This window comes from the organism of the source record quoted next, unplaced genomic scaffold (assembly GCF_019419815.1).
Source record: "Pyrus x bretschneideri cultivar Hongxiangsu unplaced genomic scaffold, Pyrus_bretschneideri_v1 Contig42, whole genome shotgun sequence".
NCBI lineage: Eukaryota > Viridiplantae > Streptophyta > Magnoliopsida > Rosales > Rosaceae > Pyrus > Pyrus x bretschneideri.
The window spans coordinates 3,876,948-3,941,870 of NW_025999746.1; the positions used below are offsets into that span (position 1 = coordinate 3,876,948).

The 64,923-nt window shown below is 35.6% G+C and overlaps 5 protein-coding genes across 11 annotated transcripts; all 5 read right to left on the reverse strand.

Moving 5' to 3' along the window:
• Positions 1-17,995: 17,995 nt before the first annotated feature.
• On the reverse strand, positions 17,996-20,603 carry LOC103962634 (ethylene-responsive transcription factor ERF113-like). Its single transcript, XM_009375377.3, has 2 exons — positions 19,949-20,603; positions 17,996-18,888 (listed from the first exon to the last, which is right to left on the reverse strand). The coding sequence occupies exons 1-2, from the start codon at positions 20,148-20,150 to the stop codon at positions 18,275-18,277; spliced, it is 816 nt and encodes a 271-aa protein (XP_009373652.1). The 5' UTR covers positions 20,151-20,603; the 3' UTR covers positions 17,996-18,274.
• A 1,093-nt stretch (positions 20,604-21,696) lies between these two features.
• Positions 21,697-27,500, reverse strand: LOC103962633 (protein BONZAI 1). 3 transcript variants are annotated; one of them, XM_009375373.3, is made up of 17 exons: positions 26,966-27,500; positions 26,441-26,488; positions 26,023-26,171; positions 25,873-25,921; positions 25,497-25,553; positions 24,837-25,025; positions 24,576-24,710; positions 24,145-24,206; positions 23,952-24,054; positions 23,753-23,867; positions 23,369-23,445; positions 23,148-23,285; positions 22,892-23,056; positions 22,657-22,770; positions 22,426-22,522; positions 22,249-22,347; positions 21,697-22,123 (listed from the first exon to the last, which is right to left on the reverse strand). In XM_009375373.3, the coding sequence occupies exons 1-16, from the start codon at positions 27,113-27,115 to the stop codon at positions 22,253-22,255; spliced, it is 1,743 nt and encodes a 580-aa protein (XP_009373648.2). In that variant the 5' UTR covers positions 27,116-27,500; the 3' UTR covers positions 21,697-22,123; positions 22,249-22,252. The 3 variants fall into 3 exon arrangements, with proteins under 3 accessions (XP_009373648.2, XP_009373650.2, XP_009373647.2); XM_009375375.3 differs by having other exon boundaries at positions 22,227-22,347; XM_009375372.3 differs by having other exon boundaries at positions 21,697-22,347; positions 26,966-27,499.
• A 5,371-nt stretch (positions 27,501-32,871) lies between these two features.
• Positions 32,872-35,294, reverse strand: LOC103962632. The gene is made up of 5 exons (XM_048566617.1): positions 35,113-35,294; positions 34,904-34,973; positions 34,585-34,704; positions 33,886-34,481; positions 32,872-33,402 (listed from the first exon to the last, which is right to left on the reverse strand). Exons 1-5 carry the CDS (start codon positions 35,292-35,294, stop codon positions 33,321-33,323), a joined length of 1,050 nt encoding a protein of 349 aa, XP_048422574.1. The 3' UTR covers positions 32,872-33,320.
• A 3,496-nt stretch (positions 35,295-38,790) lies between these two features.
• LOC103962631 lies at positions 38,791-43,362 on the reverse strand. The gene is made up of 7 exons (XM_048566598.1): positions 43,096-43,362; positions 41,841-42,243; positions 41,565-41,721; positions 40,867-40,911; positions 40,207-40,369; positions 39,699-40,069; positions 38,791-39,426 (listed from the first exon to the last, which is right to left on the reverse strand). Exons 1-7 carry the CDS (start codon positions 43,222-43,224, stop codon positions 39,108-39,110), a joined length of 1,587 nt encoding a protein of 528 aa, XP_048422555.1. The 5' UTR covers positions 43,225-43,362; the 3' UTR covers positions 38,791-39,107.
• Positions 43,363-45,140: 1,778 nt separating this feature from the next.
• LOC103962629 (protein MEI2-like 4) lies at positions 45,141-52,505 on the reverse strand. 5 transcript variants are annotated; one of them, XM_048566635.1, is made up of 16 exons: positions 51,855-52,505; positions 51,054-51,238; positions 50,803-50,848; positions 49,806-50,144; positions 48,902-49,278; positions 48,626-48,784; positions 48,381-48,497; positions 48,135-48,286; positions 47,948-48,030; positions 47,448-47,867; positions 46,701-47,355; positions 46,435-46,519; positions 46,277-46,345; positions 45,979-46,158; positions 45,834-45,853; positions 45,582-45,723 (listed from the first exon to the last, which is right to left on the reverse strand). In XM_048566635.1, exons 2-15 carry the CDS (start codon positions 51,129-51,131, stop codon positions 45,848-45,850), a joined length of 2,766 nt encoding a protein of 921 aa, XP_048422592.1. In that variant the 5' UTR covers positions 51,132-51,238; positions 51,855-52,505; the 3' UTR covers positions 45,582-45,723; positions 45,834-45,847. The 5 variants fall into 5 exon arrangements, with proteins under 5 accessions (XP_009373641.2, XP_009373640.2, XP_048422593.1 ...); XM_048566634.1 differs by having other exon boundaries at positions 45,834-45,859; XM_009375366.3 differs by lacking the exon at positions 45,834-45,853 and having other exon boundaries at positions 45,141-45,723; positions 51,855-52,504.
• Positions 52,506-64,923: the final 12,418 nt, after the last annotated feature.

Here is a 64,923-nt window from a genome sequence, read left to right on the forward strand (position 1 = left end):
ATTTTAAGGAATTTCACTAGTTTAAGTTTTTAAACATGTCAATAAAAGACAAAAGTATAAAAACATTTAAAGCCCCTCCCAAAAACATGAAAACAATGTTTTAAAATATCAACCATACCCCTAAGATTTAGGCTTTCAATAGAACCAAACCCTCAAAACTTCAACAAAATTAATATGTGCCATAAACTCTACCCATCCTCGACTATTTCTATAGAATCAGTTTTGAAACTATATATAGAATAATTTTGTATCATTTATTATTATAATTAGTTCAATCAGTCCTAAATCATTTTTGCAAAATTAGTTTAACCTGTCTTCGACCATTTTTGCAGATGCAGTTCAACTCATCCTCGACCATTTTCGCAGAATCAGTTCAGCTGTCTTTGAAATTTTTTGCAGAATCAGTTCAACCAGTCATCGATTATTTTTGCTGAATCAATTCACCCATCTTCGAAGACGGGTTGAACTGATTTTGCAAATAGTCGAAGATGGGTGAACTGATTCTGCGAAAATGGTCGATGACGGGTTGCACTGATTCTGCAAAAATGGTCGAAGACAGGTGAATTGATTTTGCGAAAATAGTCGAGGACTTGTTGAATTGATTCTACAAAAATGGTCGAAGACGGGTTAAACTAATTCTGCAAAAATAGTCGAAGACAGGTGAACTGATTCTGCAAAAATAGTCGAGGACATGTTGAATTGATTCTACAAAAATGGTCGAAGACGGGAAAATAATTCTGCAAAAATGATAAATGATACAAACTTATTCTACATATAGTTTCAAAACTGATTATGTAGAAATAGTCGAGGATGTGTTGAGCTTATGGCACATATTAATTTTGTTGAAGTTTTGAGGGTTGGGTTCTATTAAAAGCCTAAAATCCTAAGCGTATGGTTGGTATTTTAAAACATTGTTTTCATGTTTTTGGACTGGGCTTTAATTGTTTTTATGCTTCTATCTCTTCTTGACATATTTAAAAACTAGTGAAGTTCTTTGAAATATAGTAAAAGTTTTTATCTCTATATATAAAGCTCCCTTATTATTATTATTATTATTATTATTTTATATATTATATATTATTTTATTTATTAATAGGAGATAATGTTTCAAACTTGTGACATCTTTCATTCTTAGAAAGAGTACCTCAAGATAAACATCTAAGTACATATTACTGTTATACATGTTTAACCATTTTATCAATATATATACACATATATATTGTGAGGAAAAATAATTTACCAAGTTGTAAAATCACAATTGTATGTAGAAACCATGAAGTAATAGATCAGTGAGTCACCAGTGTGATGCGAGTAAAAAACGGCTTAGAGGATGAAGATAATTGAAAGAGTTCCTTAAATGTCACTCTTGTTATATTTTTATATCATATTTATACTATTTCTTTAATAGATAGGAGACATACTTGTATTGACAGGCTTTATCTCAATTAGAGAAATAATACAAATATGATATGAAAAATATGATAGATATAGGGCTCATTTGGCAAGTATTTATGGAGAGCTAAAGTACTTCCAAATGAGTAAAAGCGCTGCTATTTTGAAAAATAGTTGTTTGGCAAAACTTTTAAAAGTGATTTGGGTAAGAAATAGAAGCACTTAGAGTGGAATTTTTAGAAGCACCTCCTAGGTAGGTGCTTCCACTTGGAAGTGCTGTCTATAAAAAACACTGGAAGCACTTGGCTCCCTTTACACTATGTTTGGATGAGGAAACTTAAGATTACTAAGGCATTTTAAAATGATGGAAATTGAAATGACAGAGTTATATTTTCTAGAGTTTGTGAATTTACTTTTTGATTAACCTAAAAGAACAATAAAATTTGAATACAAGCTTTTTTATTTTTAAACTTTCGCGGAAATTCTAAATTTCTATTTATGAATCCAAACAAGAGAATTGATACATGTCAAAATATAAATTTTGGCTTTGTCAAAATTTCAAGTTTATTTCCCTCATCCAAACATAATGTTAATGAAATTTTTTCACATAGTTTTATTTTCTAGAATTTGTGAATTTACATTTTGGTTAACCTAAAAGAGCAATAAAATTTGAATACGGATTTTTTTTTATTTTTAAACTCTTGTGGAAACTCTAAATTTCTATTTATGAATCCAAACAAGAGAATTGATACATGTCAAAATATAAATTCAGACTTTGTCAAAATTTCAAGTTTATTTTCCTCATCCAAACATAATGTTAATGAATTTTTTTTCAGTTCCAAAACTACTCCTATTTGTTAAATTGCAAAAGTCCTAAAATACTGTTACGCTTTGAAAAAATGTCAAAACTGCCTGTACAGGTTTTTTTAATTTAGAGACGTTGGGCTGGAGAGCAATCAGATGTCTCTTAGCTCAACATATGTACGATGTGCATATGAATTTCAGTGTTTCTATGTTTTCTTTGGGGTTCTTGATTAGTCCATTCCAGTTCCTATTGAACTGGTTACATCGTCCAAGTATATAACAATGGTGCTCTGCTTCTGGCGCTTTGATTTGCATGAAATTCATCGGTTTTTGTTATGATGGTTGTGTGATTATTGGATTTCTGGGTTTTTTTTTTATTTTAATTTTTTATTCTGAACGATTTGGTTTGTATGGGATTCATTGTCTATGAGGCTTTTGACCACATAATCAAGGACTAGGGCTTGAATGGCTTGGTTTTCACTTTCTGGGAATTTGATTTTTTCCATGCAACCCGTGAAAGCCTTGCTTATTTCTCATTTTATTGGAGTATCTCTATTGTACTTCTCTTCCCTTCTGTTATGAAATGATAATTTGACCCAAAAAAATAGAAACTTCAAACCTAGTGGTTGTGCAATGCAGATGTGTCGGTTGCACAATATGTGAACTAATCAACTCAATATAATTCATTAAGTTTCTGGAGGGTTTCTTGGAAGATCCCATGGTTGATACTTGTACAAAAATTATTCTATTTTATTAGCTCCATAGTAATGGACCTTATAAGAATATACTGGAACTTGTAGGGGTGAATGATATCATCTTTTTGAATTTTGATGTGGAAGTTAGCCTAGAGGAGAAAAAAAGATATTTAATTAGAGGCATTCATCCTTAAATACACAATTGAAAGAACTTTTGCTGTTTGAAAAAATAAATGGATAATGATTCGTATTCGTAACTTCTTTTTTGAAACACATGTACAAATTGTTGTTGCCTCAATGACTTTGCACAATTTTATTAGTAATTAATCTTTCCATTACAGATCAAGAGTTCCAACTTTTTGATGAGGATGATGATGAGCTACGTACTTCCGCCTAGACATTAGAGAGACCATATAGATGAAGAGATTGTTAATGAAAATTCTACTCATAGGTGAGAGATAAATGTTGAACAAGAAAGAATTGCTAATCTTTTATGTCTTGTTAATACTTATTTCACATTTGATTACCATGCAACTATAATGTGCCCTTTTATTTTTAAGAAATAAATTGTCATATATATATATATATTTTTTTTTTCAATTAAGTAGGTATTATTTTGTTAATGATCATTAATTCTTGTATCAAATTTTCATCAATAATTTAATCATTATTTTTTAATCAAGTTGTATGCTGATTATATATGAAAAAGACTTCTGCAAAAATTATGGAGAGAAAAAAGTGCTTAATTTATTTTTACTAGATGCACTTTTAATTTATTGTCAAAAGCGCATATATACAATGCAAAAGTATGTAGTTGGTTGTTTCTCAAAGAACAATGCTTCTTTGTAAAAGTGCTTCTCACCTTCTTGTGTGAGTGATTCCGATCGTGCTTTCGTTTGCTGCCATCAGTCTTAGTTGTGGCTGGGATCGGTGAGTAGCTTTTTGTTTTTGTTTTTCTTTCTTCTTCCCTTCCATCTGCTGCTGGTTCTTCCAAATTTCCTCTATGGCTTTCCCAATTCTTCAACCCCTGTGGGTATCCCTTTTCATGGCCCTTCCTCGCTTCGTTTTTTCACCCATGTTTTCTATTGAGTTTGTGTGTAGAGTTCCAGTGTTGTATCCGGCTCGGGTGTCTCCCACACCATCACGTTCTCCTTGTTGTTTGCCGTTTCCGACGGTGTTGCCCGGGAATTTTCTGGAGCTTCTTTCCGATGGTTGGCTTCTCTCTCGCCGACTGTCTCTTGTTGATGGCTGTGTGCAGGTGACGCCTGTGGAGGGGATGATTTGCGGTGGATGGAGGATTGGGTAGCTGGCTAATTCTCGGATCGGCGATGATGACCACAATGGATGGTTCTCGGTTGTTCATTTTGTTTGGCTATTGTTAGGCTCTTTTTTTTTGTGTTATCTTTGTTTTTAGGCCCGTTCTTTGTTTGTTTCTAGCAATAAATAGGGCATTTGTTTCATTGTTTGGTTTGTAAGTGTGTGTTTGTTTTAATAAAAGTTCCATGGATCCCACTTACCCAAAAAACAAAAATAAAAAACTACGAAAAAGAAGTGCTGGGCTTTATAGAGTTGGCCTTCAAAACTTAATTGTTAACAAACATCGAGTTGTTCTTTTCTGTGGACATATATGATATACGTAGCAGTTTGGACGATCCTTCTAGCTGAATCGGTGAAAAGCATAATCAACTTAAAACCCCCTCCCAATTGATTGACAAGTGGCTTCGATGGTTCCATATATATAGCATAAGGAATTATAAACAAATACGTATTAGAGTTGAAGAGAGAGACTATAGATAGAGACTCTTTAATTGTTAAATATTTTAGGTTATATTCCACTCGATCTTTCTTGGGGCCGGGCCTTCTTTCTTACCACACTTAGATTGCATGCAACGTGTGCGGTTCACATAAAATTAACAATCCTTTTCCTTATCAATTCCTTCCCCTCTTTAAACAAGAAGGACGTTTACTTTACCGCAAATTAGTGTAAACAGAACAACGAGCCGTGAAGGATGTTTGAGGGATCACCCTTCCTCCTTTCCTATATGGAGTCCTATATATGGTCATATTTGACAATGGTACTGATACTTCATGTTCATCACAAATTTTTGTGTACGTTCAACTTCTAGTGAGTGAGATTTCTTCTCAAATCTTTGTATTGCTCACTGATCCGTGCAATTTGGTGCTTTATTATTTGATGATATGCTGTGGATAGAACCCTCCTCCGTGGGAGTGTTGGGTTCAATCCAAATATTGTTATTTGACCCTTGTTTTGTCAATGAAATCACCACAAAGAGACGATATTTCACTACTACAAAATGGACTTATTGTGTTATTGGGTGATGTCGCTTTAATATAATATAGTGGCGGACAAGATATTTGCGACACATATTGAACATGACGTCGGATTTACTATTGCTTGTAAGCGTCATAAACTGTCTATGTCGCTTTTAACCGACGTGAACATTTAACGTCGCTTATAACCGACATACATTTTAATAATTTTTAAACAATGGTGTCGCTTAAAAAAAAAAAAAAAAAACAGTGTCGCTTTTAAGCGACATAAGGTATTGGTGTTGCTTCTAACCGACACTAATTATTGTTTTTAAATATTTTAAAGCCTGCGTCGGTTCTGAGCGTCATAGATTTTGGTTTTTTTTAATATTTTGAAACCCGGTGTCGGTTGTAAGCGAAAGATTGATGGTCTTTATATCCTCTCCCTCGTGTTTTCTTCTTCATCTCTTGTATCGTTCTTCAGGATGAGTTTATGAGGTGGCATGCAACTGAATGTCCTAAGGGTGAGTCAGACATCCTTCAGATTCTCCAGTATGGAAGCATTTGGATAATTTATATTCGGATTTTGCGTCAGAAATTCAAAATGTCCGATTAGCATTTGGATAATTTATATCCAGTTTTGCCTAAAGTTGTTACTATGTTATTATTAGAGTTGAGTGCAATTTTCAGGCAGTTGTGTAGTAAGAAGGAGTCTGAGGAAGAATTCAAGTAACTGAATTTAAGAATTGCCTTGACATTATGTCAACTTGAAAAAATATTCCCTCCTGCATTTTTAGATATAATGGTGCACCTCCCAATTCACTTGGCAGATGAAGCAGCTATTGCAGGGCTTATTTTCAAAGTCAGTGTCGGTTGTAGCCGTCATAGATTTTAATTTTTATTAAATATTTTTAAACCCGGCGTCGGTTATAACCGACAAAACGTTATCAAGTAACAAAACAAAACTTTTTGATGGTTATAAAACGAAAAATCACGATTTAACTGTTATTTTAACTCCGATTTTAATTATTTTTTATAACTACACTCCTTGATCCTACATGAATACAATGAATGAATTCGATCTTCAATTTAAAATATTTACACTAGTGGATACCACAAAATCTTATGTTATACTGAATGAAAGTATAAATAAACTCTAAGTGTTAGTGAATCTATCGTTTTGATGGGATACGTACGCATCCTACAAAACTAATTTCAACGATCTAACCATCAAATTTGTTTGTATATGCTTCGAGATCGTATCTGTCAAAAATCACAAAAAACAAACATTCAGAGATCAAGTAACGGGACAAAAATTTTCAACGGTTATAAACGAAAAATCACGATTTAACGGTTATTTTAACTTCGATTTTGATGATTTTTTACAACTACACTCTTTGACCCTATATGAATACAATGAATGAATTCGATCTTCAATTTAAAATATTTACACTAGTGGATACCATAAAATTTTATATTATACTTAATGAAGGTATAAATAAACTCTAAGTGTTAGTGAATCTATTGTTTTGATGGGATACGCATTCTATGAAACTAGTTTCAACGATCCAACCATCAAACTAGTTTGTATATGCTTCGAGATCGCATGCGCCAAAAATCGTAAAAAACAAACATTCAGAGATCAAGTAACGAGACAAACCTTTTCGACGGTTGTAAATGAAAAATCATGATTTAACGGTTATTTTAACTCTGATTTTGATGATTTTTTATAACTACACTCTTTGACCCTATATGAATACAATAAATGAACTCGATCTTCAATTTAAAATATTTACATGAGTGGATACCACAAAATCTTACGTTATACTTAATGAAAGTATAAATAAACTCTAAGTATTAGTGAATTTATTATTTTGATGGGATACACATTCTACGAAACTAATTTCAACGATCCAACCGTCAAACATGTTTATATATACTTCGAGATCACATACGCCAAAAGTTGCAATAAACAAACATTCAGAGATCAAGTAACAGGACAAAAATTTTCAACGATTATAAACGAAAAATCATGATTTAATGGTTATTCTAACTCCGATTTTAATTATTTTTTATAGCTACACTCCTTGACCCTATATGAATACAATGAATGAATTCGATCTTCAATTTAAAATATTTACACTAGTGGATACTATAAAATCTTATGTTATACTTAATGAAAGTATAAATAAACTCTAAGTGTTAGTGAATCTATCGTTTTGATGGAATACGCATTCGAAACTAATTTCAACGATCCAACCATCATACTTGTTTATATATGCTTCGAGATCGCATACACCAAAAATCGTAAAAAACAAACATTCAGAGATCAAGTAACGGGGAATGAAGACTGATCAATAATGAAAGTCCACGAAAAAAAAAACTGGTTATTTTTGTTGTTTGGGTTAAACAATTTTTTTTAAGCTATTTTCCTGTCACTTATATGTGACGACATTGGTCGAATAATTTGAAATTTTCAGACGGGAATTTTCCCGCTTATTTTGCACGAGGAAATGGATAGTGGAGAAGGATTGCAGCAAATGTCGTTCATAACCAACACCCAGTTTATCTAAACCGACGTGACAAGAATTTCAATAAATTGTGTTAGAAAGTAATTTGATTTAATTGATTTGTGTCAGAACAGGGTGTCGTCTAAACCGACGCCGAGTGGATTTCATTAAATTGTGTCAGAAAGTGGTTCGATTTAAATATATGTGTCAAAAAATGGTGTTGTTTATAACCGACGCTAAGTTATATCTAAACCGACGCCGAGTGAATTTCATTAAATTGTGTCACAAAGTGGTTTGATTTAATTCGGCGTGCATGTTAGTAATGCTTGTCAGAAGTTTGTGTCGCTTTTAAGTGACACCAAGCTTCACTTATTTTGACACTGGTGGCTTTTATTTCGACGTCAGTGTGCTCAATGTCGGTTTAATCCGACGCAAACTCAGCATCCAAATTTACACCCCTTCCTTCCCCATTTCATCCGTGCATCCATTTCTTCTTCCGTTTCAGTTTTTCTACTTCTCTTTTCAGAAACTTTTGCTATGGATTAACATTTTGAAGATCAACATTCTGACGAACTTCATCTCATAGAGGAGGAGTTCGAAGGTGGTCTATTTTTAAATTATTATGATTATTAATTTCAGCTTTTTTGTTGTATTCTAACTTGTATAATGGCTAAATTGAAAATTGATTTTTGTTTCTTGGTTTTTAATTATTTTTTCTGTATTTATAAGGATCAACTCAACGAAGACGCGGACTCTCAATTCCCAATTGGAATGAGCAGCCAGGTTCTTTTGATTCCTCTGGAAAATGCATTAGTGATAATTCTAGTTCTTTTTCAAAACATGTAGCTACGGAGGTTAGGGATCACTGACATATTCCATTGGTAAGGGATTGGCGTTTCATCAAGGAAAAAATAGAGGGAAGTTTTCTGGAATCGAATAAAGGTATAAATATTTTTTGTTACTTGAAGATAGTACGATTATTTTTAATTCGAATACAGGTATACATATTCAAAAATTGTGGTTAATTGTCAGTTTGTTGCAGTCATATTTAGAATATGAATGTGATTGTGTAAATCATATTTAGAATAGGAATGTGATTGTGTAAATCCTAGGGCATCTGGGAAAGTATTATATATTCCTATTATGATTAGATTGCCTATTAAATATTGTAATCCTAAAGGGAAAGGTTTTACCCTTTCTACTATTATAAATAAAGGCACAATGTGGTGAATCAAACACACCTCACAATTAAATCAATCTCTCTTCTCCCTCAATCTTGCCGCACCCCTCTCTCTCTAAACCCTAGAGCGCTCAATCAAATAGGCCTACAATACGTTATCAGAACGCTCTTGCCAGAAGTTGAGGAATTGACGCATCGTAAGAGGAGGCTATCATCCACCACATTCAAAGGCTTATTCATTTTCTGCTAATCAAGTACGCTTAAAATAAAAGAAGATATTTGAAATGTCCACGAAGCATGAAAACATTCCCCATGATGCATGAACTCCTCTATGTTTATATTTTCCTTTCGATATATATATTGTATATGTTCATATATTTGTCAATATATATATATATATATATATATATTTGTTTCATGCATCGCACAATTAAATTGTTATGTGGAATTTGTGAGTCAATTATATAAAATAAATTAGAAGCATATTTAGGGTTTCCTAAACCCTAAGGGTTTTTTTTTTTTTTTTTTTCTGAAAAAAAGGGGAAATTGGACATTGGATGGCATCACCCCTGCGGCACAACATCGGTAACAGCCCTCTGGGCTTTGCTGCACCTAGTTGGACCCTCAGGCCTTTGGCCTGATTGATTAGAATAAGCTTGCAGCCCTAGTTCTATCACTGAGGAGGCCCGCAACCTTCATGGATCCAGACCAAACCCATGGCAAGCCATGCTTGCTTGGTCCTTATCCCGCACAAATCCAGGCCCACATACCTACTTTCTTTGGTGCCAACCCACTAGATTGTGCCTTGTTTCCTTACGGCTCGCAGCACAGGAAGCCAGCCTATGCGGCTGGGCGCCTATTGGAACCCACACGTTAGCCCATGGGGCTGGGTTTTGTTCCCCTGTGCATCACCTACAAGGCCAGCACCTACTGGGCCTTGTTCTGTGCACCCCCTTCAGCCCAAACTAAAACCCAATTGTAGTTGGGGCTTCTCCCTCACCTATATGGCCTACAATCCACCCCCGAGGTCTTTTGGGCCTTGTCTTATTCTTAAGGCACCCAAACACGTGCAACTTAACCCACGACACCAAGCCCAATATTATTTTGGGGCTATATTTTTTATCCAATAATATTATTTTAATATTCGACAATCGACCTGGTATGACCCGATTTATTGAATTAATTAAAAGTGACCTGCAGTCTATTAGTCTGATAATGATATCCAAAATTATTGACTTGAATATCACTTTTGGACATTAAAGATTCAATAATTTATTTTTGTACTTCGAACCATCACATACTTTCGTAGTAACGAAGCTTTCACACTTGAGTTCCCGAAGAAACTCAAATCCACTATACTAAGTTAGTATATTGCATTCTGTGTTTCTTGCAAGAACCTCTTATTATGAACTAATTGTTCATAAAACCTAAATTGAACATGTAGTTTTAAATTTAGTGCCTTTGAAACTTGAAGTTTTCATTCAAAACATACCACATGAAACTCGTAGTTTTCATGCATAAATTAAACCAATACATGTTTATAGAACTTGTATGTTCTACGATATATGTCTATGGCTCACCATATGACTACTCACATTTCCCCCTCTGTTTTAGGGACATGTCAAACTTGAACAAGCTCGATTTCTCTACTCTAGAAGTCTGGAAAAAACTATCTAAAGTGGGTTCAAGACGTGAAGCTCAATCTCACTGCAAAAGGCATTAGATCCACCATCGAGGCACCTATCGCCGACAAACTTGTTGACAAAGCTCAGAAGGCTACTGCAATGATCTTCATTCGAAGAGACATCCATGATGCACTACAGATTGAGTATCTCACTGAGGAGAACCCACGCACCCTCTGCTTGCTCTGGCCGATCGTTTCGATCACCAGAAAGACATATACTTGCCTGAAGCAAGACATGACTGGTAGGATCTTTGCTTCCAAGACTTTAAGTCTGTGAATGAATACAACTTTGAAGTTTGTAGAATTCGTTCTTTGTTGAAATTCTGCAAAGTGGAACTAACTGAATCAGATATCCTGGAGAATACCTATTCGACCTTCCATGCCACCAATATTGTCCTGCAGCAACAATATCGAGCACAGAAATTCACCAAGTTCTCGAATTTGATCTCTGCTTTACTTCTCGCTGAAAAGCAGAATCAGCTTTTGATGAAGAATCATCAAGCTCGACCCAATGGCTCAAATGCTGAGCCTGAAGCACATACGACCAATTCTAGCAGCCATTGACGACGAAAGAACCGTCGTGGCCATGGCAATGAGCGGCAAACCCAATCATGCGCCAAAGGTCAATAGAGTACCGCACCTAAAAGAAGAAATGTGACCCAGCAGCGTCCACCACTCACCCCTAAGGCCCCAAACTTCAAGAACAAGGGCAAAGCTCCCATTCAGATTGCTTCTACTGAACTGGACATGTGCTATCATTGTGGATCCAAGGATCATTGGTCACGCATATGCCGAGCTTCCCCTTAGGCCATTGCCAAGTATCATTCTCGTCGTGAGTCTAACTTTGCACATGTGGATCATTCGGAAGATGCAACTACATCAATAGAGATATCGGATTTTCAGGAGGTGTCAGTGTCTATGGATGAATAAATTAGACATGTTTTTAAGGTGTTTTACCCCTAGTGGCCGAACCCACTAGGAGTGGCCGGCCCTACCCCCCTCTTTTGTTAGGTTTATGGTTTAATTTTGAACAACTTTTCTATGTATTTGGAATAATTTGTTTGGTTTTGGTTTGTTTTGAATTATGGATTGTTATTTGAATGGATATTATTCTCTCGAATTGCTTAATTGAATGAATGGACTTATATCTATGCCTGTGACCAATTCAATCACTTTATTTCTATGTATGTCTAGTGGGAAAGTTAGTTGTCTGACGGATAGTGCAACCACGCACACCATCTTACGTGAACGACACTATTTTACTAACTTAATACCCAAGAAAGCTCATTTGACAACTCTCTCAGGCCAATCCAACTTGATTTAAGGATACGGAAAGACATATATCATGTTGTATAATGGTACAATCTTGACCATTAAAGAGGCAATCTATTCTCAACGTTCCGGCAGAACGTTACTGAGTTTTAGAGATATTCGAGATAATAAATATCATCTTGAAACCACTGAAAATCATGGTTCTGAATTTCTTTGTATCACTTCATGCAAATATGGCCAGAAGCATATTCACGAGAAGTTGGAACGTCTGCCTAGTGGGTTGTACATCATAACCATTCGCGGCATAAAAGCCCATAATGTGGCGGGCCCTATGCCTGAGTTCCAGGACACTTTGTTGCTTTGGCATGATCGTTTGGGACATCTTGGATGTGACATGATGCGCCGTATCCTCAAATCTTCTCACGGGCATAAGTTACATCCCTATGTTGGATTTCCGTCATGCAAAGCGTGTTCTTTTAGGAAGTTGAATATTCAACCCTCCCATACAAAATTATTCACGACCCCCCCTAATTTTCTTCAGAGGATTCAAGGGGACATTTGTGGACCTATCCAACCAACCTGCGAACCATTTAAATATTTTATCGACATGTTTGCTTGTTGGTTAATGCATCGACAAGATGGTCACATGTTTGCTTGTTGTCCACACGCAACGCCGCGTTTGCTAAACTCTTAGCTCAAATAATTAAGCTAAGGGCTCACCATCCTGATTATCCGATTAAGTCGATTCGACTGAATAACGCTGGAGAGTTTACGTCACAGACTTTTGACGATTATTGCATGTCAGTAGGGATTAATATGGAATATCCTGTGCCCCATGTTCACACCCAAAACAGCTTGACAGAAGCCTTCATAAAGCGCCTTCAATTGATAACTTAGACTTTGGTTATGAGAACCAAACTGCCGGTATCTGCCTGGGGCTATGCAATATTGCGCGCAGCTATGTTGGTTCGCTTGAGGCCCATCGCTACCCAACCACATTCACCGTAACAGTTGGTCACTGGATACGAGCCTGACGTCTCGCATTTACAGGTGTTTAGGTGCGCCTTTTATGTGCCAATAGTGCCGCCACTGTGTACCAAAATGGGTCATCAGAGAAAAATGGGAATTTATGTCGGTTATGATTCACCATCAATTGTTCGATACTTAGAACCCTTGACAGGAGATCTCTTTACTGCACGTTTTGTGGATTGTCACTTTGATGAGATAATCTTCCCGTTGTTATGGGGAGATAAGCATGCTAACGCTCCCGTAGAACGCCGCGAATTGTCATGGTATGCTCCCATTATGTCTCATATAGATCCCTGCACTGCCTAGTCTGAAACTGAGGTGCATCGAATTATAAATCTTCAGAGCATTGCTCAAAGCATGTTGGATGCTTTTAATGATCTTGCTAAGGTGACAAGATCACATATACCCACTGCAAACACACTTGCACGGATAGATATACCCCGCGTACGTCAATTGCCCGTCTGGGAAGGCCGGACCGTCCCCGAAGGTAGGGAAGCCACACCCGCCACATGGCAAGGTACATTGGTAGCTAGCTAATCATCCACTCCGACCCTGAAGTGTGGCAGACCCTTTGGTTTAATTGATTCACAACCCCGGAAGAGGAAAATGGCACCAACTAGTGACCCTAGTTTGAATTCGACCATTGCTCACTCATCCATTCCAATGCATGAGGTTATTCTAGATTACGGTGATGTTTCAGACAAAACATGTCGGCCTCCTGAGAATCGCGAGATTTTGGTCCACTATATAATATTGGATGAGGTTTGGAATAGGAATGAGATGATTGTCGACGATGCATTCACGTACTCAGTAGCTACTGACATCATGCTTAGCGATGACATTGAACCATGTTCCGTCGATAAATGCTGAAGTAGAACCGATTGGTCAAACTGGAAATAAGTAATTCAGGTCGAACTCGATTCTCTCACGAAACGTAATGTGTTTAGACCTATTGTTCCTACACCACCACGTGTAAAGCCTGTTGGCTACAAGTGGGTTTTCATGAGGAAGCGTAATGAGAAGAATGAAATAGTGCGATACAAAGCATGACTTGTTGCGCAAGGCTTCTCTCAGCGCCCTGGGATTGATTACGAGGAGACGTATTCCCCCGTAATGGACGTTATAACGTTCCATTACCTAATCGGTTTGTTAATTTTTGAAAAACTAAATATGCAGTTTATGGACGTGATAACCGCGTATTTCTATGGGGATTTAGATACGGAAATCTATATGAAAGTTCCGGAAGGACTTCCATTGACTAGTTCAAATAGTTCTAAACCACAGAACACTCTCTCAATTAAGCTGAAGAGGTCACTCTACAGATTGAAACAATTCGGACGGATGTGGTATAACTGTTTGAGTGAATACTTGAGAAGTCAGGGTTATGTGAACAACGAACTATGCCCATGCGTGTTCATAAAGAAGTCATATTCCGAATTTGCAATTATTGCAGTTTATGTCGATGACATGAACCTCATTGGGACTCCCGCAGAGCTTGAGGAAATTGCTGCACACCAGAAATCGAAATTTGAGATGAAGGATCTTGGGAAAACTCGATACTGTCTCGGCCTGGAGATCGAGCATTGTTCGGATGAAATCCTATTACATCAATCGAACTACACCTAAAAGGTGTTGCGTCATTTTAATGAGGATAAAGGAAGCCTTCGAGTACACCCATGGTCGTTCGGACTCTAGATACTAAACGAGATCCCTTCTGTCCAAAGAAGGATGACGAAGAGATTTTGGAACCCGAAGTTCCTTACCTAAGTGCAATTGGGGCTTTATTGTACTTAGCTCAGTGCACTAGACCCGACATCTCATTCGCTGTGAATCTATTGGCTAGATACATCAATGCGCCCACACGCAGACACTGGAATGGTGTTAAGGACATTTTCTGCTACCTCAAAGGTAATACGGATTTGGGTTTGTTCCATACCCACGAATCTCTGAGTATTGCCGCCCCCTATAGCTTTCAGATTGATTCTCGCCTTGTTGGTTACGCAGATGTTGGATATCTGTCTGACCCACATAGAGCACGTTCTCAAACGGGCTATGTCTTTACCGTTGAAGACACCGCTATATCTTGAAGGTCTACCAAGCAAACACTAGTTGAGACTTCGTCTAACCATGCTGAGATTCTTGCCTTGCATGAAGCATCGCGTGAGTGCTTTTGGCTGAGAGAAGTTATAGAACATATTCGAAGCACTAGTGGTCTTACATCAGTTGTTGACCTTCCTACAACGACCTTTAAAGACAATGCAATATGTATCGAGCAGCTGAAGAAGGAGTACATCAAGGGAAACAACACCAAGCACATAGCGTTGAAGTTTTTTTACTCACACCACCAGCAACAGCATCAGAACATTAAAGTCAAGCAAATTCGTTCCCAAGACAACTTGGCCGATCTCTTCACCAAGTCATTGCCCAAGTCTACATTTCGGAAGCTCATCCAAGGAATCGGTATGCGTAAATTATTTGAGTTGAATCGCTTGTAGTTCTCTTATTTAGAAGTTATGTCTAACTCAGGGGGAGTATCTTGAAGCATACTCACATGATCTTAATGTACTCTTTTTCCCTACGATTAGGAGCATTTTTCCCACTAGGTTTTTGCTACCTAACTAGGTTTTAATGAGGCACCCATCCCAGGATGATTATACTTCGTTGAGTTCACTACCTTCATCCAGTTTGATGAGCGTTTTAGACATTATGCATATTTTCTTACTTTTCTCCTTAGTCTATGGGTTTTCCCCATTCCTTGGTTTTTACCATAGCAAGGTTTTTGTGAGTTGTTACAAATGCATACTTCAAACATAATTTGAGACTCGCAATCACCCGTTGTATCGATGACTTCATCAACTATTCTACCTTATCTGCTGAAGATCTGATGCGATGGTTTGTTGAGTATTTACACACTCAAGAGGGAGTGTTGCAGTCATATTTAGAATAGGAATGTGATTGTGTAAATCCTAGGGAATCTGGAAAAGTATTATATATTCCTATTAGGATTGGATTACTTATTAAATATTGTAATCCTAAGGGGAAAGGCTTTACCCTTTCTATTACTATAAATAAAGGCACAATGGGGTGAATCAAACACACCTCACAATTAAATCAATCTCTCTTCTCCATCAATCTTGCCGCACCCCCCTCTCTCTAAACCTTAGAGCGCTCAATCAAATAGGCCTACAACAAAGTTTAATATATAGTTGGTAGAATTATTTCTAATTTGAATTCTGCTTAAAATTGTTTATTTTTTCCTTGACATAATTATAGCAGAAAAAGCATGGGAAGGAGGCAGATCCTGTTTTGTTTTTTCGTCATTGTCATACTCGAAAAGATAAAACTTGGATTGATGAAGCCTCTCAGTGTACAGGGATAAATGATTTTTTTGTGTTAGTATATCATTGTTATTAATTTTTAATATCTATAATTTATTTTTCTACTTTATGATTGTTGATTTTTGTTTTAAATTTTATTGCAAGGCAACTATGGAGGGCAATATTCAATCTATGATTGAGTCTGGTCAAGAAGATACTGATGAGCTTAGGACCCAAGTATATGTCGAGACGATGGGTCCTGAGCGTCATAATAGAGTGCGTGGGTATGGACATGGGGTGACTCCGGATATGGTGTCTTATGCATCTTCTTCATCTTCTACTTCTAATTCCTCCAAGAGATCATCCATGAGTTTAGTATCAGTGCTAATGATTAAGAACAAAGAATTGAGAATGAATTGGGACAACTGTTATTGTTATTAGTTTTTATTAATGTTTGCTTTGGCCTGTATATGAAATATGATTGGAATTATTTATTTATTTATATATATATATATATATATTTTTTAATTATTATTAACGAAAAACGGAGAAATAGTTTGTGTTATGTTTTATTTTAATGTATCTGGTGTCGTTTATGGACAACAGCAGCATATATATTATATTTATCGAAATGTAGGTAATGTCGGTTAGGACTGGCAGTAGGTTGATTATTTTTTTTGTTTACTGTTATGTAATGTCGGCTACGACCGACAGTAAGTGTAATATTTTATTGTTCAATTGCTACTTAATGTCGGTTAGTAACACCATCATGTCAAAATTTAATGTCGCTTATAAACGACGTAATCTACGATGTCACTTTTAAGCGACACTGTTGTTCTTTTTATTTTATATTACTTTGCTTTGTGGTGGCGGATTAAGGGGTCTAAGCGACGTCAATACTCTTTCCATGATAGTGGCATTGGTGTCGCTAACCTAATCCAACATTGCACTATTTAATGTCGGATTTTTACCAAATAGCCGACAGTAATTCGTGATTCTTGTCGGTTTTCGACCGCTAATTATAGCCCATTTTGTAGTAGTGTTTCACTGAAGAATAATAATAATAACGACAAAGAAAAAAAGGTTCATGAACCTTGATTATTCACAACTAATCACTAATTAATTATGTACCTGCAAGATTTAATTAAGCAGAAAAATATCATATCGTTCTGAAACACGATCTCTAGAACCTCTATGAATATACTTAGGCACGCATTTGGAACGTGTTAAATATTTATAGGCTGACTCATGCAGGTCTCGCACAGATATAGCCGAATTCGATGACCATTAATTAGCTAGTCTACACAATATGCCAATATATCAATCAAGTTGATATGTATGAGATTTCTTCTGTACTTATCAAAATAAATAATAATTTAGAATAATATTCCCTGGAATAATTTAGAATAATATTCCCTAGAATAATATTCCCCGGAATAATTTAGAATAAATAATAATGTATGAGATTTCTTTTTGTGCATGTGTATCTACATATAACAGAAGGTTACCGAACCTTAGAAGCAACACTATTAGATGATTCCTCCACAATCTCTACTATATATCTTTTTTTCCCTGTTGGGAGTTTGGAAGGCTGATTAACTAGCAGATTAATCCATGTCTTAAAAAGTGTGCATGCGCGCGGTCATTGCAATCTAATCGTCATGGATGCATCAATCTCAAAAGTTGAAGGTATGTGCTGTTCTTTTTTAAACAAGCGAGAGTCGTACACTAAATAACTCTCAACTAAGAGACGAAAATTCAAACTTAGTGCAAATGAGGGATTTACACTACTTTAGCCAACTTAACTAAGTCTAAACATGCGGGTATGATAATTATTAAGGTGTGGAGAAAGTATTTCATTTTCAATAGACTATTATTTGACATACGTACGCTGGTGAAAACCTCGTCAAACAAACCGAAAACAATCATCAATTAACAACACACTTTTGATCACCTTCTTAAACCTTTGTCGACAAAAGAGAGTCTAATTCAAGAAAGAAAGAAACAAAAATACGTCACAAAACTTGAAGGATATAATTATATCTTTATTCTCCCACGACTGATCTCCCAGGGAACTTGGAACTTGGATGTGTACTGTCCTCTTGAATAAAGTACTCTTGTCAAGGTCGACGGTTCCTATTCGTAGGAGGAGGATTTGAACTCGAAGAAGAAGACCCGAACCCCGGCATAGAATAGCCTAAGGGATGTTGTTGATCTCCTTGTTGATGAGATGGTAAGAAAGGTAATAAAGATGATGACGATGTAGTAGTTTCTGATGTCTGGGTAGCAAATCTCTCTCTTTCATAAAGAGTAGCTGGTAAATCATAACTTATGCACTCGTGACCACTCCGAAAATATTGTGCATATTGATCATGAGGACGAGTAACAACATTATTAGGGAATGCCTGCAGGTGATATTGATGATCAGAAAGAGGGTGATGGTGGTCAGTAATTACTCTTTGAGATGCCCCAGCTGGCAAGTTTTGTTGAGTACTAGTGGCAGTGAGGGAACCTAATTCCGTAATTCTTCCTTGAACTCTTTCGGGAAAGTTGAGCTTAGCTTTGCTTCCTTTAAACCTGAGAGCTGCTTCATCGTAAGCAAGTGCCGCTGCCTCGTCGGTTTCAAAGGTGCCGAGCCACACCCGAGCTGCCTTCTTCGGGTCACGAATCTCAGCTGCCCACTTCCCCCAAGGTCTCTGCCTCACTCCTCTATAGTGCCTTCTCCTCGCGGTCCCTTCACAAATTAACAATGTTATGCATGTATGTTTCCAAATTTATTAAAACAGTACCCTAATTACGTGCATTCAAACAGAATAAATGGTATGTTAATAAGACATTCAACACACTCAATTCATCTAACTACAGGCAAGGGGATTTAGGTGCATAAAGAGTAACACACTGCTCTAACCAATTGGTTTAAGTTCAAATTTGCATATTGAATTGTCATTGTTAATTGCATATATCAACTATACACACTCAAATATTCATCTTTATTTGGTAGAATAGCTACATGGAAAACAATTGTAGCTAGGAAACAAGTAGTGTATGAGTTATTATTATGATGAGAAAGAATGTAACCATATAGACAGTCTACACAAATGAGCTGCAAACATGAAAAAAATTAGGCCCAAAATACAACGGACAAACTTCAGTTATTTAAACTGTTATTAGGGAACAAGGTTTCGTGGTGTAGTTGGTTATCATGTCACTCTAAAACCACTTAGTATTACGGTTTAGTAGTATTACTCTTCATTTGTAAGTGATAGGATTTAGGTTTGATTCTTACCTAAGATGAATATAAGCCACATTATTGCTAACTCATTTTGAGGCTTAGCCTACTCTTTTAACCCTTTAGTATAGATAATATCGCTTGTTCGAAAAAAAACAAACAGCTATTAGGGTACCGAGGCTGCTTTTGCAGATAAAAATATTAAACCTAACTAAAAATATCAACTAAGATGGAAACGGAACAATATAGAGGATTTGATTCTAAATCTGCACAGTAAACCCTAAATCCATATCATAAGCCGAATCATGCATGATTACTTAGGGCACTACGTGTTGAGAGAGAAAATTGATATAAGAATATATAAGACGACACAACTTCAAGTTCATGCTTCCCTTTGCAGGTAAAAAACTGTCACAACGTATAAACTGGAATCGATCCCTATGAATATTTAAGTCTAGCTACACGGGGGAACTAAATTAATTAAAAGCGGAAGTAAATAATGAAATTGCTCAAGCACTAGCAATAATAATCATGATCAATATAGTACTGTTGAACTATATTAAACCTTGATCTCGAGCCTGTTGAGGAGATTGATCATCATGCGACTCCATGGCGCTGGACTGGGGAGCAATCAGTGGCGGCTCCATCGGCACTTGAACAGCTGGGGTCTGATTGTTAGTGCTTCCAAGAACTTGAGATAGAGCTGAGACCATGGCAGACATCTCATGTTGAGATCGAGCTGACGAGAAAAACGGCTCGAAGATCATTCGATGATCCTCCTCTTTCGCCTCTGGTTCATCACCAGGAAAGGACCTCTTCCCATGCTTTCGATCCACTTTATAGCCTTGTTAAAACCCTTTGAAAATTTATATATAAGATATTCTTGTGCTAAATCATCAAGCAAACATGCACCACAAATATTGTTCTTACGAGCTAGCAATTAACTATCTTGTTTTGTATTACTATATATATATGAATCAAAATCAGTAGATATAGAAGTGTGCTTTCTTTTATGCATCCAAGTTTGAATCATTATTTTCGTGATTTAGATCAATTTAGTGTAGAATATCAATTTGCGAAGTAAAAAGTACGAATCAGGCAAAATCAAGAGAGGAAGAGATGAGAGAGGACAATAGCGCAAAGAGAAAGAGGAGGAGAGGAGGAGGAGGAGAGAAGAAGGAGAAATGCTAGGGTTTGAAACAGTCATTTAATATATGTTTCCTAGCCTAGCTCTTTGATGGTGTCAAATTTGGGAGCTGAATTGAAAAAGCAAATGGTCCAACTTTATGGCCTTCTATTCCATCTTTTTTCTTCTTTTTGAGCTAACCGCGTTTACTTTTGAGACTAATTATTCCGGATGGTTTAAATTTGAAACAATGCTAAGAAGACTATTTATTTAAATTGTATTTTATAAATCATATGACGTAATTGTTGATGATTAAATTATCATTTAAATATTGATTAACGTTCTTATTTTCTATTTGTAACACATCACATAGTTTACAAATGTGATCTAAAAAACTTTATTTACCTAAAATGTCATGGTGGAGTCATCAGAAAGGGAAAGGAATAAATGGTTGGACTTATCCAAAGAAGAAATTCAGGATTGAATTTGCGTATGTCAAAGCATGCATCATGCATGAATGGGAAAGTATTATCTTGTATTTACAAATCATAGCATGCATTTTCATGCTCAATTGATGCCATGTTTCATGTTTGAAATGGGGCAAATTATGAATCAGCAACGTCATAAGATATTAAAAAATCTAAATTAGATGTGAAATCAACTACCATATGATTGTACTGTTGGACTCACATTTTAATAATATATAGGTCAGAGAACGAAATTATTTATATATATTTTCGTTCTAGATACATAAACGTGTAAATAATTTAAGATCGCTTACATCTTTAATTACCGACAAAATACTTGTCGTCAGGAATTAAAATTTTAAATAAATAAGCTTGTAAGTGAAAGGTTTTATACTTAATTCTCGTAAAAAGCGAATTTGAACCACATTATTATCAACCATTGTAAGACTTAAATGTAAATAATATCGCTTGTTCAAATAAAATTACCATTCCCTCTCTCTCTCTCTCTCTCTCTCTCTCTCTCTCAAATGTAGTAGAAGCGTTTTTAATCATTTCGAAAACAGCCTCAAACAAGCGTTAAGACCAACCACTTTATATTTATTTGTCCCGAGTGAAGAGCCTAGCAAATTAAAGACCTATGCAAGTTTTCACTGGAAAATAAAAAAGAAGGCATCCATGGGCCTGGTACGTAGAGAAACCTTACTCTGCTAAACCGCAACGTATCGCCGGAGAAAAAAAGGGTTCTATTTGTTTCAAAACAATCTTGCATTCATCGTTCATGTTAAATGCTTCATAAAACAATATAATTCGCAGCAGTGCAGCGAAATTCGGAAACGAAAAAGGAGGGGGAAACAGAAAAGAAGAAAACAAAAGATTAAGCAACATTTTGAACACTTGATAAACCTCCATTTCCAAAAGCTGAAAGTACTTGTACTTCTATTCTGAAACCGTTCTTCGCATCTTTCTCCAAGTTGTTAATTTCAAAAGATAACCGGTTCTCCATGCTTACCGCATCCAATTGTAGAACACAAGCCTGGTAGAGAGAACTGCGGGCACTTAAGTTTGCAGTCTCACAAAGGCGGCCGCGAGGACTGTGCAGCTGCACTCATCCCAAGTCTCGAACGTGATAATGCAACATAAAATTGTTCTTCATGACAAAATTGCATTAGGGTTTCCATGCAGCCAAAGAGGGGAAGAAACAAAAAACATTCAGGCTCATATTGCAAGAGGATCAAGCGGAGAATATCAACCTTCATATGTACAGTTCTTTACATGATCACAAAATTGGTTTGTCATCTCTCGATCGCATGTAAGTCAGAAATTGAGCCGGTAGTTCTGCTAAGAGTGCCTGAACAACAGAAATTTCTCCACCTGGTGGTGAAAGGGAAGTTACTGCCTGCTAATTAAAGTTGGTAGGCGGATATGGTAAAAGAATAGGAAAAGTCTTACTTTGTACATCTCGGAATGGAACAAACTGTACTATATCACGTGAAGCCACACGTCCAGTAGAACTTTCAAGTCTCTCGCCCTTGTCAGCATCCAAAATCTTCACAACGAAAAAGTAAAGATAATTAGTTATGTAGCGTTCGGGCTTTTTATTCAAGTATGGCTGTTCAATGAAAATTATCAGTTCTCTAACATAAGACATTCCGGCACTGCAAACACAAGGGAAGGATATACCTCCATTTCTTTGAAGTCAGCTCCTCCTACTCCAACAATCAAGATAGACAATGGCAGGTCGGACGCTTTCACAAGGGCATCTTTGGTTTCTTGGTGATCTGTCACTACTCCATCCTACGGCAGTAAAATTTAGACCAAAGTTCTGATAAAATCATAAAAACTAAAGAAGCTGGGAAATTTTGAGTGAAGTAAAAGTAAAACAACTAGAGAGCACATCCAACCCCATTATGTATACCGTGATTATTAACAAAACAAAGTATTTTCGTCCACCATTTGCAACAGACTGGCTGGCATTCAATGCAGCATTTGTGATTACAGGACCAAAAAGGGTTGGTCCTGCAAGAGACACATTTTGGAGGGCACTTGCGTATGCCGTCATAATTCCTTGGATTCCTTCAACCTGAAAGAAGTAGAGTTGCATAATCCTTAATACAGAAAGCAACTAAAAAGTTCAAGGTTACAAAAGCAAGTTCTGGCCATAAGTTTTTCACCTCACAGTGATGACTACTCCCGTTCAAATTGAAACAATGAGAAACTGGACCATCAATTGGTCGGGCTCCAAATCCCCAGGCAGGAAAGCGCTTGTCTGAATCATAAAACTGTAACACCTCCACAACTTCGATGATTGCCTGGAAAACAATGTCACAATCATATAGGTCCAAAGAAAGGAAAATAATTGTGGGGATTAAATTACAAGGGACGAAATTCTCACTCTCTGGTATGCATTTGGCCGTCCTGTAGGATCTATATAATGCAAAGAATCAGGCAGGCGAGAATTTCCATTTGAAGCTGGTAAGCAAGGAATATGAGTGAATTTGATAAGACAATTTAAGACGTATTAAAAGAGTCATTGTGAACAAGTTTGCATTTATAATAGGGCAACAGTAAGAAAAGTTTAAAGCAATAAGCTAGAAATAACAATGATCAGGGCACAAGTACAGCGACGCAACACTTTTCTATAGCAGACAACGGAAGCCATGCAACTGCACTTCTAGCTTTGCAAGGCTCAATTTCTAGTAACAATCACTTCTATCATGATATGCATTTGCACCCAACAAATTATGATGTACAGCAACATTTATGTCTAGATAAGCACCTGTAAAATCAACAGCAACCATGAAGTTCAGCTCATAGCCCCCAGCCAAGTAATCAAGGAAGGTGTGCTGGACAGTCTCGGTAAACTTGTCGACAAATAGTTGGCTCTTTAGTACCTGCAATGCAGTCAGAGAACTTCTAAATTAAGAGAAAGTGGGATGGAAATCCACTTAATAATATATTACCATTTATAATATTACCTTGTTGTGGGAATCATGCCCAACAGTAGTTGGTAAAAATAAATTCTCTCCTTGTCCGCTGCTATGAAGCTTTTCCAACTCTGCCAGTGATTTCTGAATTTTTCTGTATTTCAACGAAATCATAATATTGTAATAGGAGAAAAGGAAAATAAAGCCGATAAAAGTAGTCACTCATCCACTCTATAGGAATTACCCAATCAGATCATGCTTGCCATTGTTATTGAAATTAAAACACTCCATTATCAATGGGCTGTCCTGCAGATTAACAAAATAAATATTAAAATGGGAAAACTATTAGAAACTATAGGAGAAGCACAATATGATCCAACTATCAACAAACAGATGAAGAAGCATTGCTTCTTATCTGCAAAGGTGCACATAAATCTTTAACAACCAAATCTGCATGTTTGACTACATGGTAATTAATGTCAGCACAATTTTTAGTGATGGCAGCCAAATGAACAAGTTGAGTTAACTTTTTGAGTTTAGCAAGAAAAACAGAAAATACAGCCATGGACCAAACCCTTGAACTTTCCATGGGAAGTAAAAAAACAAAGCATATTCCAGCAAACTCAACCTCCACTAATTTACACATATAGCTGCAAAAAAGATGCATGTTTATACCTTGCTTCCAACTTGTTGAATATTTATGTATACTGGTTTCCATGAGGGTTTGAGCTCATTCTTTATGACTTCTGTTTTGCAAACTGGAATTGTGATCCCACTCTCCGCAAGTTTTGATATTACCAAAAAGGGGTCCTGAAAGACCAGTCCGAATATGTGTCAAAACATGAACTGTTTTTCATTTGGCCATGCGTGCATAACTAGTAATGCTCATCAAAGTAGATAACCAAAGATAAACAATAATAAGTCAGAAGCCCCTACACTTTTTGAGAAGAGATCCTTGTATTCCAAATCTAAACACCTTAAACTCATCTCTATTGCTATCTTAGAGCTAACAGATTCCTCAGCGTGCACAATGAGTTTTCCACGGTCTCGGTGAGGATTTGGTCTGTCGAACTCTTCTCTATATTCAAGATTGAGTGTTAGTAACCTGTCTGATTTAGTAACTATCTGCACAAGTAGAAAGGCAAATTAATGGGTAAAAGAATCAGACGCCAGAGCTTAAGGTGGTCCTTCAAATAAATAATTCCACTAGTGTATATTGGTAACCAGATGCACCAGAAAGGTGAAATAAATTACTTCTCAGATTAGAGATATCAAATGTCCATTGATTGTATTATATCTGGTGTTGTGTGTGGTGTGCCTGAGAGGTGAGGATTAGATCAAGCAAGCCAAAAGTAGAATACTCTTGTCTTTGACTTGTTAGGTCCAATGAGTAAACCTTGATTCAATCTTTAATTTTATGATTCAAGTTTAGGCTTGCCCTGTTTCACAGACCACAAAACCACCCACTTAGTAGCTAAAAGTTGGTTGGGTTCAAGCAGGCTTTGCGCATATTGGTCAACTTTGACAAGTTTAGATAGAATATCATAGAGATTCAGTAGTTCAATGATTCCACAGAGAATGGTCACTATGTCACACCTCAGACAATGCGCAGGTTGCCTCACCAAGAAATTGTTGCTCCTCTAGCTGAAGCATCTGCACAAGTAAAACCGTCCATTATGAACCAGTTATGCTTACAAGCACTTGAATGAGATGCAGCAAATCTTTGTTTTAATACATATAATATGAAGCTACCCCTACCAATGCGTCCACCTAGAAATATGCGCAAAGCAGAACAGTGTTCATCCAGAAATATGAGGAGCAAACAAATAATATGATATGGCCTTTAGCCGAATGAGAAAATAACCATATTTCCTTGCCTCTTGCATAGAGAGTTTTAAGAGGATACATGGATGGTCAAGTCACTTAAGAAAAGGAAACTTTACATGTAGGCACAACATCGTAAATTTTGTACCTTCACTTCCACATTATGAAACTGAGTGTCAACGTCATACACACGAAAGCTGTTATGAAAATATAGTTAGCCACCATGGAATCGTTGCACATAATTGTGGGACCAAAAACATTTTTTTAATTAAAACGGAGATAAAAGCTTTAAACTTACACCAGAGTCTGCACAACCTCAAAATGATAAGTGATATTTTGTTTTGTGATCCATTTTGGATTTAATGAATTTAGAACTACTTCAGTGCGACCAAGCTCTGAAAGTCCTCCATCTCTTCCTTTTGTATAGATAACCACCATCGGATCACTCTATAGAAAATAAAATTCATGAATAACAGACTGACATCCTTGAAACAAAGGAAAGATTTACACAACCAAAAAATATCTAGCATGAGAGCAAAATATGGATAACGAATCGGAATGGCTACTCCTAAGGATTTAACATTGTGATTCAACATAATCGGAATAAGAGTATGAGGCGAGCTAGGGTACCATACACACATCAATGATCAAGACTCCTAAGGATTTAACAGTAGAAATGCAAGGAATGGCTACTCCTATGCATTAGAGCGACAAACCTTGGAGAGAACATCCCGATCACACAGGTCTATAGCAGCAAGTGATATCTGCATGCAAATTGTTAACAAGAAAATTAAGTACACCAGATGCAAACATTGACAGACCTCAAAATGGGAGCGAATTCATTAGTTAACAAAAAAAACACCACAAAATTCCATAAAAATCGTAAAATCTAGCTTTGGCTGCAGTAGAAGTCATTAAACAAACATTACATTTCGAATGACTTCGATTGTGAATCCAAGTGAACAATCCGGATTTTTCTTGAACATCCAATTCTTGAGCACCAATTTTGCAAAATGATCTTACTAATTCAAGCTCTTTCTTAATGTTCTTGACTACATTAGCGTCAATGGCGTGCATAACTACAGTCTTAAGCTCTAGCGCCATCAGATTTAAGTCAACAGAACTCAAAAGTCCAATCCAAACTGCTACCTGCTAATTGCTAATTACTAATTATTAATTACTTAACAGTTAACAGTTACAAATTTGGCTCAGAAGATTCAAGAGAAGCAGAGAGAAGTAACCTCGATCTGAGAGAAGAGGCCGTGGTAGCCGCGCGACCTGAGGAAGAGATCGACTGCGTCGTTCGGTGCGTCGTAGGGATTGGCGTGAGAGGCTGCGGTGCCGCCCACCGCCGACATGCCGCCGGCGTCGTTGGAAAAGCAGTTTCCCATTCCAAAAGACTCCAAAAAGCTAAGCCTCCTCCTCCTCCGTCCTCCCTCAGCTCCGCTGCAATAACTATAACTTCCCTTGTATTTTTCCTCCTTTTATATTTCCACAAAAATGAAATTAAAATTTGCAGTCTCCGGAAAATCTCTCCAGTCTATGATCTTGCAGTTCGCTACCAACTTATTTAAATACTATTTTATTCATGCATTGGTTGGCCCCACTTTTTGTTCCGTTGATAATTTAGGGAAGGAAAAGGGAATAAACGCGTTTTTTGCTTTGGAAATTAGATTAAATGAGAATTACTTGAATAAGCCGCGTTTTTCTGTTAACGGAAATACCGAAAACTAGCGATGATCAGAAGACTGAATTCCAGAAAGAGGAAAATGTTGCGAGTTGCGAGTTGCGACTGCTGTCCTTTTTCTTCTTCTTTTTCATGGGAATGGAGTGGTCTTTTCTCTTGAATCCACTAGGCAGCTGATGTGAACACTTGTTCAAATATGAAAATTAGCGTGTGACTCTAATAAAACGTGACATGTTGACATAATATTACAAATTTACGAAAATAAACTGCATTTGGAGTTCAGGTAATTTGAGTAATGGTTCCTAAATTTTAGCTCAATTGGAGTTTTAGTCCCTTAGACTAAAAATTCGTGAGTATTTGTCTATGAACTTGTTATAATGTGTCTTCATGACTCTTGTCACATATCCTGGGCTCGACTCCGTCGTAGCACGATATTGTCCGCTTTAGGACCCGAGCACACCCTCACGGTTTTGTTTCTGGAAACTCACGAGCAACTTCCCAATGGATCACCCATCCTAGGATTGCTCCAGCCCAATCTCGCTTAACTTTGGAGTTCCGATGGAACTTGAAGCCAGTGAGTTCCCAAAAGGCCTCGTGTTATATGAAGGTGGGCAAGTGCATATAAAGCACATCACCCCTCTCTGTTGGTCGATGTGGGATTTTATAACTCTTTTTACCAACTCCGTTAAAACTTTCATTCAAAAGGAAGAATTTAAAAGGAAAAATAAATAAATTGAAGTTTTAACGGAGTTAGTCAAAACGATCATTGCTCCACATTAAAACAAGTTAAGATAGCAATACTCATGAATTTTTAGTTCACATACCAAAACTTCAATTGGGCAAAAATTCAAGGACTATTGCTATAATTTTCTCCTTGGAGTTTACCATTGTGTCTTATATTTACATGTATGAATAAATTATAATTGTGAGCTTGCATGAATGTCACGTACTTTTACCATGACAGAAGAAATTCAAAATTCCGAACCGAACGGTGTGTCATGAAAGATTTTTTTTTCTAACTTCGGCACATATTTCAATTCCGAGATTACGTAGTGAATTAAGTACATCTTGTTCATATACGACTTATTACATTATTGCTACAAATTATCAACGATTCATTTATAATTTGATAGTGAGGAATTCAAACTTAAGACTCATTCAAGTATTAAGAAAATCATAGCACTCATGAACTACGACCTAATCTGCAATTATTTGCATGTTGGTGATTTTTTTTACACTTTTGTTTTCTTATTCTTTAATGTGTATTCCTCCTCTTGTCTATGTTATCTTATTCACCTTTGCTTTAAGTACAGAAAAATAGAGTGCGAAAATTATTTCCGACAAATTTGACCTAGAGACAACACAAAAACTGAAAAAAGTTAGAAATCACGGAGAAGTTTTTTTCTGGCTGGTAATGGTATGCCAACTTTTCATTATTTTTCTTTTCTGTTTTTCTTGTTGGGAGTTGGGACGGACTTGGAAAATACAGAGTCAATATATTAAATTTACAATAATAAAACTATATTTCCATTTAAACCAAATAAATAAATAAACAAAACCTTCGCCGTTGAGATTTTTGAAAAATGTCCGAGCATACGACTGGATATCCGAATCCATCACATGTGATGTTTGCCACTTGTAGGATAGATTAATACAAACTAATTATATTGATATTAGCTAACACGAACAATCATAATTCATGTATTGACTATTGTTTATTGGATACAGAATTATAACGTTACTCAAAATTTAATGTATATATCCTTTTATTTATCTCTCTTCACGTGACATGTTGTATTTAAGTTTATTCTCTCGGATCTAATCTAGCAAGGCAGGTTACATGTGCAAATATTGCACAAGCTCTTAAAATTTAGATTATTAATTTGCTTTCGAATTTTGAATTGAACTGCGAAAGTTGGCGTTTAAAATGGGTTTAGTTTTAATGCAAATATAAAATAGGTGTAATCATGAAATTTAAAGATTGTATATAATGGCGGCTTTGTCTCTTTAAGTACACACTACGAATAATGATACATATAGACGAGGAATAATGATTCAATAAGCAAAACTAATTAAATGATTACATTAATTAAAGTCAATAATTTTTTGTTTTTATTAAACAAGAAGAAAAAGAAAAGGCAGAGACACCAAGTAGACATGGCCAGCAAAAGTGAAAGGGGGATGCTGGCATGCATAGCTGGTTTAATTGGAGGTCTGCTGATTGCTAAAACAATTTTTGGTCTTTCAAATTGTCACGTAAGCCCACAAACTTGTATGCGAAAAGTCATATTTAGAGGAGCTGTTGGAAATGCTCTAAGTTAATATCTTTAAAGCATCTCCAACAGTTTCTTTAAATGTGACTCTTCAAATATAATTTGTTTACTCACATGATAATTTGAAAATTATAATTTGTTGATTCCTTCAGTAGACTCCGCAAATCTTAGTACTTTTTTATTACTTTCATCTTTGGAAAAAAAAAAAAAAAACAGTTGACAAAGACATTCTTATAATAAAAATAATGTTTGAAGAGTGAGATAGGGAGTCTCTAAATATAGTGTATGACATTTTCTAAATGGGAAATGTTATTAACACTCCAAAAATCTCATTCTACACTCCTTACAAATGTATTTTTCTTTCTAATTATAGAAAGTGTGGAGTGCCAAATGAGATTTTTAGAGTGTTAATAACAATTCTCTTCTAAATTTGAAGACTTATTTGATAACTTTGTTAAAGCACAAAAAATCCTATGTGGCACTTCAACTTTAGTTTTGTGGAATTTCTTGGAGATGCTCTTTGTACAAAAAGCACAACATAATAATCCCCGTTGTCCATTACTGTGAATATGTGACGTGTGAGATTCTCTTATGTTTTTAATTGATCACGTCCCAATTATTAATGGTACATTTTTAAATACGTGACAAATATTTATTGAACAATAATGCTACTGAAACTCAATCTTGGTAAGAGAATATATTCAATGTCTACGGTGCACCCCACTAATAGAAAAAGACTATTACAATGCTAAACTTAGGGCATCAAAAGTTGATAAGATCGTCTCTGTAAAATAAATAACATTGTAACAGTGTTCTAACCAATCATATATTCTTATATGAGAATCGGACCATACGACTATCCAAAACAACAAACAAAAATTAAAAAATGGCATCGACGTGACAAAAGCCTTTTTGGTCCATTTCATCCTGGAATTTTAGTTGGATACACATGATCCAAGGTGGTGGACATTTGCCTTATTGTGTTTTAAATTTTGCTGCCTTTTATCTCTCTCATTATATGATTTAGAGAAATTTTATTTAAACCTATGTAACATATATCTACACCTAACTTATTATTTGCACTTATTTGATTTTTAACTAAACTATTAATATATCTTTAAACCCAAATTTATTACCTAATATACCCCTATAAATCCAATTCAATATGTGAATTTATTTTTACACCCATTTGATTTATAACTCTATCTTTACATCGTCTGGAAATGGACAATGAGAATTGAGGTGTGAATTCAGCCATGGCTGACAACAAGACTGACACTTATGTAGATGTTGACAAAAATCATGCATCACCATCTCTCTTTGTATGGTCTCTGTTTCATGAGCATATACGTCTGCTACCGTACCTTTTCATAGGAATCTTTCTATAGACTTCATGAAGTGCATGGAGCACTAGTAATCAAATTGGGTTTGTTCAAAAACATTACTATTTGTTTGACAAGATAATATCTCTGTAATTTCAAAAATGCACACTCGCATATCAATTGCAAATTTTGCTTATGAAATTTCAATCGATCTAGTACCACTATACAAGTCTAACCAACAGCCAAGCCTTAAAAATGCAGGACAACCACCAACAGCCTAAGATTTGCAACACACATTAATTTACAAGCACATATGTCGTAGACACAAGACTTACTTACCTGCAGGATATCAAAGGCTGCAAATTATATTGAATTATATTGTATTTCAAGATGCATCTTGGTTAGTCTCTGGTGTTTGAATGTCATAAACATTACTCTTTGTGTGAAATCGTAAATGCTAATTTAGTACATGAAATTTGAAGAATGTATATGTAAAATTCAAAATATTCATCTTCTAAACTCTAAAAAATTGAAATCAAACAAACAAAAAATTCATAAATTGAGTCATACCTTGGTTGGAGGATTCAAAACTTCAAAATCACCATCCATCAATAAAAAAATTTGTTTCTCTATGAGAGCTATTAGAGTTTTAGCCAGAATGAATGTAGGATAAACAAAGAGTGATCATAGGGTTTAATTATAGTGTTTGGGTTTATTGATAAATTTGAGTTTTATTATTAATTTTATTTGTACTTAATAGTAATTATGCAATAGGGTAAAATATACAATTAACATTTAAAATTTAAGTTGAGTGTAGAAATAGGTTACATGGGTTTAAATAAAATTTCCCTATGATTTATATCATCAAATGATCATATGATTAGTGGATAATGAAACTTTATCATCTCGTGTTGGATCACGTGATTAAAGTGAGAAAAAATTTGATCAGTATGAAGGGAGAATGACTTAGATGAAACGAGTTTAACATAATGTAGCATCTCAATTCAATAATGCATTGTCATGTATATATAAGTTTTTCTTTATAATGCATAATTGATCTGAAACACTATAGCGATAGCAAATTCGTTTCATGTAAATTGTTATTCCACGAAAGAGTGGACTGAAAGCGTGGCGACATGACATTCCTAATCCTCCCGGCTAGAAAGAGTGTCTTGGAGTCAACGAGCATTGGGGTCAACCACCAGACCATGGATCGTGGATGATCTACTTCTCTGTCTGAATCTGACCCCATTTCACACACTACATGTGAATCCACTACATCTTCCCAACCATGGTTCCTCGTTGGTTCAGTCTACCTGAGGACCCCATGAGGTGATGATTTTGCCATTGCAGAAGATATTCAGTAAAGTTGTCTGATTAGGACATATCTATACTGAATGAATCGTGAAAGATCGAGTGTGACGAAAATAAATACAACCCGTAAAAAAAGTCGTGCGTATAACATGGTCGAAGCACCGTTACACAAGTTTTTCTCCGTGACAAGATGGCTGGAGAGTGGAAATACAATGGATAGGTCAAGGTCAAGGTCAAGGTCAATTTCCCCATTTCGAAATGATCCATGCTTGCACGATACCATAGCGGTTGGTGAAAACAGGGATTAAAGATGTCTCCCTCCCACATGCTAATCGAAATGATACAAAATAATGCTGATATTGAGAACATTTTTTGACCTCATACGAAATCCGCTTTTTTTGTTTTCATCAACAATCGAACGAATTCAAAACAAAAGTAGAGATCCATCTGCTAGACAAGTAAAATGAGTACCAGAATGGGAATTCGATTTCGGGTTGAATTCTGCAGCATCACTTCTAAGCTGATCCACAAATCATCCTGCAGTAATGCAATTACGAGAAGAACGAATCATCTACTAGTTGCATTTTCCATCTTAAACACGAAGCATTCGTTTAAATGTAGTTTTTTGCATCTTAAAGATTCAAGACCAACTATTCTGCAAGGGTACATTAGCAGCCTTTACCACCCGAGCTACAATGCTAATGCATCATTCCTAGTAACTATTTATAACAAACTGATATATCGTTCTAAACCAAGAACCTGAACTAAATAGGTGAAGTGATAACAACCAGGCAAAGCTATGCTCATGTTACCAGCATGTTTGAGATGTCCAATTAACCAGTTTGACATTAGGTTAGTAGCTTGGGAGCTCAGGTGCTTCCAATGTTGTTGAGGTGTGTGGTTTGTGCAGGTGATGAAACATACTGGACTGTAGGCACTTGGTAGAGGTTGTAGTATTCGGCAGCATTCCCCTGCTGTAAATTTGTTCCAGTCTCCGTCTTCAAAGGTGATTGTACCCATATCCCAAGCTCGTTTGTTGATCAGTAGGCACTTCATCATGTGTGGCCTCGTGCCTGTGATAACTGCAACACAAGGACCATGATAATTTCAGTTTAATAACAAAGACTAGTCAAAACGAAGAAATGTTCTAAGAACTAACAACAAGGTTATGAAATTGAAAAGAGAGTGGAGCAAATATCCGGGATGTTGTTTTTAAGCATGATCACATGCAATGAAACTCTCCGCTTAACAAATCAAATATAACAGTTCCCAAATTGCGTAATATGTTTTGTTTCTTTCAAAGGAAAGTCACCCAAACCTTTCCTGCATTAGTAAATAATTGTATCTTTAAGAACATGTACTGTAACTTCTCAAAGAATACTCTTTGACTAGCATCCCCATTTAACGATACAATTTGCTTGGTGGAGCAGGGAAACTCCAAGTTTCAAAAAATAATAATAATAATAATCTAAAATAATCAAACTTTTGGCGTACATTAACCAACAAAAAATAAAGAGCATCCCTTGGGTTGCAACAGGGGAATCAAACTACCTAAAGATAGGTACCTTTCATATGATGTGGGTGCTTGTGAGGCAGGTAGTTCAGCGGAGTAACTGTGATCCACTTGTGCAGAATAATATGTCTGATTTGGAGCTGGCACAGCTTGTGGTTGCACAGCAGGATAAATGTAGCCCGTGTATGACATGTATCCATAGCTAGCAGGCTGTTGGTGTATGACACTCGGTTGAATATACTGAGGCTGAGGCTGAGGGTCCAACATTGGTGAAGTAAGACCGCCATATAACGAAGATGCATTTGGATCCTTCATGGAAGGCAGGGTTGCTGTGGACTGAAACTGTTCCTCCGTATATTGAGTTGGCATTACTGATTGTGAACCTGCATTTGGCACAGCAGGTTGGTCTGCATGATGGAAAAGACCCATGTTTCCTGTGTATCCACGACCATCCCACTGCTGAACTAGGACTGCCTGTGGAACATATTGAGGAAACAACACTTGTGGGGCTTGACTGATACGCGTTGAGTTATAATATGTAGTGCCTGAAGGAGGCAGGCTTGGGTATTGATCCTTTATATAGGAATTGTCATATTTGACAGGTGATTGTGTGGTAAGAGGATGAAACAGTGATAACAAATGGCTTACCTGCACAATAAAATCAACTGGAAAATAAGTACGGTTGATCAAGTGACGGCAATCCAATCGAGAAGGATGAAATGGAACTGATTCCATTACCAAAGAAACTTACTTGTTGGCAATTGAGAATGGGGTTAAACTTCTTGGAGCCCTTCTGGTAGTTATCTAGAATAGCATGTTTAAAACCACTCTCAGGCAAGGGGAGACATTCCTTGTAAATTCTGAATCTTACCTATACACAAAATTCAAGTGAATACGAATTAGTTCTTACTGAACAATAAATTAAGGCGGGAAATTCTAAAAGACGACCCATTAAGCATATTATTATGTCAATGGTGGTTTGGTTCGAAAGCTTATTTTCTCTTCCCATTTAACTTAAACAAAGACCCTTTTGCAGTAGGAGATGATACGAAAAGCAATACTAAACTCACCTGTGCGGGAAAGCTTCCACCAAAAGCCGTTCTTTCCAGCAGTGGTTGCTTCATACACCCCATAGAGAAACTTGACATCATAATCAAAGAGAAACAGCTTTGTGCCTGGCCAAATCCTCTCTATAACTTCCCTTCTTCCAGCAGGAAGTCCAAAAACACAGTATAGGTAGCATTCCGGTTTTGTTCTTCCATTGCACATAAATATATACCCGGAAAAGTCTTCCAGACCCAGAGGGTCCTTATGCACCCCATGATCCTCGTTAGCACAAGCAGAAGCAGAAACATGGTCATACGCATAATTTGAAGGGGCAGGAGCAGGGTAATACTTGGCACTTGTGTAGTCTACAACGGGCCCCTTGTTTTCAGATCCGTCATATCTTCTCTCAGTCATGTTGAGGACTAATAGGAAAGTAGCAAACCACCATTTCGGCAATGCCAAAGAAAGCAATATTCCATTAACGATTTCAAAACTAGAACAAGAAACAGATGTAAAAAATCTGAAACTAAATTAGCGAAATTCATAACAAACTCCTACAAGTCCTTGAATCGGTGTTGGAGGGAAAAACTAAATTGGCATAATAATTGCAAATCAACAACTCTACCACTATTTCACAGCTCTCTAAACAACTTCCAACCCAATTTTCCTCACATCGCCTCGTATGAATCCGCTTGGGGATAGGAAGGGAATCCCATCTCAAAAGTAAACCCTGGCTATTGTGGTTTCAGATATCTACATCTAGAGTACTAAAAAGTGTCACATTTCACCCTAGATTGCACTACAAGAAATATCTTGTTATGGTTTTATGAAAGCTTTGCTTGCATCTTCCCTTCAACCAATCACCCAAATCCAACAAAATCATGATGTGAAATATCTCCAACCCAATTTCTTGACCTACATTTTCCCTTTTCTACAAAATAAATATAAATTATATAAAAAATAAAAATAAAAGTTACCAGGTAACACTCAAAAACCCATTTCAACAAATGCATCAATGTTAATGACAGCTCAGAACAACATCAACCCAAAACTTTATTTCCAATTTAACTCAATTCGACACAGGAATTCACCAACTCAGTACAAAAGTCACTAAAAAATGCTAAAATTTAAGGTGAATAAAAAAAAGAACAAAAAAAAATCAGTTGGACGAGCATTTAAACACTGAAAATAAATCAGAGAAATGCAAAAATCGTACAAAAAAAAAAAAACCTCAGAAAAATGAAAAATTGGGACTTACCAAATGCAAAGGAGAGGAAACTTGGAGCGTCTCTGGAGAATTGGAAATTTTTAGGAGTCGGAAAATTTGCGCGTGGCGGGAGAAGGTGAAACCCCTACGTTACGTGTCATTATGGGCTTCCCACCAAAACTAAATTTTGTCACTAGAATTGAAAATAATGGATAATATTAGGGAAATTAAATTTGTAGATTAAATTTACAAATTAAATGATGTATCACTAATAGAAATGAGCACATTTATCAACGCTTAAGTAATAAACCAATTATCAACTTTCATGTTCTTTAGTTTTCAAAATTTAGTCTATAAATTTTGTCTTCTAGCATTACTCGAATCTACAAAGAATGGATTGACAATGACGTCTTGGTTCAATAAAACAATGATATGAGTAAAAAATTTAACATGCGATATGTATTGTAGGATCGAAATATTACATGACGGTAAACATGTTTCAAGTAAGTTGATCTCCACTAAAAATACTTGCTTGCAATCTATTTTGTTTTGTTTTTCCTCTTGCAATCTATTAGTAAGGAGTTGTGCGAGCCACAGTGCATTTTTGCTCTACACTCTCAAGTGGCGATAATGCTTACATTCCTTTTATCTTTGTTGGATGAGTTTTAAATTTTGAGATTCGTGTCTATCCACTGCATATATCTCAAAATCAAATCTAAAAATTTAAACTTATCTAACGGTGATAAATATGGTGGTAAACATCACCATCACTTGAGGATAGTGACCGGTGAGCAAATATATTCCCTATGATTTGGTATTGAACTCGTATCCACGGAAAACGAATTAAAATATTTTACTTACAAATAAAGAAAAGGTTATTATACAAAATGGTCCCTGAGATTTACATGATCAATAGAAATGGTCTTTGAGATTGAAAATCAATAGAAATTGTCTTTGAGATTGTCCACCATCCATGATTTTGGTCCTTCCATTAAAAACTCTTTGGGCAATTTTCAAAGCTTCATAACTCAATCAATTCTTAACCAAATTCGACACATAATATATCAAAATGAAGATAAGAAAGTCTAGAACAAGATTATACCTATTTGAAGGCCCAATGATTGCCAAAAATGGCCAGAAAATAGTCTGAAAAGTGACTGGTCCGCAGGAAAATTGAAAAACTCTCTGGAAACTAAGTAAACTTTAAACGTTCATAACTTCTTCAATACTTAACGAAATCAAGTAATTCAAAAACGAAAATCATACTTTTCAACAAGACAAAAAGAATGGTATCTTTCTTTACTTCTAACTCTCCATGGTTTCACTGGAAAACTACTTGAAAGTGGCTAACTCGAAAATGGTTAGCCAATTTCGAGCCGTTGTCCGACCAAACCACAGCGAGTAAGCCTTCGAAAAAGGTATCATTCTCTTCGTCTCGTCAAGAAGTATTTTTTTTTTTTTTGAATGACTCGATTTGGTTGAGTATTGAAAAAGTTATGAACGTTTAAAGTTTACCCAGTTTTCGGCAAATTTTCCAGTTTTCCCGCGGACCAATCACCTTTCAGGCTATTTTCCGGCCATCTCCGGCAATCATTGGGCTTCCAAATGGTATAATCTTATTCTACACTTTCCTCTTCATTTTGATATATTATGGGTCGAATTTGATTAAAAAACGATTGAGTTACAAAACTTTGAAAATTGCCCGAAAACGTTTTTAACGGAATAACCAAAATCATGGATGGTGGACAATCTTAGGGATCGTTTTTATTGATTTTCAATCTCAGAGACCATTTCTATTGATCATGCAAATTTCAAGGACCATTTTGTATAATAACCCATTAAGAAATACATCACTGAACCCTACTGCCTGGTGATTATTTGTGATTAAAAGAACGTACAACAACATAATAAATTAATTTTAATGATGATATTTCCCGTAGGTTTCTGACTTTTAATAATGAAGCAATACTTCATAATTTGGGGTAGAAAAAATTTGCGTTCCTTTTGATCTTTGAACTGTGGTTCTCTTCTGTCGAATTTTCAAATTCGCTCGAGCCTACTGAATTTTTTAATGGAAACTTTAACGAAAAATTCTCGGTATTGTTCATTTTAATGAAAAACTATATTTTTTACACTAAACAGTCAATGCTGGTACTATTCACTTTACCCTTTATTTTATTATTTTCGTTAAAACTCAAAGTTTTCAAGTCATTTTTATTATCTTTCATTTTTTTAATTCGTACCACAAATATCAATTTGTCACAATTTTCCGTCTCATCACGTGTAATGCGCATGACCAATGTTCAGAGGATCAACGTCATAAAAAATGTTAAACACAAATTTAATTAGTAAATACTTAGAACTTTGATGATGGAGTTATGAGAAAATTTTAAGAGAATTTAAAACGTACATGTGTAGCAATAATGGTATTCATACAAGCATGAATTTTGTCAAGTTAACCAAAATAGTGTCTGATCTATTCCACTCAAGTTTAAATCGTGCCCCGCTAATGTTTTTTTTAATACAATCGACAAATCAGCTCGAATAAAGAAAGTGTTTCTAAAATTTTAACTGAGGGCCCATTTCAAATTATGCAAACTTTGGACTGCCCAATTATCTATCATCCGGTCCATGAGCCCAATTCTGTAAAACGACATGTCGTGTATGAGATGAAGGTTAGCGTTTGATTTCCACAGAAGCACATCAAAAATGAAGGCGGCCGTTGCGTACTTAAAAATACACTTAGCATCATGTCCTCCATTTCCTCAAAGAAATTTGCATCTAAAATATACTCTAATCCACTTATCAGCACCATCCCGTCGAAAAAACTACGTACAATTCTCCGACATCTCGACAGCATGCCTACGCTCGACTCTTACAAAAATGTACTATGAAAGTTGTTACTCTTGAAAACAAGTAATAGATCTTTGAGCACCGACGTAAAATGAGAACAGAGAACAAGATAGGGAATTTCACTTCCGGGCTCGTAGTATCTGTCAGCTGGAACGTTTTATAACCATCTACGTGGTTTTGTGTAAACCAATGTTCAAATCAGAAGATATGGAAATGAGAAGGGGGCATGAGTGGAGCCATACAGCTTTGAAAACCCGTTTCTGATGAGCGCTTATAGATTGAGAAGGCTTGTTGGCGTTGTATCTGATATCGAATATGTGGATCAATGGATCTGCTGTACCAGATGAGATGTATAAGCCATCAGGAGACCACGCCTGATTGATCAGAGCTGACTGAGATTCACTGCTCTCTTGCTTCCACCCAAAAGCATGTATCTCTGTTTGCCTCAGTCTGATATCAAATAGTCGGAGCTGCTTCTCATGGGTCCTGCGTGTTATAAAACAGGTTAAACGTTAAAACTTCAAGCTCGTAAAAGAATACATAGAAATCGTAGCTGAAGAAAAGCCCTTCGTCCAAAATGCACACTCATATACATGTCAAAAACCTTGAGGCATCTTAACAAATAATATGATGCAGCATGCAAATGCATGAGGTGAACAAAACGGCATTCAGTTCTAGGAGCACTGACAAGGCGAATATCAAGACAGCACACGAGTTGATGATATGAAAATTCTAGATGAAAAATCAGTGCTTCTCACCCTGATTGAACCATGAAGATATTGAAGTCGCAAGGATTTGGCAAGACACTCATGCATTTACTTTCTATCTGATGTTTAAACTCTGCTCTTCCTGTGTTAGCGTCAAACCCAACAATTCTCTTGTCTGCTCCGGCTGATAGTATTATCTGCTTTTGGAACATCCCGGCAACTCCCATAACAGCAGATGAGTGCATATTCCTATGCAGTGTCTTTGGTTTCCATACATTCTCTGCATCAGCCTCTTTCCAGATTATAACAGCATGATCACTACCACCAGTGACAAAACAGGTATCCTCCCAGGGTGGGAAAACTATGTTGTTAATGATCCCTCTCACATGAGGTTTATCTTTGATGAAAGTAACACGACCTTTCTGTCAATGCACAAAAAGCCAAGAATCGGCATGTCAATTCTCTAAATTTGGGAAACTCATGGGCTGAGGGCATGCTGCTCAGGGCTCAGTGTACCCCACACACAATTGGAGCAATTAATTTTAAAGGTGGCCCTTACCCCTTGTGTTATATTTAAATCTAGGACTGATACTTGCGAGTCGCCACCATCAGCACTATAAACAGAAAATAGTCTGTTTCCATCAGGGTGCCAGGCTATATCTTCTGGCCATCTCCTGTTTGGAGATGCACAATCAGTAGAACTAAGTCGAGAAGCACTAGACCTGCAATTAAAAGAAACAAAAGGGATGACCGATCAGTTGTGCAAAGTAGAAGTGCATGCCTGCAAATTTAAGAGCACTGCAAAAGTGGCTAAGCAACTAATATTTAAGACATGAGATGAAAAATTGAAACGCAAGAATTTACAAATCCAGCGGTCATGACAAGAAAACATAATCACAGGTCTGCCTTTCTAAACAGACCAAGGAATAACAGCCACATAGATACCAACACCGGTTTTGAAACACGGAGATACTGCACCTCCTCAGTCAATTTAGGAAATACAGTCCATCAGTCAGAATACATCTCTATCAAAGGCATGTAATCATATAACTATAAGCTCAAATACATGCTTTTCCTAAATATATTATTATAATAATAATAAAAGGAGAAAGCTCGACAATATGACCTTATGCTCATTTCAATCCACTTTATATTGCTACCGACAACACAATTGTGAAGTTAAGAAATAATAATGTAACATGATGAATTTGAACTTTACCCCTTGGACTGAACTTGCCAGAAATTGACTACTCCATCCAAAGCACTGCAAACGTTCCAAAGCACTTGTTAAAATTGATCAGGTTTGCTAGCATTTGATGCATCTTGTAGTTACCAATTGTAGGACACAGTAAGCAATATACTTCAAGCTTTCTTTTAAACTTAAATTCTAAGTGTAAATTTACGTTGTTGCCTCTTGTTGGGCTGCTTACACAAATTCTTTTACCATTATTTTTCTTAATAACATAAAATATCACGATGAGGATTCAATTTCAATTAACAGAGTACAAGAGAATACTACCAGCTTATGAAAAAGAAAGACATATACATAATCCGAAGCAGGACCATAATCTGTAATCTATAATTTAATACACATTAATATGTACAACTACCTGAAAGGGTTAAAGATACCTGATAATTTGAGAATTTGATATATAAGTTACAGATTTAAAGCTAGAAGCCATTTCTACCCCAAAGACAACTATTAACCAAAAGATGTGGAAACAAGAAAACACGGGTTAATCTTATAACCCGAGGATATAACCATATAATATATGGACCCCACAAATTCAAAGGTGAAATCCTGAAAGAGTGAAATAAACACAACAGAAATCATGGATATTGATGACAAGTAAAAAAATGTTACTATTATGATAAAGAACATATCCTTCTTCCTTGGACAGCAAACATGTTAATTACCTGGTCACAAAAAGCTGATCATTCACTGGACACAAAGAAAGACTTCTCAACTTTCTCTTGTGCTGACTTGAGATGTGACTGCTTGCATAGCAGTTGATTTTACATGGTTGAGAGCTAGTGCGAACCAACGGGACTAATTCTTTGTGTTCTTTCTGTTCTGAAGTACATACAATTTTAGCATCACACACAAAGAAAAGCTGAAATATGTGGCCTAGAAACAGACAGTCAAGAAACACAATATGAACAACGAGGCCAGTCAACATGCTAGAGTCTTACCAAATTTCCGTTTTTTCCCATTATCTTGAACTTCAACGTCCTGCTTTGAAGAATTTCTATACGATTTGTCACCTTTCGTTCTGTTAGCACTCATAGACTGACAAGAAACTGATGGACTTGCTTGAGCACTATAATTAACTGGATTTTTCCCACTAGACCCTGCCACCATTGTAGGATGGGAAACTTTTGGGCCGACTGCAGGAATGAAAAGTTCCGTTTTTGATTGATGCTGGTGTCTAGAAGAACCTTCATTTAAATGTATAGGACTTGTTGATCTGCGCTCCACCTTTGCACTTTTCGTTCCACCACCCGGAGAACTCCTCGTTGACCCTACTTTGTCTTGGCGTCGAAGTCGAGCCAACTTAATTTCGGTATCAGTTAACCTCTTCTCCGTTTCTCCAAGCTGCACGCCTTTTCCAAATAAATAATTAGTGGATAATTCCCTTTGGAAGGCATCTCATAAGTTAAAAACACATAGAAACACACGTAATTTCGGGCATATCTAAGAAAAGGTTAATGCTAGGGAGACCAAATTTTTAAACCAAATGATGTGTCACCAAAAAGAAATAAGCACGTTAATCAACACTTGTAATAATCCAATCGTCAATGTCCACATCATTTGGCTTACAAAATTTGGGTTAGAAATTTGGTCTCCCTAGCATTACCCCTAAGAAAATGGTATATTGTCTTCCCTTGGAGATTTGAATTTGCAGCAATTAACTTCATATACAATGAGTTTAAACAAGGCCATTCGGCTAATCAATGGCCATCAAGGCGACTCCATACACTAAAGCAAAGTCATAAATAGCAGTGTTTATGATCAGACTCAAAATCTATGATCAGACTCAAAATCAAAGAGTTTTTTATTTCTAACTTCATCCCAAGAACCCTAAAAAGATTTCTTGTGCTGTGATCAAACCCAGGTGTGCATTTGCCATGATATTAGCCTAGGGCATAAAACCAATACATTTAATTAATCAAAAAGCAGTCCTAATTAAACTTTGTAAACCGCTAATTTGGGATTAGCAAAAAGATTAAAACTTTCAAGCTTAAAAAGCATTGCAGCAGCAGGTTAATCAAAACACTGAAAACCCATAATTCAAAGTTTATAACAGTATAGCAGCAGCAGAAGCATACCAAATGAATACAAACAAACAAGAAAACCAACATTTCTAAAAACCCCAATATGTCACCATCGAAATAACCAGAGAGAGAGGGAGGGAGGGAGGGAGAGAGGGGGATGGTGGGGTGCAACCTGAGTTTTGTAATAGTTGACGCGCTGGCGGAGATGGTGGACTTCCCGGGTGCGATGCTCGATCAGAGCGACGAGGGCTTCTTCTTGCTCTTGCCTGCTATCTGGATAGCCGTTCTCCTCTTCCGCCATATTCGTCTTGCTTGCGGCTTGTTTGCCGCCACCGCCGTCGTCGTCTGTGTTTTCCACCTCCTCTGTCTTGGGCTTCTTCAGAGCAGTTGTTCAATATTTCTTTGTCTGCTGCAATCAAATATTTTGGAGCAGTAGGAAAACCCAAACAAATTTTGAACTTTCTTCATTTTTCACTAAAAATTTAATTTTAAATAATCAAATATAATTTAATATTCAAAAATCTAAATTTATTTTTATTTTCTAAGTTAAGTAGGATAACTACCCAATATTTTAGGGGTTACTTCAAATTAGTCTCAAATTTGTAAAGCATTTTGAATAACTACTTAACGTTCAAAAAATTAAATATTTGTTAGTTCAACGGCGTTAAGTAATGACTTTATCAATATTAAGTGATGATATTTTTAGCATTAAATGATGAGGTAGACAAATAATTAAATTTGATCTTTACTAATGCTCGTCTTTGGAGCTCTAATTCTCAAATCGACTCTTTTCAACCAAGTTAAGCCGTCAACGTGCTTTGCCTAATTGTGTTGATTTAGAAATCCAAAGCTTCGTAGACAACGTGAGAATAAAACCCCGCTTTAATAATTGTCTGCATCGTCACTTAAAGCTAGTGTATCTAATAAATTTTCATTTTTCAAGTCATTAGATAGTTATTTAAAATATTTTAAAAAGTTATGATCAATTTGAAATTACCTCTAAAAATTAAGTAGCTATTCGAACTTAATCCTTATTTTTAATGACTTTCAATTAAAACTACAAAGTGTTACATGGTGGATGATCTATTTTATGGAAACAAAAAGAAAATGATTTATATTTTATTAATGAACTTTATTGGGATTTTCTTAATGATCTTGACTGGTATTTTTATTTATGTTGATTGGTAATTTAATGAAATAATAAAAGCATGACAAATGCTAAAGAGTAATTGATGATTTCAGAGTGCTAATAACATGTCGCATTGTTATATTTTACGGTAATTTTTTAAGAATAGTTAAAAACATACATATGATGCTACTTCGTATTACGGTTTAGTAGTATTTCTCTTCACTTGTAAGTGAGAGGTTTTAGGTTCAATTCTCGGCAAATGCAAATTTGAATCACATTATTGATAGCTCATTGTGAGCCTTAGTCACTTACCCACGCACTTAGTGTAAGTAATATTGTTTGTTCTAAAAAAAAATGTACTTACGATAGATATGTTAAACATTTTCTCTTTTTAATATGTCCTCTTTTTATATAAAAAAATAATAATTAGATAAATGTGCCTCTTAGAACACTTGAAGAGACTACATGTGTCAAAAAGAACATCACAACCCTACAATTACAAACATATTTAAAAAAAAAAAAAAATTTGAAATAGATCCAATTTTTATAGACCCTAAACCATAGTCATGAGCACTAAAACATTGAACTATCGTTGAGGCTCCACGAGGAAAAGACCACACCTATTTCTAATGATTTGCAATCGTTGGCAAAGAAGCCTTGCTATGAGTCCCCCCAACCAAATGTCAAGTTTCCTTCTCATAGTTCTTTGACAAGCGCACAAACTACAAACACCAGCACCTCAGGTCTAAACAATAGTCGCCGCCCCAAAGTTTGAGATAAAACAAACCGCTCCATGGCCACAATAATGAAAGCTCACATCGCTTTCGCATCGGCAAAGTGAGAGAGCTATCACAACCAGAAACTGAAGGCTATACTCGACACACTGATAGAGCGACTGCAACGAGAAACAAAGAGGGAAAAAAGAGGGAGAGATCAAGAAGGATTGATGCCAACCCCAACGCCAAAGGCAGTGGTTCCTAAAAGAGGATTATCCAAGGAGTAGGAAACTTTTCCCTCCGGGGTTCCAAAAAAAAAGTACCAAAATACAAAACATTCAACAAGAAAGACTGCAAGAGAACACACTCACATAGCATCAAAGCAAGATTAGAATTTCAAAAATTTCAGCAACTGGAGTGGTACTCAAAAGTACATGTGTGCCTCCATCATTGGCCAACCAGAAAAAGGTCCCACATGAGCAAAAGGTAAAAGTTAAAACAAGGTTAAAAAAAAGCCTTAGCACAAGGTTCTGTGAGTGCCTGCCTGTACACTGAGACATTGTTCAACAAACAAGACTCCAAAATTTTAAGCTTCGTCAAGACATTCTCTGTGCCCATAAGTTGGCTTAATACCAGAGAAAATACCAAACGGTTGGGAAGTAACCCTCTCGGTTGAGGTAAATCCGAAACTGAGTAGAAGCACTCCTCTATAGTAAAAAATGAAGTCAATAGACCACCCCTGCTGTAGAGAATTGGAGTGGTTATACTCGTAGTAAGCCGGCAATAGGTTGAATGGTTAGAAATCTTGGTAGAACAAGTCTCGGTCGGATTCCTTGGAATTTTCCTCTCCGTTTACAGTTGCTGAAGGGCTCCCGTGATTATGGTTATCATCGTAGCCGGCTGTTCGAGGTTTTCCTGGTCTTGATCTGATGTTGGTACCCATGGGGAAGGGTTCCTGTTGAGAGAGGAAAAAATAGGTCAGTCTTGGGATCCTATTAACTGAAAACCCAATTTAAGATAACTCAAGACATTCCATCCCCTTGCACACAGAAATTGTCACTTAACTGGGGCAAACATTCTCAGAACTAGAACTTTCCTCGTACCATGAATTTTGGAAATGAAAGACACGAGTTTCAAAAAAGACGACCAATTAGATTAATGTAGTATAAAAAAGGGAAATTAGAGGACTGTTCATCTCACGATATCTTACCGGATCACCAGCATTTGGACCCTCTGTGTGGAAAAGTATGGGACGGCAGCGTTTGTCCTCGTTCATTAAGCTTGAGTTCTGGAAATGGGCAATAAGAGCAGCTTTACCCTGAATACGAGCATACGCAAGTGATGCCACCTTTTCACTGTTAAACTTCTCCCATTTTTTTCCATTGAATGCCTGTAACAGATGTGTAATCTAGTTTCAGTACGGCTATGAAAAGGCAGAAACAAAGAAATATATCACAGATATAAAAGCATTTGTTCATATTGAGCGGATAGCTCTCATGCGGTCAAACCTTATAGAACGGAACAATCTGATGAGGATCAATCATGTTGATGAACGCATATCCCACATTGCATTTGTTCTGTGAGAGGTTAAACAGACAAATTTTGGATTAGAAAAATTATAACTTCTATACCCAACAAAAGATGATATTCTAAACAATTTCCTTGCCTTGAAGTCGATTGGCAAATAAAGAAAGTCATAAATTCCTCGACACTGCTCATCAATTGCAGCAAGAAGCATCTTTGAAGTATATCTGTAACAACCGTTAATTAGTTTAGCAAAATGGCAAAATCCCTATGTACAACCGGATAGCAATTTTTACGAAAATATGCAGTTTCAAGAATCCATCGTTATCACAGTACTGTAGTGGATGAGTGTAAAATACCAAATAGAAGATGCAATACATCAGAACAGTTGGGGGACAATATACATACTTGTTGGGAATGTTCTTGATCATCAACGTGGTGCGTCTGTCTTCCCCACGGAGTATACGTTCAACATCAAGCTCATATTGTCTCTTATCAGCATTGTTAGGATTTGCTTCATTTCTTCGGTGAGACAGGTTTCTAACACCACGTTCGTTTTGAGAGTCAAAAGAGGTAGGCATTGAACTCATTGAATTCCTACCAGGAAACATGTGGCCCATCTCCTGTGAAGAGCGCTGCCGGGTACTGGTAGTCATGTCCAAGAAATTTCCACCAGTAAGAGAAAAGAGGTTTTGTGAAGAAATCTCCATAGGATGCATCTGAGGACTACCAGCAAAACGTGGAAAGCCAAGAGAACCCAAGTGAAGATTAGAAGTGTCAGGAGACTCCCCTGAAAAGGCATGCTTTTCCCAAATGGAAGGGTTAACAGCTGGAGCTGATCCTACATGGAGGTGCACAGGCGATGTACCACTCAGCATATGAGGTGGTGTCCCGTGGAATCCTGGCATTTGGGGAAAGTGATGCGCACTATGACCACTGATAAATGATGGTGAATTCTGCCACATCATAGGACTTGAAGGATGCTGCTGGTACGAGTTGGAGTTATTCCAAAGATAGGGATGAGCATGGACCGGGCAGCTCCCATTTCCAGGAGATCCAAAAGCTGTGTAAGAAAACAACTTGTAAACAACAAATTCACCAGAATGATGCTACGTTAAAATCCGCATTACAAGTAATATTTCTGTTAAACAGTACCTCCTCCGTTCGGTTCCACTAGGTGACCATTTGCACTGACAGTGGATCTTCGGTCTGTTCCTTCTCTCATTCTAAGTCCCAGATTGCCATTTATGATTCCAATAGCACCAGAAGTGTTGCATGGAATACCATGGGCTAAACTGTCATTATACTCAGGAAGCGAATGAGGATGTATGCCGGGAGCACTCTGATTACCAAAATTCATGTCATCCAGAGACCGTTCAGTGTCACGAAGGCTAAACTTTTTCCCTATAGATGCCAATGTCGCTGGAGTGGGAAAGACGTCTGGAACACTTGAACTCTGATGAGATAAAGCGTTTTCAATAAATGCACTCACAGGTGAACGGACAGCAGAATGTAAGCCCAGGCTAGATCCATTAACCATGCAGCTGGATGTGACCATTCCAGGATGAAGTGTCGCTGTATTAAAAGAAAGGTAAGCACTGTATAACAAGATAAACACAAATTGATGCAACAGTTCATAACAAACAGATTCATACCCTTGGTGCCTGTTGATAAATTGTCAGACAAACCATTACAAAATTTGAATTCATCCCGGTCCCGCTCGGAAACTTGAGCCAAACTGCACAAGGAATGTTCTTTCTTACAAAGGAGAAAATTAAGAATTTCAAACTTAAATAAGAATACGAGATATTGTAATCAATAGTAAGAGTAGCTTATCAATACCCCCTCCTTATGCCCCCTGGACGGCTCGGTTCAAGCTTGATCTGCTTTCCTCCAATCTCACTCCTATTCAACGCATGGAGAGCAGCTTCTGCGGCTCTAACATCATAAAACTCTATGAACTTGTTATGAGGCTTGTGTGGAGTCTCACGGATCTGAAAACAAAAATAACAACCACATAAAATACAAAGTTCTTTCTTTCTCTTAGAAGCAAAGCAAGATAGGAAAGGGGAAAATCGGATGCCTTACTTCTTTAATTTCTCCATAGGATCCAAAAATTTTAGAAAGCTCATCACTAGAAACAGAAGAATCAAGGTTGAATAAAACTAGCGTTCCTTGGTTAATATCTTTATCAGAAGGATTGTCCTGACATATTGGCAAGTATAAAAGCATGATGGAACAAAGCAACATGAGAATGTATAAAACAAGACGAGAAGAACGAGGTCGCGAATCTAGCGGATACAACAAAAGTGAATAACAAGTGATCATCATACCTTGGGTATCGAATAATGTATGTCAAGCTTCCTATGCCTCAGTGCCTTACTTTGAAGTGCTCTTAGTGCATTTTGGGCAGCCCTTATATCATAATAAGAAATCATAACAAACCCACGATGCTTGCAGGCAGTGTAAAGTGCCCGAATATCTCCATATTGCTAACAGAACAAAGTACAATTGTCAATTTAACTGGCTTGCACGGAACTCTCAAACTAAAATAAAATACATGAATAAATAATAAAAAAGTAAAACACTTGAAAAGGAGGTATAAGCACCTCAAAAAGAGCCTTCAATTCCAAATCTTCAATGTTGCTATTAATATTGCGAACAAAAAGTGTACGGGAAGGGTGTTCGCCATAAGGGTGTTCACCCGCAATTGAGCTATTATAAACCCCTTGATCATCTCCTTCCATTTCCAAGCCACCGCTGCTGCTAAAGAGATCAAAATCTTCAAATCCATCACCAATATTAGCATAAGCCTTATAACCCGGCTCATCTGTCATGCCAGAAAACAAGTCATTGTCATCTGGAAGGAGATTTCCAATTGTTTGTGCCTCAATTTCTTCAAGAGATTCAAAGGGTTCTTCCTCATGTTGGAAGGCAACGTTATCAGTAGACTGATGAGATATAAAATCATTCTTCAGTAATCGCACTGCATATTGAAAAAGGGAAAAGAAAAAAAAAACAAAAAAAACAAAAAAAAAAAGAGATGTTAAGATAATAAATATGCATATTTGTGGAAAAATGTGCAGAGTAATACATCAATCAAGTAGCAGTCAGCTTAAGTCAACTCAACCACGACTTATCCCAACAACTGCAAATGTGACGACTAACATAAATAGAAGCAGCAAACAAATTAGAACATGTGTTATACATGGACAAGAAGTTTAAGAAACATTTTGGAGCCAGATAATTCAAATGCAGAAACTTTATGCAAAATAACATTTGATGTCGAAACTTCTTAGACATAGAATTGAAGAAAAACTATTGTGAGAAAGCTAAATTTTGCAGCTTCTTCTGCATGCTTTTTATGAATGAAAGAACTGCAGATTGATATATCTACCGACAAAACTAAAGAGTATGGTCAACATAAGTATCTGATTCGAGAATACAGAAAGTAACATTAACCTCATGAAACATATGGACAAGCATTTAATAGACTTCAGAAGGAAAACTTACACTTTTTGCTAAAAGTTTCGGACAAAGAGCTTGAGAACAGACTACTTTCATGCTGGGCACCAGGAATGAGAGTTTTGCCGCCAACCGAGCTATAAGGTGTTGGCTTTGCGGACAAGTCTGACCACAATTTTGGTTGGTGATCCATAGGTTTCCATGAGGCCTTGGAGATGTTGGGAATTCCTTCAACAACGCTTAGCCTTTCTGTTTGCTCCCCAGCCAGATTGGATTGTGGGGGATCCAAGTAATCCACCGACGGTGCCCCGTTTGGTAAATACATTTTTGATGGCATTGAAGAACCCAACGTGCTGCCAGGTGTCGGTACCATTCCACTGACTCCCGCTGAAGGACAATATTTACACAGGAGATTAGGAAAAGTTATGATTCTTACCGTAAAATAGAGTAATTCAAATTCAAAGTATGACAATGGATCAAGGTTATAGTCTGAAATCAACAAAAATACAATTTCAATAAAACAAGTTATGGCATTCAGAACTTCTGGCAGACACGGTACCAGAAAAGAACCACTTCGTGATCCATGGCACATTTATTTGCTTTCAATCAAAAGACTTTCAAGTTTAGAGCGTTAAACCAATTACTTTGTAAAGCAGTAAGAACTTCTGTTTTGAAGTTGGGATTTCGAGCAGCCAGTTGTCATCCATTTGACCAAAATGAAGACAACATACTTCAAAACCTTCGGATTAATTTTATCACAACTACTATTTATGTTAATTCCCTCTTTACCAGGCATGATCTAACTATGTAGACACGTGTGGCAACTCAAACCTAAGCATTGAGTGAGAGACACTGGTTAGCTTAGCATCACACAACACGTCACAGCAGTTGTTAATAAGTTAGGGGCATCTGTTTGGTTGGGAAATTATTCCAACAGATAATGTGGTATAACTAAACCCAGATAACCACCGAAAACATAAGATAACCAGACACGACAAATAAGCTAATAGACTTTCTCAGGCAAGTTTCCTGACAGGATGCTCACCTTGGTAATCGGGCATGGTTTTCAGCTTCTGATATCCGACTTGTCTCTGGTGAATCAAAGTTGGCAAAGTGATATATATTAAGACAATGGCAAAATGGTACGATGTGCTAAAAATGAGGCAAAATTTTATGATAGAGTTAAACAGGGTAAGATGCCTAATAAACACCAGTGCGATATGTTGAATGAAACAATGTGAAAACTTCACGAATTACTAATGGAACAACTTTCATGGTAGCAAGACAAAGAATTACCTCAGAAGGAAAAGGGATTTCTTCAAAGAAGTGAGAAGAGACAGATACACCCCTTTGATCCATTATTTCAAATGGCATCGTGCAGCACTCCGAAACCAGAGAATATTACCAAACAAAACCGAAGAATATAGTAAATTTTGAGCTTTCTCAACTGCCGAATTTGTCTACGTTACATGACTCCTTACCTGAAAATTAACAATAATTTAAAAACTAAGATTATCCTCAGATTATTACCTAACCATAAATTTCTAAAGCGAAATTGAGAATGGCATTTAGGAATTCAAAGAAAACCGAGATCAAATTACACAAAGCATGAAAATTTACTCATTAGGGTCTAAAATTTGGAAGAACTTAAGATGTTTTTTCTTTCCTTACAACCTCAGAGAGATGAAGGAAATGGGGAAAATAGTAAGAAAGTGAAAATGTTTGCTTACCTACCAACAACCAAACACAATAACCCCATTTGATTGCAGAGAAAAAGATAGGAAAACAAAATTAAAACTTAATAATTATGTTTTCCTAAGTTCCTCAACAACCTAAAATACATCAAAATTGAAGTTTAAACCCTTGAAAAAATAGTGAAAAGGCAAAGAGCAAAAGATCAGGAAGAACATGAAAGCAGTTGGAGTTTAACCCTTGAAAGTTTTAAGAAAAATGATAAAATGGAACTCTAAGTTTCAAAATTTACACAGACTAGAGGAAATTAAACAGCAAATTATAACCCCAAAAAATGGTAAAATTCACATCAAAAATTGAAAAAACAAAGAACAAGGTCTGACCTAGTAAAAACAGAAGGCTCACCAGCACAATTGTTCACCATGTCCAAAATTCAGCTCCAAAATTCAGACAAAGATCATCACTTTATCACAAAAAAAAAAACGGAAACTTGTGAAACAACAATGGATCTCAGCACCTATGCATCTGAACCCTCTTCTCCTTTTGCAGCATTGCAAGTTGTCACACTCACCACAAGATTGGAGAGAGAGAGAGAGAGAGAGAGAGAGAGTATGAGAACAAAAACCCAAAATTCTCTTCCTTTTTCTTATGTGCTTGCTTCTACCTAATCCTTTTTCCAGCCCCCAAAAAATAGAGCTTGTAGCCGGAAAAGGACGGGAATTCCGGCGAGGGAGAGGCGTCCCGCCTGTGGGTCAGTTACTGTGGAGGAAGATAATACATAAAGAAAGCTGTTTTACGAATTTGTTTAATCTGAGAGGTCAGAGAGAGAGAGAGTTGGTTGGCTTTTGAGGATTTGAAATAAAAAAGAAGAAAAAAGGACGAGGAAGGAGGAAGAAGAAGACAAAGACAAGAGAGAGAAAGAAATGGAAGCGGGTTTCCTTGTGTGTGAGGAGAGAGAGAGGAGAGAGAGTGTATGTGTTGAGGTTTTGCGGATAAAATCAAAAGAAGAACATGAAATGGAAACTGAACTGAAGACACAAAACTCAACTCAAAAGAGCGAACCACGAGGGGCTTTAAAACCGGTGGGGAGTGCCAGGGTGGGGTTGAGTTGTGTTGGACTGGATTGGATTGGATTGGACAAACAAAAATCACCTGTCTGTGACCCTTCTTCTTTCTCTTCTGAACCTGTTTTGAGTGTTTACCTTTCACTTTTGTTTTGACGTTTGTGATCCGACCCATTTTCCACTTTCACGTTTTGTTCGGGTTACTTGGTTACTACTCTTGGCTTGCTACTTGCAACCTCGGCTTCTATTTTCTTGTCTTTTCTTTTTTAATTTTAGGAAAATGGAAATTTACAATACCCCTAATGTAATCAAGAGAAAAAGAATCTCTTGAGTACACACAAGTTACAACAACTGTTACAAAGTTTGGTTCACCGAATTTGGAAGAAGAGTTTGAAACAAAACTAGGATTCCATTTAAATTATGCTCTTAAGTTACTGCGCAATGAATATCTTTCATTAAGGTATTGAGACGCCAAGGAACCTCAAACCTAAGATTAATAACATGAATTTAGAATTTTAGAATCCTCTTCAATCTTAAGCGTCTCTAAACCTGCTTGCTAATGACAAACTTTAATCTATCAAAGAGAGTTTGTCCTAGAACATTATAAGTGTCTTTTGTATGTGCTATCGCATTCACTAGTGCTACATACACATTTTGAATTGAAAAGCTCAAGGCTTATAAAGAGTGAACCATAAAAGTTAAGCTCGAAATAAGACCAGGATACGAGCATAATGATGAGATTGAGATTGCTTAAAAAGTCATGATTTTCGCACTATAAAGTTGTTAACAAATGAACCAAAACCTTACGGGATCTAACAAGTTCAGCTAACATAGCATATCTACTAAAGATTTAAGGGGTGATGATTTTGAGAGTATTGTCTCACAATTTTAGCTTGCAAGAATGCCATGACCTCAAACAAAGAGTTCATCTTAATCCTCAGTGGGATAGGAGTAGCTGAGGAGGTATAATTTTGTTAATATCATGCCAACGAAGTAATTATCGAGCTTATTTAAATCTTAATAGTAGTTGGATGCAAGCTTGTTACAAAGTAATTGAATAATGGACTTATCACATAAGTTACATAATAGTCGCCGCATCTAAAATTTCTGCCATCTCTTTACTACAAATAAACAATGAGTTGGAGTTCCGAATTGAATATGAGAGCTTACCTTATGCCATAACAAATCATATATATCGTCGTTTTTTTTAATTTCATTTTCCGATACACAAACACTATCGCTAAATTAGTTCTAAAATTACTCCCAACTACCAATTAATATGATAATATTCCATTTCTTCATATATTGTCAAACTTTGAAATTCATTACTCTTATAAAGTAAATTATTAACATATAATTTAATCATTTACCATATTAATTCATTCTTAAAAAAAATAACAAAAAGAAAAAAGAAAAGAAAAAAAACCCTAAAAACATGCAATTGGAAAGTGGAATACTCCAAGAATTAAGAAAAGGTTTGACGAGAGAGGATCATTGTCGGATTCTTTTTGTGAGAATTATAGGGATTCTCAAATCACATCCGTTCATCGTACATTGTGCTTTTAGAAATCATCATTCATCAGTACCTTACGAAAAATGACCGCACAATGCACAATGAACGAATATGATTGGAAGATCCCTAGGATCTTCACAAAGAGGATTCGACAAGGATCCTCTCTCAAATGTTGACCACTAGGAAGAGGAAGGGTGTAGGTAGTTAAACAACATCTACATGCAAAGTATATGGATTAATTGGTTTGTTAATATTAGTTAGGAAAATTAAATTTAATTAGCTTCAAGAATCAAATATTCATAAGAAACGTTATATTCCGTTATGTTCCGTCTTCCGCTAATCGGATACAGGTCGAGGTGAGGTGTCGTGTACGAAATGTTTTGGTTTCAACTTTAAATAACAAATACAAACTTCACCTAATAACTTGTACTGCGTATTCAATGCCTGAAAATAATATCTGAAAATTTTAAATTAAATTAAATTAAAATGTGCTAACAATTTTCTACATTTTTCTCAAAGTATAACATTAGATTAGGCTCACTTGATTAAATTAAAGATTATTTTTAGCTACGCTTTCTGTAACTCGATTTTAATTTCACTTTATTTTTATATAACTTAATAATCGTCACTTTACTTCTTAAACATAAAGCTCATTTCACTTTATCACTGGAACTCAACTTTAATCTTATTTTGTCCTCTGAAACTTAAAAGTCGTATACAATGCCTGAAAATATATCTGAAAAAATTAAATTAAAATTGTCTACATTATACTTAAAGAATAATATAATTTAATCTCATGTATGTCAGTGTCTGCTTATTTTAACTATAAGGAAAAATATAGTACATATTAGCAACCAATCAGGATTTTATTTATCTCTATTAATTAATGAAACTCTTTTTGCTAACCAAAAGATGGTGAAAAGACTACTTAATCTTCTATCACACAAAAACAAAATGATGGGCAATAATGTAATTTCACAGATCTAAATTTTACTGTTTTTTTTATTGAAACCTCACATACAGGTGATGTTAAAATACATCCAATATTAAAATTTTAAAAAACAAAAACCTTCTACTCCCCCCACGTTCTCTCTCTTCCTCTCTGCTTCTCATTTTCTAAAAAAATGTGTTCATACACATAAAGTGTGCAGGCAAATGTTAGTTTACATTATACTAACCAATCATTTACTTTCTGCATATTTTGTCCTTTTGCTTTTGGCATTTCCTCTTTTTTTTTTCTTTTTTTTTTTTTTTGGATATAGCTTTTATATTAATTTACACTATTAGGATAAGGATAAATGTAATGTTAGGAATCAAATTTGTAAATCAAATGATGTGGTTGTAGATGATTGAATTATTAATTAAGTGTTGATTAACGTGCTTATTTCTTATTGGTTACACATCATAGTTGAGTTGATTAAGAGCATTTATCTTTGTGCTCAATGCTTTGTGTCTAAATTCATCTCCCCTTATTTTAACATAGATATTTTATTGCCTGTACATAAAACATTTACATTATTGAAGAGTTGGAAAGTTTAAATTCGGAACGTAATATGTTAAAGAGATATGCCCTAATCACCAGGACAATCAAGCAATTACAACTTAAACTACAGTTAAGGTTTTAAACTATACTTAATTATGGAAATTTGACAACTAATGTAAGTTCATTAAGAAAATTATTATGTGTGGCATTTCATTTCACGCTTCGCGTAGTGAATATGGTCCACTATGTTTTGTAAAATGTGTTTTATCAAGTAATATTGTATTTAAAGACATAAAAACATCATATGTTTATATTATAATACATAAATTAATAACCAAAATAAGTATGATGATGAACAATTGACTAAATCAATAATTAACATGATTGGTGTACATAAGTAATAACATGTCGTGTTATTGTTAAACAAAACACAAAGGTTTTATGAAGAAAAGGACTATTAAAACTCAAATTAAGAGTCATAATTTGATGAAAATCTCATGCACGCGCAAATTAAGATGTTTACAAATCATGTTTAATTTGTATTATATTCACTAATGACTAATAAATTAAATAATTTCGTTACGCACATACACAAATCATAACCATTTCGATGTGGGTTGTGAACACTAAAATTTTGACATGATAATTTGGATGTTTAGATGTATTTTTTCTTCAATAATTTCGGACTACCAAGTAGTTGGGGAAAATGAACAGTGAAAAATAACTCTAAGAAATTGAAAATAAGAATTATTCAAAAAGGGACAAGGATCTTCTCCGGATCCTCTTTGTGGAGTTATGGAGATCAATCAATCATGTCTGTTTATCGTATATCGTGTGGCTAGTTTTTATTAGTTATTATTTATATTCAATTTTAAATTAAAAATAAAAAATATTTTATAACAACATGATATACGATGAATTGACATAATTAATTGATATTCCGAATGTCCACAAAAAGAATCGGAAAAAAATCCTATTCCTTCGAAAAGTTGGACTCCTTGATCGGTTCGCCCACCGAAAACAACCCGTTCACATGTAACCTAGACACAGAAACTATTAAAAATTGAACCTATATTTAAAAGAGCATAATGTGATTTTACACTCCAAATATCCAAATGAACTTTTTATTTTTTTAATCAAATGATAATCAAACTTTTAATCATAATTACGCCAGCTAGTTCCATTCTCATCCAGCCAGCAAATAAAATAAAATATCTCCTTGTATTATTGTTTAAAAATTATACGAAACGTCAAATGTTAATAATGGTGCGTTGATAATTTTAATACTTAAATATTGTAAAAATGGGGCGGCTGCTAAAGTACAATTCGCAGTATTTGGTAGGATTATGAGAGCGTTTTTAGCACGGGTTGCTTGGACACCCCTGTTTTTTGTTCCTTTTTTTGATTCGTTGGTTCTCCTTCCCGGTGATGGCTGTTTGGCGATGGTTGTGCAACTGTTTTGGTGGAGGAAGTCTCGTTTTCAGATCTAGAGCTTTCGACTTAGGCATTGTTATGGACTCACTTTTGGAGTGTTTTTTTTTATTTTACTTTAGAATTGGGCAGCACTTTTACTTTAGTATTGTAAATTATCTTCTAACTTGTATCTCTTTGTATACTATTATTTTTAATGAAATTAGTTATTTGAGGGAAAAAAATAGTTTTAACGAAACACTTTTAATACTGTTCACTTTTAACGAAAATGATATTTTTACACTAAAAAATCACTCGTAATACTATTCACTTACAACACATTTTTATTCTTTGGACTAAAATTCAAAATTTTCTAACTTTTTTCATTAATTTTTAAAAAAAAATATTGTCTCGATGCCCGATGTGGATATTTTTGGGCCGACTTCATGTTCAAAGCCGAGCCGATTGAAATAGCAAGTGACTTGCTTGTCGGCGTGGGAGGGTACGGCATGATCATTTGAATGTGCTAGGTTTTGAGGAAGTATCATATAAAAACAAAGGTTACTTTATAACAAAAATGTTACTTTATTATAAATATATAATTTTCTTTACGTGAGTTAAATCGATATATGTTCTTCTTTTTTCTTTTTTTTTTTAAATGAGGGTGATCGGAAAACCTCAAACAAAACTAATTAATAATAAATTTAGATTGGAACATTCAAGTTGATATTCACGAACAAAATTAACTAAACAAGGAGAATTATCAAGTAAAAATCACTTAAATCTAAATTAAGAATATAGTTCACTAATCTATCCACAAAATTCTTTTTCTGTAGACAAGTTGAAGATTGCATTGCCAAGATAATTATTGCCAACAGCTTGCAACATCAAATGAATTGTGGGTGCATGGTCTGATTTTACTAGTAGTTTATCAATCCATAATCTTCATGCCACCCCATAGCTAAGCAGTGAGAATCTCATATGTACCCAAATTGGCGCAAAATTCAAAAATCCATTTACCATCAGAATCTCTTAAAACATCACGTGCTCCACTAGAATTATTATTTCCCTGTTTGCAACCATCAACGTTAAGCTTAAACCAATATGAAGGAGGAGCTTCCCAATGGAGCAAATATTCAATCTTATTGGTTTAGAGTTTAGGGTTTAAGTTCCTAAACCTTTGATATTATTTATTAAGAACTCATATATTTTATCCGCAGACTCAATATCCTCTTTCAACTAAAGTGAGACAAATACAATTAAACAAAAGATTAATCGATTATTCAAATGTTTAATTAACTGGTTCAAAACTTGGTTATGGAACTAAGAGTTATGATCAACATTCTACTATTTGCTTAATTGTTATCTACAACTTCTTGTTTTTGGTGTTTCGCTCTTAGTTTTTTCTAAACTTTCAAACTCAAATGGTTATTATGACAAGATGTTCTATGTTCGATTATCTTTTTTTCTATATCGATTTCATCAAAATAAAAAAAGTAAAAGTTAAAAAATTTCAAATTCTTTCTTACTTTTTTTTTCCGTTTGTGTAAGCTACATCAAGTTCTCTCTTCCAATTCAAATCTAATTATTCATCTTTGTTCTTACTTTTAAATCTATTTACAACTAGATTGAAAATTAGTAAATTTTGCGTAAAATATACAAAAATTAAAAACTTGTTGAAAATGGCCGCTTAGTACTACAGTCTAATGATATTCATCTTTATTTGTAAGTGAGAGGTCTTAGATTTGATTATTGCCAAATGCGATTTTGAACTACATTATTGCTAGCTTATTGTGAGATTAAACATACCCTCTCTCCCTTCGTATAGATAATATCTTTTGTTAAAAAAAAAAGAAAAAAGAAGTGTTATTGGCATTCCAAAAATCTCATTCTACACTCCAAACTTTTTATATTTGAAAAGAAAAATACAGTGTAGAATGAGATTTTTGGAGTGCCAATAACAATTCCCCAAAAAAAAAAAAAACTTGTTGAAAAGGTTTATATGGTACAATATAAATAGAAAATTATTATTAGCACTTCAAAAATATAATTTTACACTCCAAACTTTCTATATTTGAAAATAAAAATATATTGATGAAAAGTGTATAATGAGATTTTTGAAGTGCTAATAACATTTATCTATAAATAAATAAAAGAATCAAAGTCACCATCATTGACAAATTTGGTAATCAAAATCTCAACTTCCCAAGATTAAGATTTTGAGAATATCAAGGTGTCACGTCCTTTAAACCAGAGTTGGCAAGTAAATATCACAATTCGCAGATAATTTGGCCAACCTATCCGACTTGTGTGCCACATAATCATTGTCAGATGATGCAATTAATAATCACTTAAAAATATTATTTGTAATTGCCACAAAAAAAAAATGAAGTTATTTTTCGATTATCATACCACATGACTTGAAATTCTTTTAAACTTTTATTATGCATTACGAAAATAAAAACTCACGAACTTTTTCTTTCTCTATATTTCGCAAATAATCTCCTTATATCAATGACAAGAAGATTTATTTTCAATACACAATTGAATACGCATGTGGCTTGTACCTTAATTAATTAACAGCATTCACTTATATGCACCTAAAGTCCCATATTCGAATCTCACACCATATTGTTTAAATGAATTTAATGTAGATAAAATGTTTGCTGATAAAATTTGAATATCACTTGACTATATGCTGAATGCGTAAGTGACGTCCTGTTTGTACCTAACCCATTTATAGGACAGTTGTTATTTTCTTACCTTCATATGCGGAATCTTTGTACTATCTCCTTTTGGATTTTGTTATAAAATTCCAATTGACCAAAAAAAAAAAAAAAAACTTGACTATATGTTAAATGCATAAGTGGAGTCCCATTTATGCTTAAATTATTCATGGGACGGTTGTTATTTTCTCACCTTCATATAAGAAGTCTACGTAACACGTACTACGTGCTTTTGGACTTTGTTATAAAACTCATCATTGACCCAAAAGAAACTTGATTATGCGTTGAATACATAAGCGAAGTCCCGTTTGTACTTACCCAATTTATGAGATGGTTGTTATTTCCTTACTTTCATATACGAAGCCCTTGTACTATGCCTTTTTTGACTTTGTTATAAAAATTCCCATTAACAAAAAAAAATTGACTAAACTTAATTTTATATTGTACAAGGAAATATTGTATAATAAAAGAATGACAAGAGAAGTAAAAATAAAGTGGGAGAATGGAGCAAAAATGATTTTGTAATGTTCCACATTTAATTTAAAATCTTTTTAAAATACTATTATTCTTGATTTCTTCCCCCCCGAACATCCAATAGGCGATAGCTCTAACAACCAAAATTAATTAATTAACTAGGTGTCAAGGGATGACACGTGGATAACATCTTAACAAGCAGCCACAAATACAAGATGGAGTTGGATGGGTCCCGCAGTGGGGGACACATGCTGAATGGTCCATGTGAAAATAATGTACACCAAAATCCATATCCGCACAAATCGAACAATAAAAGGACGACACCACCATCAGGATTGCTCAGTGATTAGAACGAATTTCAGGATCCTTTTTCAAGTAGTATATTTTGGGTTAAATGCCTTGTGAGTTTTTTTGATCTCTAGAAAGGTGAATTATCGTGACCAAGCCACCAGCTGGTCCTTCTTTTTCTTCTTTTTTTTTTCTTTTTTTTTAACAAATAATATTATCTACACTAAGATGAAAAATGTTGAATTTAACTTCATAATGAGTTAGTAATAATGTGGTTTAAATTCGCATTTGCCAATATTCATTTCCCAAGCCTAGAGTTACCAAACATGGGTGAGACAACTTTTTCATTCCCCAACTCTCTTTCCCGCATACGAAACGCAACCTTAGAATGTAAAAGAAACACAATGGAATGCTTGCTTATTTGGCACGAAGATGATGAGGAAGGTGCATGGGTACGAGGGCCGTATGAGATTTACAACTCTCTTATCTTCATTTTTCAGGTATGTCATACTCGAAACCAATGGAATTGACATACTTTTTCTTTTATTTGATTGACATACTTTTTTGTTTTAAAAAATATCATCGATGAGTTTAATTTAAACAAGTTTATAGCGTTAGCATCGAACATTTCACATTAACTTAATTGTTAACTAATCTTGTGTCAAGTAATGTTAAATTTTAATCTGTTAATCTCGTATTCATTGTGTCATGTCGAAAACTACTACCCTATTTGATAGAAACTACTAACGAAAAAGAGAAGTAATTCTTTTATTAATTATCCTTTAGGGTTAAAAGTTCGTGCTTGATTATTAACTTATGATCTAATTTGAACTTGGACAAATGGTTAGGCAGAATTTGGGCAATTCGGGTTCGATTTTAAAGGCCAATCAAAGAGTTGGCTTGAAAATCTAATCGAATTTGTTAATTAATTAATTTACTGCTCATTGTTTTATAAAGTAAAATAAAAATAATCGGTTTTGCAGCTTCTGACAAGTTTCCGGCAAACGGAGAAACTAGAAGTAAAACGGTTAAAGGTCAAAGGTTCACGTGATATGGGTGGCTTCGTGAAAGTGACACCTTAATAGGTATTATTTACGGCAACCAAAGCAAAACTGAAAAACATCGTAATAAATTAATAATAATAAATTAAATTTGATAATACATCCACCATTTTTACTACAGATATTCTTCTTTACTAGTAAGTAAGAAGTCTTATGTGCGATTCTTGTCAAAGACGAATTTGAACCACATTATTGCTAGCTTATTGTGAGGCTAAACCTAAACTCATCCATTTCCCTTAGTTTACATAATAGTGTTTATTAAAAAAAATGTGTTTATTAAATTGGAATCAGAGGGAAGAGGAACCTGGATAAATATGATTATGTTTCCGCCTAGTCCAATACGACCAGACCTACCCCCTCCGAATTTTGATTCCGTCAAATTTCAAGGCTACACTACTTTTCGTTTTGCTTGAGTTGGTAAACGAAGGAATAATTAGGAATGGGAATGACTCTCATTATTTAATATTACACAATGAATACGAGATTAACAGATTAAAATTCCTGATACGAGATTAACGAAGAAATAAATTAAAAAAGATGACTCTCATTCCACTCGTTCCTTTTCTGCAGATGTAAACACGCACTAAAGATCATTTTTAGAAATCTCAATTATTTTGGAGACTGCTTTTGTTACATCTCACATCATATAAGGGAGTGAATCCTCTAAGCCTTATATGTATATATTCCTATCTCTACCTAGCACGAGGCATTTTGGGAGCTCACTGGCTTCGGGTTCCATTGGAACTCCAAAGTTAAGTGAGTTCGCGCGAGAGCAATCCCAGGATGGGTGATCTATTGGGAAGTTCTTGTGTAAGTTTCCAGAAACAAAATCGTGATGGCGTGGTCGGGACCCAAAGCGGACAATATTGTGTTGCGGTGGAGTCAAGCTTGTGATGTGGTGAGGTCCTAGGGCAGGATATGACAATTTAGTATGAGAGCCAATCCCTGGTCGGATGTGTGCTGACGAGGGCGTCGGGCCCCTAAGGGGGTGAATTGTTACATCCGACATCTCCTAAGAGAGTGGATCATCTAAGCCTTATATGTATATTCTCATCTCTACCTAGCACGAGGCCTTTTGGGAGCTCATTGGCTTCGAGTTCCATTGGAACTCCGAAGTTAAGCGAGTTTACGCGAGAGTAATACCAGGATGGGTGACCCACTGGGAAGTTCTCGTATGAGTTCCCAGAAAAAAAAAAACTGTAAGGGTGTGGTCGGGGTCCAAAACAGAGAATATCGTGCTACAGTGGAGTCGAGACCAGAATGCGATGGGGGCCTGAACTGGGATGTGACAGTTTTTCCTCAAAATATATCAAACAAATGGACGATTATAGTTATAAGTAGTATCCTCATAATAAACCGTGAATAAGTTCATATGAAACAATATCTGAATCGAATGTGTTTAAAATGATCTTTAGAGAGAATAAAGACAGTAAACTATTTAGAGTATAATGTATGTACGGTCTAATTCACAATGTCGCGTTACTCATGAAAAATGAGAGAAGTATTCTCCGTAGAAAAGTCAGGAAATAAAAGCAAAAAAGAGAATGATAGAGGAACACGTGGCAGGCCAAAGCTGTTTCTTGTACGTACCCACAAAGTTATAGGATAATTAAGCATGGGCTTCCATACTCGAGGCTACTTATTTCTTCTCTTTTGTTTTAGGACCACGCAACCGCTTGTGGCTATTTTGTGTGGCTACAGTTCACAAAATGTGAAAATCCACAAGTGCTTTTGAATTTTCGGTGCTTTTCTGCAAAAGCACTTATAATCTTTGGAGTGAACATTTGATTACGTGATGTAGATAGAGAGGTCTTTGGAGAAAAACAATTCGGGGATGTTTTGACTATTTTGCACGTTCATGACTCTCTCCCTTTGAATAATGCATTTGCTTTCATTTTTCTTAATTAAATTGATGAATGGTCATTCTTGTGCATATGTCACATTGCCAAAGACAATTTAATTTGTCCAATTTGAATGAAATAATTGATGTATACATGTTTTTTTGTGAAGAAAAACAAAAACAAAAATCTTAAACAGGATACTTCGAATACAATGACCTATGTAAGGGGATGACCAGTCCCGAATATGTTTTTTTGATTGACTGTTATCTAATATTGGGCATTACGAGACCCCGTTTAAGAAGCGGCGCGCAAGGAAATCTCCCTACAATTGACATATAGCCCTAAGCTAAGTCGGGGGCACTTTTAATTTATTTGTTTGCTCATAGATTGCACGATTATTTGCTATTCAAAAATATCTTTCAAGATTAAGCAATAAGTGAATTTGAATTTCATTGTGATTGCTCAATTTAGAACTTATTATCAAGCCAACTACTTAGTGTTATCGACTTTGAATTTCTTATCAATATAATATATTTTTCAATGCGATACTCTAACATATTCAAATTTACAAGAAGGGAATCTAAATTCGGGAGCAAGATGAAAGATACATTTCATTGTCAACTGACCCACATGCATTGCAATTTCATACGGTACCTCATGTAAGTTGTAACACTTTAAAGATTGGTCACATGACTAATTATTGCTAGACATATATTGTATAAAAAGACGAAGAAAAATTTTCTTGAAATAATTAGGAAGGACATGTTCGAGAAAAAGTGGAACCATATAAATAAATTTTGATGAAGAGATAGGGTTTAGGATTATTCAATGTGACCAGAAATTCATTACTTAGACAAACGACATCCAAAGATAGGAGAAGATAAAACTAACAATAATAGATAAATTTTTATGATGCAGATAGATAGTTATTGCGACGATGTATACATGTCAATAAAATTCTCAACTAACAAGTACGATTAACATCTTTTACATATTTGTATGAAACAACATATTCATCGATACTACTACAACACGACTTTCAAGTCTAATAATACATTATCATATACAATTCCTTGCCATACAAAAATATATTCTTAAAGTTGAACGTTACTATAACAGTAAATCCGTCGTGCACAGGGAGCCTTGAAGTGCTAGGAGGAGGAGTAAATCCACACGCCTGCATTTATATTACTGTTCATTTATGGGTTTCTGCGGCACTAGTTATTATTAGTGAATCCGATTCCTAAAGGAATCCTGAGCCTGAGATTGCGATTAATGATTGTTATTGCATTGCAGCGCAAAATACGTCCACCAATCAGCCATCAATAAAATTAAAGATAATTAAATAATTATATTTATTATTTATTCTTCTTCTGCAAAAGTAATTATGTATATACTTTGCAGGTTTCCAGAATCCAGATGAAGAAACTATACATTAAAAAGGCGCGTGCTTCTGCTGCAAGAGACACAGATGGGACAACTGGAACCACAAAAGCACCCTTTTATTTTTATAAAATTTAATTTAAGTTTTTTACTTGGCCACCAACGACGAAGGTTTCAAGAATTCCTGACCGATAACTGACTACTTTTTTGTTTCGAAAATATCTCTGGTCC

Coding starts and splice junctions, on each gene's coding strand:
- LOC103962634 (XM_009375377.3), bottom strand. CDS start 20,150: ATGATCTTCGAGCCGTTTTTCTCGTCAGCTCGATCTCAACATGAGATG. Junction 18,889..19,948: donor TCAACAGGCTCGAGATCAAG/GTTTAATATAGT, acceptor TAATTTGTGAAG/GGACCGCGAGGAGAAGGCAC.
- LOC103962633 (XM_009375373.3), bottom strand. CDS start 27,115: ATGGGAAACTGCTTTTCCAACGACGCCGGCGGCATGTCGGCGGTGGGC. Junction 24,055..24,144: donor GGCAAGCATGATCTGATTGG/GTAATTCCTATA, acceptor GTTGAAATACAG/AAAAATTCAGAAATCACTGG. Junction 22,348..22,425: donor TCCATTCCGAGATGTACAAA/GTAAGACTTTTC, acceptor TTTCACCACCAG/GTGGAGAAATTTCTGTTGTT.
- LOC103962632 (XM_048566617.1), bottom strand. CDS start 35,294: ATGACTGAGAGAAGATATGACGGATCTGAAAACAAGGGGCCCGTTGTA. Junction 34,705..34,903: donor GTGGAAGCTTTCCCGCACAG/GTGAGTTTAGTA, acceptor TTTTGTGTATAG/GTAAGATTCAGAATTTACAA. Junction 33,403..33,885: donor GCACCCACATCATATGAAAG/GTACCTATCTTT, acceptor CTTGTGTTGCAG/TTATCACAGGCACGAGGCCA.
- LOC103962631 (XM_048566598.1), bottom strand. CDS start 43,224: ATGGCGGAAGAGGAGAACGGCTATCCAGATAGCAGGCAAGAGCAAGAA. Junction 42,244..43,095: donor TCAACTATTACAAAACTCAG/GTTGCACCCCAC, acceptor AAAGGCGTGCAG/CTTGGAGAAACGGAGAAGAG. Junction 39,427..39,698: donor ATCTTCATGGTTCAATCAGG/GTGAGAAGCACT, acceptor TATAACACGCAG/GACCCATGAGAAGCAGCTCC.
- LOC103962629 (XM_009375366.3), bottom strand. CDS start 51,131: ATGCCATTTGAAATAATGGATCAAAGGGGTGTATCTGTCTCTTCTCAC. Junction 50,849..51,053: donor AAATCCCTTTTCCTTCTGAG/GTAATTCTTTGT, acceptor TTGATTCACCAG/AGACAAGTCGGATATCAGAA. Junction 46,346..46,434: donor ATTTGCCAATCGACTTCAAG/GCAAGGAAATTG, acceptor AACCTCTCACAG/AACAAATGCAATGTGGGATA.